The 71,925-nt window shown below is 45.0% G+C and overlaps 1 protein-coding gene across 1 annotated transcript; it reads right to left on the bottom strand.

The window, feature by feature from the left end:
* Nucleotides 1-28,827: 28,827 nt before the first annotated feature.
* Nucleotides 28,828-61,402, bottom strand: BCAS1 (brain enriched myelin associated protein 1). Its single transcript, XM_039563607.1, is given in 13 exon segments — nt 28,828-29,890; nt 34,661-34,912; nt 38,176-38,241; nt 40,615-40,782; nt 45,180-45,380; nt 45,646-45,681; nt 48,551-48,691; nt 50,848-50,892; nt 51,398-51,550; nt 56,307-56,755; nt 56,758-56,832; nt 61,156-61,237; nt 61,329-61,402. Coding segments are annotated over 13 exon segments (1,812 nt in total). The 5' UTR covers nt 61,398-61,402; the 3' UTR covers nt 28,828-29,815.
* Nucleotides 61,403-71,925: the final 10,523 nt, after the last annotated feature.

The following is a 71,925-nucleotide window of genomic DNA, read 5'->3' as shown; positions in this document are numbered from 1 at the left end:
CCCTACTAAAGGCAGTGTACATTGCCAACACCAGATGTGTCACACCTGGGTGACAAAGGTCCCTCACCTGTGCACGAGGGACACTGGGACAGAGGGATCAGCACTGGAAAGCAATACCCAAACAAGGCAGAACGAACACATGGAGAAGTGAAGTGATACAGAAACAGAGAGGAGGAAATAGAGGAAAACAAAAATAAAACAAAAAACCCCAAAGGTGCTTTGTCTGCTACTCAGATCTAAAGTGAAGGATTCTTTCTGGTTCTGTGTGGTCATCAGTGTCTGGAACACTCAAATTTACAGGCAGAAGATGAGAGGATGCCAAGGACAGGAGGACAGGGATTGCTGGGTTGGGGCAGCACCTGAAGCAGTTTTCCTGGTTTGTGACCATCAGTTTAAAGCAGAAAAATGAAAGATCTGATCTTCCAGCATCTCTGCCACTGCTTCAGAACCAACTCCTCCACCTGCAATCTTTGGCTTTTCATTTACATTTGGAAGGATGTGAAATGCACAGTAGCAAAACAGTATTAGAGCGAGCAAGCCCAAGGAGAAAACCAAAAGAGGAAGTGAAAGGCTTAAAAAATAAAAATAAGACATAGCATTGGCCTCTGACAGTATTTGCTGAGACAGTCAAATGGAAATGTCATCTGGAAATGGTGCAATTTCAGTGGTGGCTACTGAGTGTGCGGCCAGCTCCCATCTCCACGGGCACAGGACAGCAGGATACAGGATTTCCTTGGAGCACCACTTGGAAAAGGCTTGGCCATCGCCAGGACATCTGGCCTTGTGTTTAGAAACTCACAGCTTAGTTCAGAGCTTTTGTTATGACAGCCCCAAAAGCCCTGAGCTTGGTTGAACACAGCCTAAGATCTCCCAAATCTTTCACAATCCAGGTAAATGATTTGTAGAGAAAATGCAGATCCCAAATGTTTGGGGAATTCTTCTCAGTTCATCACCAAAACATCTCCTCAACTCAGCCTGAGTTATCTGGGTTACCAGACCCCTGATCTTTTCTAGCACCTCTAAATCTATCAGCAAACCTCAAGAGCAGAACAATGAGGATTATGACGGTTGAAATAAACAAGGTGTTTTCCCTGAATTTTCGGGTACACGGTCTCTTATCAAAAATTTATATTCTAGGAAAAGAGCTGAAGGGGTCTTCTAATTTTATTTACAAATGCTACTCTCAAACACAAACTCTGACAGACTCAGCCTTAGTGAAATAACAGTGTCACAACAACCAAAAGTTTAAGTCAAGAAGGCATTTCCCCTAAGCAACAAACGACAAATAGTGCTGATTTTGTTAAACATTAAAAAAAAAAAAAGTCATCAACTTACACATTAATGATGGGACATCCTGGCACTGTCCAAACTTTCCTAGCAAAAGTGATGCAAGAAATTACAGGAAAAGTTTTCACACTTCTTCAGAGAGGACAAAATCCCTGTTGCTGTTAAAAAGAAAATCAAAACAAAACCATAAAACAATTAAAGGCAAAATACTTTTTAGAAGTGCTTATTTCTCAAAAGAGACACAAACCAAAGCTCAACAACCCTACTTTTGCCACTTTAAAAAAAAATTATTCTAATTTTAAAGTTACAGCCTTTGCTGATCTTTTCAGAGTATTTTCAGTTCTACAGTATAACTCCCCGGAACAAACCTCCTCCCTTAGCCACCATCTTTACTTAGGAAGCTTTTCTGAGGTTATTTCTAGGAAAAAGAAACTAGGAAATTACAATATTTGCTGTTGTTTCAGTACTGGTTTGGGTTTTTTTGTTTCCTCCTACTCCTCATGTGGTCATCCTGAGATTACTGGAATGTACAGGAACACCTCGGTAGAATAAAGTTCAAAAAGAATTTTATTACAGAGCTCAGAAAAGAAAAAAATGCAAGGCTGGTAATTTTTCCTAATTCCTCCTGCCACGAAATAGAAATGCTTTCTGGTTCATTGAGCAAATTGGTGGGTCTGAATTCCAGAAATTCAGATATCCTCACAAAGGCAGCATTATGAGCAAACAGGTTCTGTGTTGGGAATTCTGGCCCGGTGCCACTTTGTTAATAAATACAAGTGTTGGATTCAGCTGGATTTAAAGATTGTGTTCTTTGCTTGAGCAAGTCTGAAAGTGCCAGAGTTGTAAAATTATCGTTGAGCTGGTGCTTTGAAACTCAGAGACAGCAGTGCAGATAAAAAGTGTCTGATCCTGCCGGGAGAGCGAGATGGGCAGGGCCAGTGGTGACCAAACACTCTGCAAACACAGAGATTGCACCCCCTGGAACAAATTAATCTCTCAGATAACCTATAAAACATATTTAATTTGGCTTTTCATTTTTTTAATTCTAATTTTAGTGATAGAAGACAAAGCAGCACAGAGCAGGATTAGAGATCAAGGCTGAAATTGTTCCTTTTTGGGTCTTCTGTGTTCTTCTCCATTAAAAAAAATTCATTTTCTTCGATAAAATGGATAATATTTCATCATCAACAACAGCAACCAACTAGAATTTTAACAAAAATTGCCCAATATTTGGGGGGTTTGGGGTTTGCTTTGTTGTAATTTGTTTTAATTACAGGTTTATCAAATTCTCCATATGCAAAACTGTTCACAACTCAAATTTGGGTTTATTTCTTGTTCTTATACAAGTGTGAGAGCCAAGGAACTGTCTTCACTTAAGCAATTCCTCCTTCCATATACAGATTAGTTGGTCCAACTGCTTTGTGCTCCTTTTCCTGAACATTTGAGACTGTGCTGGTATTAACAAGAAAGAGAAACTTCGCCCTTTCTCTCCCAGTTCTGCTACAGTTTGAGATTTAGACCCAAGTGAAAGCCTTGTTTCATGAGAAAAACAATGATTTGGTTTGAAATTACTCAACTAATGAGTCTGTTTTGAGTGGCTTTGGGGACAACTCTTCATAAAATCTTCTTGTTATTAGCAAAGAGAGTTTATAATTGGCATCGTGCAATTAAAAAAACCCCAAACCCCAACATCTGGACTGTCACTGTTTGCAAGAGGTGTTTGGCACTTCTCTCTTTGAACATTGAACAACCTGGGATAGTGAATGGTGTCTCTGCGTGGGATGGGACTGGAGGATGTTGAAGGTCCCTTCCATCCCAAACCATTCTGGGATTCGTTCTAGGATCCATTTCCCTCGGGTGCTGCGACCTCGGGATTGCAGAAAGCTGAGTGGAACCCTTACAACCTGCAGTGCAAGATGCAGACAGGCACTGAGTGGGAAATTTAGAAATTCCCTGGTTTTCCATACCCTTGAAACGCTGAAATATTACAAGGAGAGGAACTGAGCATCTCCTGGAAGAATAAAGTGAGACTTCCAGTGTGGAATGGGCTCAGTAATACGGGTCCTGGTTTAATGCTTTCTTTTTTTGCTCTAAAAGTGTTGGAAGGGTGTAATTGCAGCAGCCTAATGAAGCTCTGCCATGCCTCACTTGCTTCTTCCTAGGGCTGGGACACAGGGAGCCGGGGGAGGAGGGGGAAAAGCAGGAAAACAAAAGGATGAGAAGTACATCCCTTATCGGAACACTTGGCTAGGTGCTTTTCATGACACTGTGCGAGCTAATCTAGTCAAAATAATCCAAAACATCCAGTGAAAGAGATGAGTGACTGCACAATGAAACCTTGCAAGACATTTACTCCCCTTTCAGACGCCACCCACGACCCCGTCTGAAGATTTCCACACTTTTTCCCCAACTGGGCACATTTAAAGTCACAGCTCCTCCAGCTGCACCATTGCTCCGTGAGATCAACACTTGCGTTGTAAATAAAAGTGCACGAAATACCCCTCTGCACGTATTTACACCCCCCGAGCTGTGGCGTTTGCAGAAGTGCAGGCACGTATTTACCGAGCTGTTATTTTACTTCTGTGTTTGTACAGCTCAGGAAAAAAAGGAACAGTGCAGCTCTAACGGGGTCGTGTTTATGATTTTGATTTAAATACTTGGGAGCTGTGTGCGTTCCAACATCTCAAGGCACGCACGTTGTACCGGCATTTTTATCCATTAAAACGGCGCTCTGGAGAGCTGTCTCACCAAAATGTTTTGTGCTCCTCGAGTGAGGATCAGTCACAAATAATAACTGCTTTGATATTTAATCAATATCGAGATGTCACTGGATGTTAGTGCCTGTCCACATCAGGGATGTAATGGATCTATTCCCACATTAAAAATACATGGAGAAACTTCCCTTGCACCGAGCTAGAACAAAAAGCTTTTAATCGCTTTACAGATGACTTGACAGTGCACACCACATCTGTGGGCAGAAAAAACCCTGCTGCACTGACAGCTCTGTGTCTATTTTTGTTCTAAGATACACCTGAATCTACTGGGCAAAGGTCTCAGCTCTTGCTTTTTACTTCCAAAATGCCCTTCTGCTGCTCAGTCCTCGCAGAACTGATCGCGGATCAGATATTCCAGACAGCCTGGGTGGAAGAATTTCGCTGTGTTATGCCTTTAGATAGAGCTTCTATGGTTAACCTTCAAAAATCTCTCACTTTCTCCGCAGTTCTTATCCTAAATAACATTTCCAGTCTGAGCACCGCTGTGTTTAATTGCTGTAGTCAAAACAGAACCACAAAGATCTTAACACGGAGCCAAAAGAATGGTCATTGTTCCTCCTCTTACCTCAGCATCCAAGTCTTAAATTGTCCTTAAGCCAATCAAAGATCGTTTTCAGGGATGTTAAAATGTCCTGAGGTAAAAATACCTCTTGCCTTCTCTTGAATTTAGAGGCTTTGGATCAGATTATTTCAATTCAGTGTGAGAAGAAGAAGTTTTGTGATGATTACACAGGTGTCAGACCTGAGCCTCTTCCCCCAAAGTACTGCCTTCCCATCACAGCAGTCCTCCAGCTCAGGCTGCTGCCTGACTATTTCTTATATTTACTTTTTGCTCTTTCCCTCCACCTTTTTGCTGAAATTTTGACCACTAAACCCAGATAAAAGGAATGAAATGATTGAACTTTTGATAGTTTTAACAAACAGAATGTGAGGTTAACCTGTCAAATACTCATCCCCTTGCCCAGCTGAGCACCAAGCTCAGAGTTTCTGCTCCTTTTTCTTCAGCAAGTGCAGATTTGAAGCTTTGGCAGATTATAATACACAGACCCAGGCTGATTTTTTTTTTACCCAGTGATACAAAGGAAGTGGTTTTGTTGTAGCAGGTACCTTGCTTGGGATATTAAGATAATGAGAGTTCATCACCACAGACAAATTGTAACTGCTCCCCATCCAATCTGACCTCAAGCCTGAGTGACTGAATGAGAGACCTGCATTTGTAACAGCCCTCCACCTCCAATAAATCAACTTCACCTCCCCTGAGCTGTTAGAACTTCGACAGACACAGATTTAGAGCAGGAAACAAAAAAAAAAAAAAAAAAAAAAAAAAAAAAAAAAAAAAAAAAAAAAAAAATTTCTTTAAGAAAGAGAGGTTTCAATGGCGCTATCTGCATGCAAATCAAAGGCCAGCTCAAACTTTAATCGCATTTAGCTTTTCTTTCTTCCAGCGATTGCTCCCTGATTGGAACAATCACACTCTCGAAAAGAATGCACGGGGAGGGATATCAAGAGGCAAATTTACTCCAAGAGATAGGAAAGATTAGACATTGACCCTTAATTCTGCAAGGCCGGTCTTACACCATGAGAAATGCAGATTTTAAACTGGTGCAGGGAAATACAGATACATGAGCATGTGTTTGAGTCATAGCAACTCAATAACTGGGCTGAATAAATACCAATAAAGGCACTCCTAGCTCTTGCACGCACATGTATAAAAGGTCTTCTCTCCAGCCAGTACTTTTTGGGTTATTTACCAGTGTTTAGTGCCTCACTGCTGTGGGTGTGGTGAAACAGTCACCCCGCAGCATAACCGGGTCACCCTGCTAAAGACACTTTCCCTCGAAGCTGAAATAGTCACTTTTGCTGATTAAAACGGGTAAAAAAAAAAATTCATGTTGGTGGTTTGAGATTAAATAGTCTGCTATACTTCAAAAGCCTATTTACCTGTGATTTAATACCAGTACCTTTTGATCAAAGAGATAAGCTGTCTCCATGCTGTCTGCTGATCACCACTTTCCTAAGGCCTTTCCCCCTTGAGTTAACTTGTAGTTTTACTGAAGTATGAAAGGATGCAAGTTTCAGATTTGTCCCTGTGCATTTTCACACAATTTTGCCGGGCTCTATCATCCTGCATGGGAGATAATGTTTCAGCAATTTAAGATTTAACAGCTGCTGCCAGGAACTGCAATTGGATGATCTCGGGGCTGCTGCTGCTTTGAAGTTGCCAAGTCCCAATAAACCCCAAATCTATGAGTGCTGCATTCAGGATTATTACCACTTAATTGGAAGGTCTTTTGAAAATATTGAAAAGAAAACACTAAGATGCATTGGGGTAGATTTCTGCTAAAACCAGCTGGAAACGGCAAAGCAAAACTTTATTCTTTTTAAGGCCAGCATGGAGTGGAAAGGGAGAGATGAGAGTTTGACCTGACATCCTTTGGTGCTTGTTTCTACCAGTGGAGCAGAAAGATGCCCAGGGCCTGGCAGCCACTTCCAGACAGCAGGAAAAATAACCCACATTTACTGCAGGTTGCACTGAGATCGGGGAGTTCTCGTATCACAACTCATTCATCTGGTCAAGTGCTAAAAAGGAGATGTGAGACCTCCCCTGCTGGACAAATTCCAGCAGAGGAGACAAGAAATCCAAAGCTAAGGGAAGGATGCAGTGACACATTTCCTCCTCGAGAGAAATACCCACGTTATTTATCTCTGATAGCAACCAACAGTTTGTCCAGTATAAAATGCTGAAGCTGAGTTACTGGGGGAGGCATCAACACTGATAAATATTTACTTGAAAATATCGTCAGAGCTGAAAGTTAATTGAAATGCTGAAGCTTTGTTTGCTTCCCCGCTTCAGCACAGCTGAAACAACAAAACCAGTCAGACAACTTTTTTTTTTTCGGTCAGGTATGTGCTGAATTTCTGACAAAAAAAGCTTCGGGGTTCTTAGAAGAGCTGCAACACCCTAGGGATTTCTCCCAGCTCCAGAAGGAGTGACTTCATTAAATACCCTGGGTGCTCTTTGTGTGCTTGCCTGGCACTGAGTGTGCATCTGGTTTGTGGTCAGACACAGAATTTGGTGTGAAAACACTGCTGGGACACCCTTTCCCAAAACATTCAAAGCTTTATAAATGAGACTTTTAGGTTCTAATTGGTGACTGTGAAGGGCCAGGGTTTGTTTTTGCTGCTGCACACCCCCCCCTTGCAGAAATGAGGAGCGTGGAGATAAAAACTGTGTTCATTTTGCTCCACTCCCTCCTCTGTTTGTTTTCTGGATAAAATGAAATTTCTGAAATTCCATAGTGGGTTGTAACATTTTGTAGAATCCTAGTGTTTAGTAACTTCGGTTTTTTAAGTATTTAAAACTTTTTTTTTTGAATGCTTTTTACAGAGTAGCTGTAATTACATAAGTGCAGACTTCCATGAAGTGCTTTCACACCTCTTCTGCGTAAGTGTTAGTGCTAAATAGATGCCACAGCCTTCATTTTACAGCTGGAAAACTTCACCATAGACCCCTGAAAGGTACCTGGACATTTATCCTTCCATCTGCATCCCAGGCTGTGTGCTGGGAGTGGTCAGGCCAACCCCGCTGAGCTCATCCCATCCTCCTGGCCATCCCTGACTTTCCTGGGATCTGGAGGCAGAACTCCATGGACAGGTGGAAGAAGAGGTGTAAAGGAGAAGGAGCAATGCCTTAGAATATCCTGAATACAGAGGATTTTTTCTTCCTGCTGACTCTTCACATTAATATCATTTTACCTGTGTTACCTGAACTAAACCCAGCAGCAGCTGCTCTATCCCATAATACTACTATTCCCTCACTCTGGTGTAAATGTAGATTAAGCTTCTAGTTAAAATCCTAATTGTCTTGGCCCAAAGTAATCTAAACAGGACAAAGCCCATAGGTCAAGATTCATGAAAATGAAGAAGCCTAAATAAATGAACCATTCCTATTTACAGGGGATTGTGGAGACAGGAAAAGGGGCAATGGCTTCAGACTAAAAGAGAGGAGGTTTAGATGGGATATTGGGAAGGAATTCTCTCCTGGGAGGGTGGGGAGGCCTTGGGATGGAATTCCCAGCAGCTGTGGCTGCCCCTGGATCCCTGGCAGTGCCCAAGGCCAGGCTGGACATTGGGGCTGGAGCAGCCTGGGACAGTGGGAGGTGTCCCTGCCGTGGATGGGATTTAAGGTCCCTTCCAACCCAAACCATTCCATAATTCCCAGTATTCCCAAACTGATTCCAACTGAGGTGAGGGCAGGAAACACCGACCCTGCTGAGAAAGGTTTTTAAAGATTTTAGAGAAGAATTTGATCTGACCAGCCCCTCCCTCCCCCTCCCCCCCCAAATGGACTGAGGAACATTCCGTGTTCCACAGGCTGTTCTTTTTCAGAGAAGTTTTGTGTAGGACTTTTCCAGGACAGGTTTCTCACCCTGCTTTTCAGTGGAAAAAAGGAAGAAAATAGAAATTATTGCTCTGTGTGTTTCTGATAATAAGTTAAACGCGGTGATGCATACCAGGATGTGGGTGACACAAAGGTCTGTGTTAATATTATCCAAAAAAACACCTGTAAGAGATGGGGAAATAAAATGTACAGAAAAGACACATTTAAAATTCCTGGAACCCTCATTAGAAATCCTCACCCACACGAAACCAGACAAATATTCCTGGTTTTGCCTATTCAATAAGTTTTTTTTTTTTTTTTCTCTGCAAAGAGCTGTTTAAATGGCTGACAGAATAATAGCCAGCAGGACCCAGGAGTGTCTCTTTGATTGGTGTTCCATGAGTTCCCAGGTAAGATTTTCCCACTAGAGCACAAAGGAGGCATTGAGGGCCCCACAAGGCCACGCTCAGTACAGAACCAGCCAGGAAACTTTGACCCTACATCATGAAATCATAAATTGATATCATTTAGGGACAAATGTAGCATCTTATCCCACATTCATTGCCACCAACTGCAATAAAATGAAGATTAATGGGGGGGATGAAAGGCTCCTGGTGGAGCTGATCATATCAACACCTGAGTGTTAGATAGAGTCCAAAGAAAGCAGAGTCCAAAGAAAGCTCAGCCCAAGGTATGCAGGGACAGGATGTGTCATCTGCCTTCTAGACAAAGCTTTTAATATATTAAAACCACTTAATTTTAAAATAAACAACCTTTAATTCTCCTTCTGAGGCTTCCTGTTAAAGCATCTGCTCCGGGTTCTGCAGACCTGCAACACTGAAAAATGAAACTACAAGGTTCATGCTATTTTTGTGGCTGTTTTTCAAGAACTCACAGGTTGTTCTGGGACACAGCAGAAACTCGAGACCAAATCTGTAGAGCTCTGAGTTTCTCAAGTTGTGTTCACAGGAGACTGTGGTGCCTTTAGAAAGTGGAACAAGTGCCTTGGCATTTTGAAGAGTGGCTGTAGAAACCTCCTGGCATTTTGATTTGCATAAATGTGTTTGTTTTCTGGCTTGAAGCACTTCAGGATTTTTGAAATGGGGGAAATGGCAGATTTGTGATGCATTTTTGGCCAGAGCAAACCTCTTTTCCCCATCCACCTGGTCTGTCTGGGAGGTTCTGGTGATGCTGTGCAGCACAGTGGAAGATTCTCCACCTGCAAGTAAAAAACTCAAGGTAATGAGTGGGTGAAAAAACTCAGTGGAAGCACTAAACTGCAGACCAAGACATTCCATCTTGATAAGAAAAAGCAAATCAAAAAGCACCATTTCAGAGGGATAAACTGTGCAATCAAGGAAAACCCGTGTTGTAACAACTGTGCTTTTAATCCATGAAGATACTGAGAACAGAGGAGGGCACCCGATGATTTCTTTTCCTAATTTCAGAATGTCCCTTGTACCTTCCTTTCCCCTGGTGAGGATCCTTTATTAATATTTACAAGCAGTTCTCCAGTAAGCAGGTAAAGGCTCATAATTAAATCAAATTACTGTGCTCCTGATGGCACTTCATGAGATGAGCAATTTATTAGGGAACAAAAGCTTCCAGAGAGATTATTTAATGATAAGTACGTCAGTTTCTTTAATACTTTAATGGTAATTGCAAGCAAGACAATTCTTTTTCTTGCCCAATGATTCTTCCTCCCCTAGTGAGCACTGTTGTACTCAATGCTTAGAGCATGATATAATTATTCAGAGTTCATTAATAGACAATATTTCTTGTCCTTTCATTAAACCAGATCTGTTTGAATAAGGATTTATAAATCAGCAGCCGTGCAGCACTCACTTTTTATTTTTGTTTAACTGTTGAGGAAGGAACAATACGAGCCTGGCACTATTCAGTAAATTGAGGGAACCTGACTCTGGTGGCGTGAGCAAATCTCTATCTCTCAGCACATCTGCTCCACTTCAGTTTCCCACAAGTCAGACAAGGGCAATTATTCCCCAGCCTTGCAGGGAGCTTTGAGAATTTAGAGCTGAGCAATAATAAATGACTTACAGCCTTTTTAAACCTCTGCCAGGCAGCATTGAGCAGTGATAAGACATGATGATAAGGCCAGAGGGATGGGTGCTTCTGTAGTCCCAGTGGCCTTTTGGTCCCAGGAGGAGAAGAGCTGTGGCAGTGACCATCATTTTGGGGTGCCTTTTGCCTGTGGCATCCCTTTCCACCACAGGACTTCCTTATGAAGTCTTTCCAACTGGAAGCCAGCAGTGGCTGAGCTCCTGCATGGATTTGGGTGGACGGAAGCAACGGTGAAATGTTTCACCCCCTCAGCCACACTGCCACTGCGTGATGCGAGTTTTGGACGAGGCTAAGGAAAGCCATGTCCAAAAAGGCAAATCGGGGAAGCGTGCTCATGGATAACAGACATAGCATCAGCCACAGAGGGAGTTTAAGGCACCTGCTACACCCTGAAATATCAACCCAGCCTTGTCCCTTGTCTGAGCTCTGCAGATTAGCAGTAACTTCATCTTATGATTAAAAACAGCGTGCACCAACTGTTCTAAAACCTTAGAATTCCGCTTAAGAGAGATGTATCAGTTCTGAAGCCCTCTGAGCCTCTCTGCCCCATAAAGCTCCAGTCCTACTTCAAGTCAAGCAATCAGAATGGTGGGAAGAGCAGCTCTGATGCTGAGCAGGCAAACAGGGGAAGTACTTTTACTGAGTGCTCCGTGTGAGACCAGGATTTGCTGCCAGTAAGGAGAGAAAACAAGGCACCACCTCCATCTGCAGCTGGATCAGTGCACAGAACACTCTGAGTTTGCCCCCTACGGTTTTGCATGCAAGGGGCTGATAAAGATCTTTTCCTCCAGTTTCATGTTTGCGTGGTATTCTTATGTAATGGCCAGACCTGTTTGGTTACAGATTCCTCTGTCTGGCCTGATTAATGTTCTCCTCTTTGGACCCCACGAGGGAATCTGGGAAGCTTTTGGTGCTTTTTAGGCCATTTGTTGCATTATCTGGGCTGTCATTCTCTATTTCAGCTGGGGATTGCCCAAAACCGAGTGGTCTATGCATTGCTCAGCTTCTCTGTTCTCCAGAGCAACTTTTCTTTGAATTGCTACTGACACCAATTTCAGGAACAATCAGAACTTACGAGAGTTTAATGCAGATATCCCAATGTCTCTTCAGCCAAGGAATTCAAGCCCTGTATGTGCAGGGAACCAAGAAAAGCACAGCTGTTACAAACTCCAGGTGAGTCTGGGCTTGTGAATTCCCTATCAGCTCATAGCAGTGAACAGGAAATCTGGGATGCTTGTCCAGTTTTAAAGGAGGAGAAAACAGCCAGCACATAGCACTGAAAAGAGCATAATGTGCCAGCATTCCAGTCCCAGCGTGAGGCAGGGTGGCAGCAAATTCCCAAAGTGGTTGGATATTCATGAATTCCCCACAACCTGAAGAAAACAAGCTCAGCACAAAGTGAGTTACACCTGTCCTGTGGAGCGCTGCTGCTGCAGCCTGGAGAACCTGGGCACACAAGGCCTGGAAAGGTGATTAAGCAAAGTCACTTGGATGTGACATCCTCACAGAGACTGTTGCTGCAGCAACAAGACCTTTAGTTCCTCAAGCCACTTAAATAATACCAGGAAAAAGAGATTCTGCTTCCCAAGCCCTTGTGAAGTGCTCACAAAAGCCCATTTCACCTGAGAAGCACTCGGGATGAGGTGTACAGCGCTGCAGGGCTGTAATCACCACCTTTTTCCTGATCCTTATTCCGAGACAGCTCATCATCCTCTCCATTACCAGCCAACCACCCCCACCCCCCCCCCAAAAAAAAAAAAAAAAACCCACAAGAGGAAAAGAAACCAGGGCATTTGGCTACAATGTACTATTTTGAATGGCTAATAGAGAAATGGGGGTGGAAAATGAAAAGTGTATTTATTGCTGATTCTCACTATTAGATTTGACAGATAGCATTTGCCTCCAACCTTTCAAGCCAGAAGTGGAACAGATGTTCATGAAAAGCCAGTTAATTTCCTGCCATTTGTGAACTGATTAGAAACTGAAACATTAGCACACTGACACTTCTTTATTTTTAATCTTGCTCGTGTTTTGAAAGGAAAAGAACCACCGGGAGCTAAGGTCTGGTTTTCAGATAGGAATAGCTGCACATTTTTGTTTCCTCTTTTAACCCCAAACCTCGTCGTTAAGGAAATGGGAAAAAGCCAACCTGAGGCTGCACAGGCAGTAACAACTTGGTGCTGCAAAGTGTGTGCTGGTGCAGCTCTGCCAGGGAACGAGGAAGAGGAGGCTGAGCTTCCACACACCCCTGTCTCTTGTTACAGCTGCTAAGTTCATGCACAAAGGCTCTACAACCGGTTTCCAACAGCTAGTAAACAGGCTGGTATGCTTGTCCAGGTCACTGTCAAAAACGCAGTGTTCTGCCCTGCAGGGAGGAATGAGGAACGAGGAACCCTCCCAGTTTTAGTTTTCAGCAGTGTTGTCACTGAGCCTCTGCTTTAAGAGTTCCCAGAGCAGAAATTCAGGCCCAAACACAGATCTGGTTGAAGCAGGTTCGATTCTATTCAAAACTGAGCGATGGCTCCAGATATAATTCAAGGAAACAATATTTATGGACTGCTATTAATCCCAGTGGGAGAACTTTGGGCGTGCATTATCAGTTACTCATACACTCCTTGCCCCAAGAAAGAGGATTTTACTCTTGGGTCAGATGGAGCATGTTACTCAAAAGTAAAGCTGGGCAGAAAGTTTCTGACAAAGCAAGGTTTTGTTGGGCAACCACAATTTGCCAAGCCTGGGACATGTTATTTAAAACATCCTGGGTTTGACGAGCAGGCACCGAGGCTGGGGCAGGTCCAGCCTAGGGCTGGGGCAGCTGCTGGGCCATGGCAGCTCCTGGCTTTTCCCTGCTGTCCTTGTCAATATTCCTGGAGGGCTGTGGAGCTGCTTTGCAGCCAAATTAAAAAACTTCATCTTCCTGGGACTCAAAGCAAGCTGGAAATGAGCAAGCAAACAAAAAAAGGGAAAGGAAACCTTGTGAACTGGAAACCCTGCTTTTCTGTACTGAGGAGTAATTACAACCAAACGAAACAAGATCTCTGTGTTTAATACCAGGATTTAAGAGGAAAATCGGTCAGGAGAGATTCTGTCCCAGGTCAGCATGTTGGTCAATATTATATATATTTTGTCTGTGCTGCGCTTACAACCACAACTGGAAAAGCACGTGATTTCAAGCATGGAACATAAACTTTGCTTTTCAACAGCCTGAGCAGTGCAAATGTGCTCAGGTCCAGGACTGAGGAGCGGTGGGTTGAGCCCAAGTGCGTGTGCTCATGTGTCCTCACACGTGTGTGTGCGTGAAGACAGGGTACAAAAATCACAGAAACGCAAAGCTGGCAGCAGGGACAGCAGCGGAAAAGTTTCACGCTGGCAGACAAAAGCGTGTTCCCTCACAAAAACCTTCCCTCCGACCTGCCCCCCAAGGTGCGCCTCTCCGAGTGCCTCTGGAAAGGTACAGCATTGTTTTGCTGCCCGAGTTTCATGTTTTAGTGACAGGTGGTTGGGCTAATCCTCCCAGCACAGCTCGCAGCACACAAAGCCGGGCCGACTCTGAACGCTGCCTTGGCCGCTCGGAATCAGCACACACCCAGCTTAAAGGTTATGAAACCTCTGGGGTGAAACTCTGCGAGTGAGTTACCTCTCCCCCAGCGTGTGAGCAGTGGGGAAGTTACACAAATCATCTCCTCTGTGCTTTATCCTAAAACTTTAGGCCACACCTTCCCTTGGAATCAATCACGGTCACTCAGCTGGCATCAGCAGGACAACGCACAGAAAATTAAAGGAACTGGCTCGCTTAAACGCGGAGCTGTCATTACCTCCCAGCGTTCAGCCCTCTTGCTAAAAGTGTACAGTTCCCCTTTAAATTCCTTTCCTTACTCCACTTTCAAGTTTTCTTTACTTTTTAATTCCTTTCTTCTTCCTACTTCTACCACCACTCCTCTGCTTCCTCCCTCTCTGGGGGAGGGGAAAGGGAAGAATAAGTGCTTTGTTGTTGCTCCCCTCCCCCAGCCCGTAAAGTTTGCTTCTCCTATCCCACTGGAAAACAGCATTTCCCCAACCATTTGAAGAAACACTGCGATTTTTAATTGACAATTGGATGTTTGAAAAAGAGATGGGAAAGGGGGGGAAAAGGCAAGCTTTGTGAGGGAAAGGATGAATCGGGGTTTTTGTTGTTGCTGGGCACGTGATGGGGAGTAGGATCTTCATCCCAGAGCCCCCAGTGCCGACACCACTCCCACTGGGGACAGCCCAGCGACCCCAGCTCAGGGACAAGTGACAGAAGCCACCACAGCTCCATCTTCCTCATTTGGAGGCCTCTGAGGGTTTTGCTTCTCCCTGCGGCAGGAATTTCCTATTCCCGGCTATTTCAGGCGCTTTATGGAGTGATCAGCTGCTAAACAATTCCCACTGGCAGGAAACCCCATCACTGCACTCGGACACTTCATGTTCCACACACGGAGGAAATGCAGGGCAGCCTCCCTGCCTGCCCAAAAGCCATCCTAATATCAGCTTAAAATTCCAAGCAGCTTCTCCAGCATCATCTGCTCGCTCCTCTGCCAGCCCCAACTCCTCTCCCAAAGCCAGGCTATTGTTTGGAAAGGGCAATTTATTGTCTCACATAAATCATAAGTGTGCTCAAATTAAATCATCATTGGAGAGCCTGGGAAAAAAAATTAACATAAGTGACTAATTTTAGAATTGCTCAGGAGCTCTGAACAGGCAGGGAGAGGATTGTTAAAAAAACCAAAACCAACCAAATAAAATCACATAACCCCACCCAGGATTAATTTGCACAATTGTTGTTATCTTTACACAGAATAAAAATAAAATCTTAATACTTTCAATTAAAAAAAAGTTGCTACATTGCTGAGTATTTTTAATATTTCTATATGAATTCACTTTGATTTCAAAAATTTCCCACTTCCCCCCCCCCTTAATGCCTATTTATAGAGTTCTACTGCTAACTCAGGGAATAGAAAGTAAATTAAGTAAATTAACTTATTGAAAAGCAAAAAGAAGACAACAAGAAAAAGGTTGAATGCTTGTGATGTGACCAAATTACGATTAAGGGAGGACATGATAACAACCTAAAATATTTGGTGTGTGTAAGCTTTAGAGACTGGCACGAAATGAAATAAGGCTGGGTAACAGCACAGCCTCCCGGAGGTTCCCTAAAGCCTCTCCAGCAGGAGATGAGGGAGATGCTGACGGTTCCTTCTGCTCTCAAAATGCAACCAGCTCACTCCAAAGAGGAAAAGAATAAAGAAAACAACACCCAAACACATCACCGGCCCAGCTTCTCCGTAAACAAAGATCTTATCCCAGCAGAGCTTTGATCCTGAGATGCAGAAACGATCCAGTGCTCCGAAATCCACTACAGACCCTGCTGCTGGCCACACACTGACCTCTGAGCAAAACTCCTCACTCCAAAGAGGAGCTAATTCCAGCAGAATTATTAAAGGAATCTTTTCTAGGAGTTGATTTTCACGTATAAATAGCATCACAGGTCCAGAGCATGGAAGAATCCTGAAATGACAGGGGACTAAATGGACCATTTGCCCAAACTTATCTCCTTTTTTATTTAAAAATAGCAATTTAAAATTGCCCCTACAGTGTAGTTTAAAATGCTATTTAAAATCGGGGTATTGAATGAACATGAACTGAGGCATTTACTGATTTACACCAAGTCACAAAATCAAAGTTTGCTGGCATTGTTTTGTTCTATTTATGTTGCATGAATCCAGCCTAGTCAGATGTATTTATTTCAGGCACTGCAGTTTTAAGGGGTTGTGTTTTGTTCTGACTGAATTACAACAAAACTCAGTTACTTCTTCCCCCCTTCCCAGATACACCTAAACCACAAAAATAAAACTACAGCTCTGCAGAAAGTCTGACTTTGGACTAAGACATTGAATTGCTGGATCTATTCCAAATGTTAAAAAAGGTCTCACATATTTAGACTTGTAAACTCTCTATTTTTCTTTTTAGATTTGATAGCACTGTAGTCTAAACTGTAGTCTAAACTACAAAATAAATAGACAAAACCAAATACCATGGGGTTTTTATTGCTAAAATTAGCTTAAATGTAACCTTGTTAAACCTTTCTGGGTTTGACCTGAGCAGAATTCTGGTTACAGTGGTGTGATTTCATAAAGCACTTTAACTCCAAGAGTCCTGCAGATAATCAGCTCCTGATTTCCCCTGGGTGAATTACCCAATTTGGGGATTACAGGTGGCTCTGCCACCTCCAGGAACACCCCTTGCTGCTGAGAGGGTGGCATGGAGCACTCTGCCTGTCCTTATTTACTGCTGGATGGTTTATGGGAGTTTAAAACAGGAATTTAATGGGTACTTTGTATTATTCTTAGAAGCTGACATTCGTTCTCCATGATGGGTTTTTCTTTGTGTCTCCCCCACCCCCTGAATTTCAGAGGCACCTGAAAGTGAGAGACAATCAACAAGTCCAGTTTGGTCAAACCACAGACAGTGCTTGAACATTTGCTTTTTGCTAAACATAGCTTTGCAAAAATGTCTTTTATGAGCTGCCACAGAATTAGTTTAGTGACTTTCCTTTTTAGTGTGATCTCTGCTCCTTCATTTTAATTTAAGGTGATGTTAAACGCTGTGGCTGAGCTCGTTAAAAGCAGGGTTCTGTGAGCTACAGGAAATGAATCTCTTCCTCAACCATCACCCATTTGTGCTACTTTTTTTCTAATTTTAGCTCAATTACTAATGGACAACAAAGCCAGGGCCACAAGAGCCTGTAAATGAAAGGTGTTATTTTGGTATAAGGTGTTCCTGGGGCCTTTGCACAAGCAGCTCTGTGTCCAGTTGAACTTGGCCCCTCTGGAATCCTACATCCAGCTCTGGGGTCCCACACGGAGCTGTTGGAATCTTTAATGTGAGGGTGGGGAGGCCTTGGGATGGAATTCCCAGAGCAGCTGTGGCTGCCCCTGGATCCCTGGAACTGTCCAAGGCCAGGTTGGAGGGGCTTGGAGCAGCCTGGGATAGTGGAAGGTGTCCCTGCCCATGGCAGGAGTGGAATGAGAAGATCTTTGAAGTCCCTTCCAACCCAACCCACTCCATGATTCCATACTGGTGTGTGAATTTAGCAGCAAAACACCCCCAAATGTACATGGAGCTGCTTTACATGGAAGCCTCAAACTGCTTTTCCACAGGGAGACAAAGAACCTGGCCCATGATACAAGAAATGAAGGTGATAAATCAACCGAGCAACTGTTCAGATGGAATTTTAAACAAAAGGTGTGTAAACACAAACAAGAAAGATTTGTGCATTGTTGTTCTCCAGGACTCTGAGGAAAAGCAGCTCTGGCAGGAGTCCTGAAGCCAAACATGTTTTGGGTGGAACAGCAGGGAAAGTGTTCTTGGGTCAGTTCTCAGAAGCTGGGTTTATTTGCATAATAGATCAGATAATATGCAAGGCCTGCAAATCTCTTATTTCTGTCATCAAACAGGAAACAGAAATAACAGAACGTGACTTGTGGCCGATCATGTGACAAAAAGCTGAACAATGTGAGGCTGCTCCTGGACCATCTACGGAAAAATCACAGGACAGGGGTTGTTTGCACAAGTTATTTGACAAATCACTGTGAATAAATCAATTTGAATCAGGTGATTTAAAATGAAAAAAGGGTTAAATTCGATTATTCATGATGACTGTGATCAATTCTAAGTGGTTTATTTTGTCTTATTCCATAAAATACTGTTTTTCATCTAAACTACCCAATGCCTAAATTTAAGTCATTTAAGTATTAAAGGGTAAAGTGAGACACACTGAGTGAGATCTGAAGTGAAGAAGAACAAAGTTTTGAGCCTCTTGCAGTTCAGATTTGGGTCACTTCTTTTACTCAGCCCAGCCTGCTCATTCCAAACCCAACCTGTCTCTCACTGACATTAAAAATGTCACTTCCCTACTCCAGTACTGTGAGATTTTTTTTTCTTTTTGAGCACACCAATACTCAAACATCTCCTGTGTGGAAACAAAATCAGCAGTTTCTCTTTCTGTAACCCCCTCTGACACAGAAAACACCAACAGCTTCTGGCCCAAACAGGCAGGAGCTTGCAGGTTATCAGTCCCTGTGCACAGGCTGGGGAGAGATCCCCAGATCTTCTGCATCAAGTTCCAGAATTGGGGTTTGTGCCTCAATCCTGTTGTCACTTGATAGGCTTTGAAGAAGGAAGGGCTGTTCTTGCTTCACAGAATAAATCACCCTGCAAAATATCGATTGCTCGGTTCCAATAAACCCCTCTGGGCCTTGCAAACTGCGGCTGCACTTGGGAGATTGTCTCTCTTTTTCTCCCTCTCCCTCCAGAATTTTATCTGGAGCCTAAAATAAGTGATTTCTTAGAGCTCTTTCTAAGAACAGGTATTTTGAAGCAAACCTGAAGCCAGAAAAAGCCCTGCTGCACGTGGGAAGTTGCATTTCTCATTTCTCCAGCCGCTCCCAACCTGCCTTTGTTGTGCACGCCAATAAAACCAGGGCACAGGCCCTGGGAGTGCTGCATTTATTTGGTCTTTAAGCTTTGATAGAGAATTAGCTGCTGGGTGATCTTTACTAGGAGCAAGGAAACACCATGGAGTTTGTCAGGCAGATGTGAAGCCCTCTGTGAAGGTTTTTTACTCCTGGCAAGCCCTGACAGCCCTGCAAACAAATATTTTGTGTCAGTGTCCAGCATGCATTTGATTGGGCTTTACATTTCAAAATTTCATCCATTATAATGGGGTCATGGTCAGAAAAGAACTACCTGAAAATAGGTTCTTTTTCACTGTGCCTCTCACTGTCCTATTGACCACAACTTCAGTCCATCTCCTTTTACTGTGCAGCTGCATCACCACTGAGGGGAAGCACCTAAACTGGATTAATGCTGGTAATGAATTCTGATAATAAATCAATAGCTCCCCATGGAGGAAAAGCTGGAAGCAGCTTATCACCAAATCTTCAGCAGGTTCTCCATCCCCACTCAGCCGCTCGTTGCTGCCAACTCAGAATTTGCTCTCAAACTGCTCTTTATGGCCCCTTGTGGCTCATTTGGCCTGAACTCCATGAACGTGAGCACAAAAGTGAGGAGGTTTCTGGCAGCCTGGCTCCTTTTGCCCACGGTGGGGTTGGGACCATCCCACGGTCCCCAGGCTGGGCAGGGGCTCCTCGTGTGGGTACACAGCATCCAGGATTGGGATGGGGAGCCTGGAGCTGCCCAGGGCACTGGCCCACACTCCCTGAGCACCCCAGCTTGCCCAGGTGGATGGCAGGGCTGGGAGGAAACCTTACACTGAGATCTTTCAGGGCTCAGGCAGAAGATGGCAAGCTGCTTCCTGAGGAGGTGCTGCTGAGAACGAGCAGCAGCTTTTCCTCAAAGCAGCGTGGTGGGGCTCACAGGTAAGTACGTTTCCTCTCACCACGGGCTTTGGCCCTTCATCAGTAGCATTGTTTCAATTTCGTTCTGACTCTGAACGGGACAGTAAGAGAAGAACAATACCACATTCACAGCAGCGCAAAAAGTGACTTCCGTGTTGTGGTATGGACCAAATCTCTCCTGACCTTTTTTGTTTCTTCTGCATTTGAAAGACAAAGGGAAAATGGAGTGGGGAAATACATCTTTTCATATACATAAGGCACTTATTCTCATTTATCCTCTCTCTTTTTAATTTAAAAGCACTTCTGTTGTGCTTGCTTAGCATTCTTGTCACACTGCGCAGTTACATTTTTAGTGTTAGTTGCATTATTATTCTTTTCTGTCTTAAGCACACTGGCTTTTGCAAGGATCAGTCTCTCATTTCCCCTTTATCATCACCCCTTTTCTGGTACTCCTTGGCTTTTGTGTGCTCCACATCAGTTTTTAACCAGTGGGATCCCAACAAAGGTACCAAATGATACCCCACCGCAATGATACCCCAAACAGAGCCGAGCAGGAGCTCTCTGAGCCAGGTATTGGGATTTAAACCATACAGGGGCATTGCTTTATCCTTCGTGAAGGAGGCGAGGATTAACAGGAAACCTGAACAGAGATTACCGGGCACAATATCCAGTCTGAACTGTAAATCCTAGAAAATATCAAAATACCCAAAAAGAGCAAACAGAGAATGAACAGGGAAGTTTGGGGGGGTGCTGAGCTGGAGCTGGGATAAGCCCTGGTTTTGCTGAGGCTGCAGAAGTGTTATTTACCCAGAGATGGGCAGAAATTGCTCCGAAAACGTCTCGGAGGAGCCTTTCATTATCCTCCCTCCACGATGGGAAGGATCCTCCTCATGAAAGCAGATGAGTTGGAATTCACCACAGCGGTGCCTTCCCTGCAGTGCCACCCCCAGCTCCTCCCTGGGCTCTAAGCGGGATCCTGGATCCTAAACTGGGATCCTGCAGATCAGGATTATTGGCTTGTCTGGGGTTTGGGTTTTGTCTCCAGGTTTCTATGAATGGGACAACAGGAAAAAAACCGACCCAAACAAAGTGCAACTGCTTGAATAGTTTTAGAGCCTGAAACGTGTGAGGAACTAAATCCAGGTGCCCTCTGCTGGCATTGCAGGGAGAGCTGGGGCTGGATAACGGGGAGGAGGGAGTGGTGTGGGGCAATAGGCCAAGGAGACGGTGCCAGTAGGGTGGGGACGGTCTGGACGCTCTGGTCAGCCGCAGACAGGTGAAGGCTGGCAGGCTGGGCTGCAGTGCTCAGCACATGCCAAAGAACATCCTGCTGTGTGAGAGCTGGGCCAGCCACGGTGCTGAACCTGCTTTGGGGTGGAGAAGGGGAGATAACAAAACTCTTTTGGATGTCATGGCTCTGTTGGGACAGCAGATCACTCTACTTTTTTCGCATTTTTTTTAAAAAAAAATTTTTGCCTTTTCAATTTCACACTGGAAAAATTAGCAGTGGAGGCAAGGAAGAAGAAACCTTTTGATTATTTGGCACTTCATGTCGTTATTTTAAAGCTGAGAAAAGCAGTTGTATAACAATGACGTTACCACGTGAGTCTGGTCCTGGAAGAAATTATATCATGTATGCTTATGGGAACTTAATCCCTGAGGTCCCGGGAACGCCGGGATGGTGTGTGCACACACGCTGACAAAACACTGCCTGGAAAACCTGTTTCAGGTAGACATTTCTGAACAGAGCAACTCATTCCTGCCCTGGTAGAAAAGCAGCATCTATGGTTTTATTGCTGACACTGAGTGAGTTTGCAGGGCGAAGAAGTTGTGTGTAAAACAGAATTGTAGGGCACAGAGATTTTATTGAGCTCAGTAATCCACAGGATCCTCTCGACAGCCTTCATAAAACTTAAACCAAACATTATAATATATATATTATATATATATATAATATATATAAAACTACAGTATATATATTTTTATATATATATATTATATATATAAACCAAACCTAACATTATTACAGATTGACTGCAGTACAACAGCAGGGCTATGGTAAAAAGAATAAAAAAATTTTAAAAAGCAGCAAACTTTGATAAACTGATGATAAAAAAATACATACAATTCTGGGGGAATAACTTCCCAATTGTGTAGTAACAGCAGTGATGTCGTTCAGAGGTTGTGTCCCAAACACTCTCAAGACAAAGGCACCGGGGGAGTGCCCGGGGAGCTGGACAGGGATGGGATTCAGCTGCTGCACGAGGAAGAACTCGGGGAAGTGACAATATTGCCTGGGTTTGTGCCAGGAGGGAGGGGAGGAGCCTGCCCTGCACAGCCTGAACAGGCTGGATTGGGATTACTCACTGCTGTGACAACCGCAGGTCTGGGACAGTGTCCTTTTCCCTGCTCTGCCCAGAATCAGTTTCAGAATTGTCATATCCCAAGTAATCCAGGAAGTAGCTGCAATATTTATCGTCCTGGGAGAGATTTGCAGCATTGCTTCTGTTCTGCACTCTGTGACTCCATTCAGTTTGGGGAATCCTGGTGTAAACCCATTTAATGACAGTAAAAACAAGTTGCTTTTTGACATCTAAATTATCCTGCCGCACATTGAAACCTGCCTGGAAGAGTGACAAGACCTTCCATGAACCCAGGTTCATGCATTAGACTTTTTCATGGAAAAAAAAAAAGACAACTGCATTTTGCATTTGTTAGATTGGAATTTGTGAGAATCACACAGAGTTCCAAGTCACCAGCACTGGAGCAGCCTAAAAAAGCTTCCAGTCTTGGTCACCTTTCTGATATAAAAATAAATCCGAGCGTTCTCCTGCTCACCAGTGAGCTCAGGGTCTCTTTCTGCCTGGAACACATGTTGGTGTTTGATTTCTGCCTTTAATAGTGTCCATCTGCGGCAGGGCTGCCCTGCCAGTGCACATGCATGACAGCAGTAATCTGATTTTCAATAGCCAGGATTGTTTTCTCTGCTTAATCTTTAATATTTCAGTGCTGACAACGGGTCCTGCAGGTGGTTCTGCAGCAGCTTGTGTGCAGCTCGGGTCAGTGTGGACCCCTCCCTCCCGGCACCTTCCCTCTCCCACCTGAGCTGAGCTTTTCTGCAGTGCCGCAACATCAGCTTCTCAACACTGTTCATCACCTGGCCCCAGCCTAAACCTCCTTGTGGGCCGGATATTAAATCAGAAACAGCCCAGGACTGCTTCTGATGATGAAAATTTAATGTGCAACAAGAGAAAATAAAGAAAAAGCAAAAAAGGAAAAGTCTGTCTTGCCTAAGTGTGGACGTCTCTCACCTGAACAACGGCCACGGGAGAACCAGGGCTCTGGCAAAGCTGGAAACTGGCACCAAACCTGGCTTGTGGAGGAACAGCTCAGGTGGAATGAACACTGGGAAAAGGGAAATTGAGCCATGGATGTACCTCTCTTATTGCATGTCCTCTGTATCTCTGCCTTGGATGTAAAAAACCCCAGAGACATCCAAGAAGGATAAGTAAGTGTGAGAAGAATAAAGCATTCTCCTCCTGGAGGTGTCTGATTTGAAGACCAACACTGCATTAACTTGCAAAAACTGCCAATTAATTAATTTTTTTTTCTACAGACAGTTAAATTCAGGCTAACAACTGGAATAAAAATCTCACTTTACATATCTGAGATGGCTGCTAGTGATAACAACCAGACTGCTACATTAGTTTTAAGTATCTCAGCTTGCAAATTGAGATCTTTCAGGAGAACTTTGTGTTCTCTTGTTGGCAGGGCAGAGATCAACTAAGTGTTGATTAAGAATTAATGTATTAAGAAGTCAGATATAAAAAAGTACTTAGATAAATGTGGTCGATATGTGGAGTCCAGCAATAAATTTTTATCCTGAAAACATAGACAATATTCCACAAAAACAGTGATTTGTCCCCAAACTTCCAAATCCAGTTCCAAACTAACATCACATTTTTCACCTTTTATAGGAACTAACAGTACAATCTTATGAAGAGTCAATTAGGAGTAAATTCAAGATAAAGGAGAAATTGAAAACATCAATTTCGGGTGTCCTCAGCGACATCTCATTGCCAAAGAATCAGCATTTATACATTATTCATTTCTTGGTGAAATTACGAGCAGAACTCCCCAAATTTGAAGTCTGCATAATCAGGAGTTGCTTAGGAAATTCTTGGCAGCCGTGTGCCCGTAAGAACAAAGCTCCAACTGTGAACAAAAAGCCTGAGGAACACGCTCTGCAAACCCCTAAATACTATTTCCAGCCTAGAATTCAGACATTTACAAGCAATTCTGCCAGTAAGCAGCAGTAATTTTAGTACCGTGTTTGTTTCCAAGTTCTTGAAAGCACCTACTCTGTGTAAAGGACTAGGAATAGCAGCTACCATCTTTACCCTGTCTACAGCAATTACATTTTTTCCCCCCTTGAAGCTCAAAAAATGAGGCACAGACTGAATGGGAAGCGAGGAAATTTTTCTAAATTCCCCCCCTTTCAGCATATGGTTTAGTTTCAGTTTTTTCCAAGCTAGGACAATATGCTTTCCGGGAGACAGGATGATGAATGCTTAATTTTGGGCTCAGTTAAAACAAACAACTTTCTCTAAAAGCACATGCTTTGCCTCAAAGTGACATTTGGTAAAAGCCTCGGTGTCCATATTATGTTACATCACTGCAGGTCAGCTCTGTGACTGACACAGAGCCACAGGACCAGGGGAAAAGGAGATTTCCCTTAACCCTCTCCTGGCCACAGCTCCTGTGTGCTCTGAACACAGAATCCACGTTCTTTTTACCCCATTTCTTAATCTCTTTGCACTAATCGAGATAGTTACAAACTTAAGAGATGCAGAGAATTTTGTTTGTTGAGAATGAATGAAAACACAGACAACCTCCCCCCAAGATTAAGCCAAGAAAGAACATGTCCGGCTGTCTGTCTTTTATGCTGACATGCCAAAATCCATCATTTTTTCCCATCAAAACTCTCAATACAAGCCCTGCTTGGGTGTCTCAGACACTTTAGTGTCACATCCTCTCCTTCCCAGCACATTTTATAGGGAAAGGCCACTTTAAAAACTCATTATTTCTGTGATAAGTATTCCCCTGTACATCCAGGCTCCACTAAATTTACATTTTACCATTGCCATTCACCTTTAAATAGTTATTTAAGGAGGCCAAAGCTGCTTATGCTCCCAGGGTTGAATTAGGTGGCCGAGGCCACAGTTTGGCTTCCAGCAAAAAGGTGGGAGAGCAGATGGATGCACTGGGGTGCAGGTGGGCAGCACCTCCCAAAGGTGGGGTTTAGTGGGAGTTGAGCCAAGCAATTGCACAGCACTGCCGGGGCAATCACCCCACAGACTCCAGAGGAATCACCCCACAGACTCCAGAGGAATCACCCCACAAACTCCAGATAAGGCTGGAACCAAAAAAATCTTATCAAGGACTGGTGTCTCCTTGGGAAGCCATAAAAGAACTGAGAAGGCACCAAACATACAAATTTCCCCCAAAATTGGCTGGGCACAGCTCTTACCTGCTCCTGTGAAAACCCAGCCCTTCCTCCAGCAGCTCCCGTTGGCTCTGCCTCCCTTCCCCATCCCGTTCAGAGGATTAAACCTTCTCATCAGCTCCCAAATGAACCCAGCAGTGCTGACCCCTGTGTGATCCTTAACCCTTGCTGGGCCCTGTGGCACCTGCAGACCCCCCTCAGCACATTGACAGGGGCAAAACTTCATTTTTACTTGGCAGCTTTACTGTGGTGGGACTGTGTGGAGGCTACAAAGTGGGAAAAGAGAGCCAAAAAATGATTCTCAAGTGTAGTCACAATGTCAATAAAAGCTTTGCATGGATTCAGTCACACTGGAATTAAATTCGTGTGGCTCCTGTCTCTGGCAGGGCTGCTCCACTCACATTTGGAAGGACCAAAATGCTTCAGGTGTGGGCCAGTCCTGGGTTCTTGGGGTAGAGAGAATTTTTTCTGTAGCATCTAAGACTGGTTCTGCTCCATGACTGGGGTTGTGAATATTGATACAGCATTTTGTGGCAATAAATAGGGAGTAGTAAAGTTATCTAGCCCTGATTACTGAATTTGATGAAGGATGCCTGAACATTTGATAATTATGTGCCTTTTCAATACTGTGAAGCAGTGGCTAAAAATAAAAAAAAAATTAAACAAAAATAGGAAAAAGATTCCTTCAGCTCAATTTTACGAGCAAATTTTTCCCAAGCAATTCTTTTCCTTCACTCGTGGCAGCCATTGCCAGGGCTCAAAAGCTGCAGAGAGAAAGCTTCCTGTGATGACAGAGTCCCAACATTTGGGCTACTTCAGCTTCATTTACCGAAGTAATAAAATCTCAGCCTTTAGCAGCTCAGAATCCATTTCTCCAATCGACTCCAAACTGCTGACAGCAAAAAAAAAAGTGAAAACTCTGCCGCTTAATCCCCACTTCCCTTCTGTTTTCCAAACAACTCCAATGAAGTAACCACAAACATCCCTGAAACTGGTGAACAAAGATGAGTCTGCAAAATTCTAATTGTGTTTTAATTGTGCTCAGGGTCTGTCTTTATCATTCCCTGTGCCCTGTGATAAGAATAAAAGACCTTGCTGCTGCTCTGTGCAAAGGTAGGTGAAGGGGCAGTGCTGGATTCTGCATCACCTGCTCACGCTGGGATGTGATAAAGAAGGAATTTGGACTTTGTCCCTTTCCGGTTTAAAGTCAAATCTCTGGTGCTTCCTGTGCAGGAGGCTGCTTTCCTCTGCCCTTCAGCAGGTGACAACTTTAATAGGAAATGATTAAGTAAAAGCAAAGAGTGGTGATAAGAGGTTTATTCTTCTTCGAGGCTTTTGATAATTTGTTTTCAGAAAATGACACTTCTTTAAGGAATTCGTACGCATCTTCAGCCTCCGTCAGGGCTGCTGCAGAATTTCCTGTTTTTGTGTTCTCAGAACTGCTGAGCTGCTGAAGTTGCCAGTAAAGCCCAGGGTGTGTTATCCAGAAGAGGTGGAGTCTATAGCAAATCCAGATTCTTCACTGATATTCTCAAAGAGCGTGAGACTGTACAGAATTCAGAGCTATTCCATCTCCAGCCTCACACACGGGGTCAGTCCCCACAGCCACAACCCCTTTGTGTTTATCTCCTGTCACACCATCCTTCCATGCAGGAAACCACGGATTTTGTTGCAGGAGTGGCTTCAGGCTTCAAAGCCAGCTGTAAACATTTACATATAAAAAGGTATTGAGGTGCTCTTAGAACACGTTGTGGGTGCAGAGCTGTGAAACACAAAGAGTGGAAGTCAGGTCCTGTCTCAATGTGAGCAGACTCAACTCCTAAAGTGAAAGATCTTAAACTTACAAGGGGCAAGGTCCTGGTCACATTGCAGCTGGCAGCCTGCTCTGAGGGTAGACACAGGTCTGGCATGGCCAGCAGGGACAGAGTCGGTGCTTTCTGCATACTCTCAGAGGAGTTTATGGCTCTGCAGCCCTCCCTGGGAATGCAGAGACAGGGGGAGGTGAGCTCAGCTCCTGGGGACAGCGGGATGGACACCTGGCAGAGAGAACCTCATGGGGAACCTGCTCTTCCTGAGGGGCAGATGAACGTCTGTGTGTTGGAAGCCAGCATTTCTTACATGAAAACTTGCAATTTCGATCCATTCCCTTTTATATTTATCAGATGGAACTACCTGCTTAAAGTCCTTCCAAAATGCCCACACAAAACTCTGAGATCCTTGAACAGTGTGATCTGCTTCAGTTCTGCTCCAGAGATCCCGTGCATAAAACCAGAGTTTATTTGTTGACAACAGGGTCTAAATGCAATGCACTGCCTTGGCTGCTCTTTTCCTTTGACCTGGGCTGCAGCCTCTGCCCCAGCTTTGATTTCCAATGACTTGTTGACCTTTCCTGGGCCCGGACATGAAAGCTGCACTCTAATGTTTCTTGCATCACGCGTGAAATGTGGAATCTCCGCTGAACTGGGGATGCTTCTCCTAAGACCTTTCTTCCTCTTGGGGCTCCATGTGTGGCTGCTTTATGGGAAGGCTGAGTGGCTTCTCCAAAGCTGCTGTTGCTGCTGTTAGTAGGAGGAATCAAACAAACTGGGCAATTTCTGCGTGGGAGGCAGAACCAGCCAGCGCTCAGGGTTACTCTATTTCATCTGCAAGGAGAGCCCTGTGCCATGAGGGCACCCACAGCCACACTCGCTGCTTGGCTTGTTTCTCTGCCAAGAGGATTTCCTGATTCCTCAAATCAGCCCCTTTGCCAAGTGATAGGGTCAGAGCACGTGGTCAGCAGCCCTGATTGCCTGGGAACACAGGCTGCAGCCAGCACAGGCCTGCTCCCGAAGCAGGGCTGGGGGAGAGCTGCTCTCCTCCAGAGAACGCCTGGCCCACCCATAATATAATATAATATATCAGTATCAATATCTACTGTCTGTAATCCAGTAATATGCACAGGAGTCACTGATTCTGCCCAGATGGACAAGGAGGGGTTGTGAATCAGGTTGAAAACCTGTGAGCAGTCACCATGGAGTGGTATCTCTTTATAAGGCATGAAAGTGCCAGGGAGGGGAGCAGAAAGTGCCACTCTAACTAAAGAACCTTTGGTCTGTGCTCTCTGTGCACAGAACCAGCAGCAAGTTTTGGTTGCGCACCCCAAACCTGCAGGTTTGCAGAACCCAGAGCAGAAATCCCACTTAGCTGCAGGGGCTTTTCACTTCCGTCCTCCCTGACTAGTTAAAAACATAATTCTGCAGAATTTACAGAATTCTCCCTTGGTTTCCAGGTATAATCGTCACTGAAATAAAGAGAGAATATCAGCTATTCCCTCCACAGGCAGGGTTTGTATGTGTTGATTTATGCCTTAAAGTCACATTAATCACCAGACCACAGGGATGTAAATAACAAACTTTGTTTGAAAATTGAGGCAGCAACTGATTTTTTTTTTCAAAGGATAAGTATTAGTTTATTTAAAGATAAGGATGTCAAAATATACAGTATTGTATCATTAAGATCAGTGTGGATTAAAATGTCAGGCCCATGGCTCCCTGTACAGGCTAGGATTGAACAAACAGAAATCTTAATTTTCTGTAAAATTTATTAACTACAGTTATTACAGGAGTTTTGTGAAGCAGAGAGCTGCCTGGGCAGCTTCGATTTTGGTTTTTATTAGGATTAATTACAAGTATGGATATAAACAAGTATCAGGATAAACAACTAAGTTTCCTATGATCTAAGGAACATTAATTCCAGGCTGGCAGGCACAGCCCGGCGTTAGGGGACGTGGGTGCCCTCTTGTGTCCTATTAGAACCTTAAATCGCTTTTAATTTGTTATCCCACTTCACCCGGCCAAGAGAGGAGCTGCCTCAATCACGTCAAGCCTTTGCATTTTAGCGTTTTAATTTACATTAATAACCAATAGGAAGTAGGACTTTTTCACCACTGATTCTATCAGACTGAAGGGTTCAGCTCTAATTTCAGCTCTGTTGAAACCCCACTAGAAGTGGCTCGGCTGTTTTTACACCGAAGCATAACATTTATCCAAGGGATTGGTGCTTTTCCTGGCTGCTTTCAAGCTCTCTAAAGTGGAGGATTTGCTGCTCATGCCTCGCTCCCCTCCTTTGTCACGTGCTCTGTTTTTCTGCCATTTATTTCATTCTCTGCCACCCTCCTACCTGACTTACTCTCCCCTCTACACACTTCAAACCATCCACATTTCTCTAAACACATTTCTTGGGGAACTTTAGAGCTGCTTTCCAACAGGTAAGGAACAAACCCTGCCAACGATACACCTGCAATGATACCCCAGTGTTTGCTTTATCCTTGGGCATTTGCTGACAGCCATGGGAAGGAAAAGGAGTCAATTCCACTGCCAGGAGCTCCCAGAGAGCTGCTGAGCCTCCCTTCAGCAGCCACAGGCGGGCACTACTTGGATTTCCCAGCGGGGAGGATGGACACGGGATCTGTCTGCACTTCTGCGTCCGACATCCTTTTGGAACCCTGTGGAACAAGAGAGACACCTTCAGAAACATTTCCAAGTATTTCAGAAAGGTCAAATCTGGAATTGTGTCCTAGACTTTTGCTACCAGAGATTTTACACTGATTTAATCTCCCCGCTTCTCTTAATTTGCTCTTTGTTTAATAGGCACGAATATATGAGCACCACCTATATCATGAGAACCTCTGCCTGTGACTCTGCCTAAATGAGGGGGTTATTTTAATATAATTTTCTCAATTGGCATGGAAACAATTGTTTTCAGGAACTGGGCTCACATACCAGAGCCAGGCTGCTGTGTGCCTGTAGTGTTGTAGTTTTGGCATAACTTTCTCTAAAATTTCCCCACCCTAAATGCTTCAGTGCAACCCTGCTCAGAGTCCTTGAAGCATGATTAATGGTGTACTACAGCCAGCCCTGCTCTGCTCTAGGTTAAAGGAACATTAAATACTTTTATGCATGACAGGTATTCGACAATGTTTGAGTGATAAAGCTTCTTTTACACTGCAAATATAATTCTGGGTTTGGAACCCATCCAAGACACTAATCCAGTTTAGATGAAGGAAATGTATAGCTCTAGCTATACCAGCTACGTTTTTCACTAACTGACAAAAACTTGGCTCTGGTTTAAGGTGCTTGACCTAATTTTGCTGGCCTTGAAGCTGCAAAAACTTCAGCAAAACGGACCCACAAACACTGTTTGAGGTCACTGTTATCACAGCGGGCTGTCAGTGCTCTTCATAGCCTAAATCTTGCCATGCTAAGCAGAAAATGCAGCACGACAAAGCTAAAGGTGACTCTGTGTGCTCTCCCGAGGATAGGAACTGGGCAGAATCATCTGTGAATTGTCCTTTCCTGGAAACCTGAGCCACCGCTTCAGGATGATTCTGTGTCAGACATGGAGAGTGAAAGGTCTCCACTTTGTCATCCCCTTCAGGGAAGTAAAAACAGCGGGGTTTTTTATACTGATTAGGCTCCACCTCACTGATCTTCTTTTAATGTTTCACCTTGGAGGATCTAAGTATGAAAAAGAGCAGCCAAAAATCACAATGGACTGAAAAATCCCATCTTAAACTGACTGCAACCTTGTGCAGCTCAGCTGGCTGCAGTGGCTTTGCTTCTGCTTCCCCTGATGTTGAGTTTGGAGGATGCTCTAGAGCAGAATAAAAAGGTTTGGCCATTTACAGGTAGCAGCAAATCCATCATTTATCCATCAAACAAAACTAAGCGAGCTACCCATTCCAAATGTTTCCAGAAAGCCTAAAAACCTACACATCAGGTAAAGATTTCCCACATCACAGGAGTAATGGGCTCTGTCAGCTACAGCCCCTGTCAGAGCATGATGAAGTCACCTCTAAACTGATCTAGGAAATAAGGTGATCCATTTTCCCTTTCTTCCTATACACGGGTGGAGGGAGGAGACAGGAGGGGAGGCTCCTTGGAGATAATCCCCATTCTGCCTCTGTTAGCACTCGTTTCGCAGAGGTGTCGCGCTGTTTGCTCACTGCAGTCTCCTGCTGCACCCATGCTCAAGGTGGTTGCTGATTACAGCAGGAAGCTCTGAGGGAGACCAGCTCATGATTCTTGCTGAACTGGAATTTCCGAGCCCGGTGTGTGAAAGAAAGAACTTTGTTCTGCCTTTTGAAGGGACAAATGCCAGCTCTGCCCTGGGATTCGGGAGCTCAGGTACCACCAGCTCACGGCTTTGTGACAGCGAGGCTGGAACATGCTGGTTTGGGCAGAGCATTTTAAAGTGCACACACAGCAAAATCCTGGGACTGGAGTATTTTTTTCCCCAGGTTTTGCTCAGGAACAGCCTGGGTCAGTGCAGCACATACTCTGATCAGAATAAATCTGAATGCTTCTCACATGCTGAGCACTCGCAGCTCCTGACAACGGGACTGTGAGTTATTCCAGCTCAGGAAACAATGTTTTTCATCTTTTTTCCCCCTCTTTCTTTCTAATCTAATCTTTGAAAGACTCCCTAAATACATTTGCTACAGCTTATAAATTAATCTCTTTTACCGTAGGAACAACCACTGGACTTTATCTCTGCTCAAACCCTGCAGTCGGGCAGTGATGCTGTTTGCTCACATAAGTGGCTCCAGTTGTAGCCAAAATTCCAGCATTTTTAGCCCAACTGGGAGCAGAGGCTGGAGCTGCAGTGTTCTCATCTGCATTCCTGCACTGTGACATCCTCTTGCTCTGTGCCCTTTCCCAGGGGAGTCGGGATCCAGGAGAGGGTGGTGGTAAAATACAGAACAGGAGTTGTTCAGTGAGCACAGGCTGGGTGAGCTGCTGGATCCCCTCTTAAATATCTCCTGCTCCTATTTTATCCACAAAAAGCTGAATTTTTCTGCTGAGCTGTTCCCAGACAATTGAGCTGTTATCTTGAAATGGCAGTGCTGGCATTGGTTGGTGTGTGTGATCTGATACTTTTAGATTAATGATTACACCTTCCTGGGGCTCCAGCTGATCACCTAGGAGATGAGCAGATTATTTTTTAGCACTGCAGAAGGAGTTTCATAGCTCTTGGTAATCTTGGGGATATTCAAAGAGAGGTAATAATTTTCCATGAGGGATTTCCCATACACAGACCTCACTGTTGTGTGGTGTGCTGCCACTTTAAAAGGACAATAAACGGACCAAATCAGCTTTACTCTTGTCAAAACCTTCTTCTTTTTTTAAGAGCCATCTTCTGTTAATGGAGAAGGAAGCTGCAGGAGCACTCTTGGCCTCTGTAATTGCAGCAGAAGATAAGGGGCTGTACAGCCACACTGAGGCAAGCAAAAAAAATCTTACAGAACCTCTCTACTTCCTCTACATTCATTCTGTGTTTTATTTCTCAAATGGTCTTTTCACCTCTCACAATCTCCTCCCTTGATCTAAAAGCTTCTTCTTGCCCTTTCAATCTGAGACACCTTTCCTCTCGCTGTCTTTCATGAATTTTGAAGGTGTTTCCTCACGAGCTGGCACTGCTTCAGATCTCCCTTTCTGGAAGAATTCTAAATTTGTGTCTTTTGTTAAACTCCACGGAGGAATTTTGGATACATCGATGACACCACACAACAGGAAGTGTCACTGTCAGCAGAAAAACTCTTTCTCACACAGTGAGAATTGTGCCAAGGGAAGGCTCTCAGTGTTTCATTTAGAGAAATCTCCAGCCCAGAGAAACAAATCTCTGTTATGTCTGTAAATATCACATTCCACACGTGCACCAGTGCTGGGCACAATGGAAACTCACACAGAATTTGGAGGCAAAAGGGGCAAAAAAGAGAAAAATGCACATGAGGATGGGTTTGATGACTTCAGTCAGCTCACAGAGCTCTGTAAAACGATATCCTGACTTTTTCACATTGTGACAAGTAAAAAGATTTCTCCTTGTGGCTTCACTGAGAGCCAAGGTAAGTGGAAGCCAATTAAAGTAGTTCAGGTGAGCTCCAGCACTTCCTTGCTCTATTGAAACCCCAGAAAATCCCACTGATTCACAGTGAACCAGGATTTTACCCCAGAACTACAGGGTCATGGCTGAGCTGGTGCTAATTTATCCTGCAGAAAGTTATTTTTATCTTTTTTCCTAATTCCCCTTGGAATATGTCATTACTTTGGTGATGCAAATCTCCCTCTGTAGGATCCACAGTAATTCTGTGAAATCTATGCAAATCAAACACGTCTTAGGATGTGGAAAAACATCTGCCTGTGAGTCACCCTGCTCTGCACGGCAGCTTTACAGCCCAGTGTCCTACAGATTTTTAACTCTGTCACCATTTCAGTCTCTATTGTTTGACTTCTCTACTTGAAGGGTTGCCCAGCTCTGTTTCTATCCCAATAACCTTAGAAATGAGGAAGGAAAAAAAAGCTCTGTGAGTTTCTCAGGGTAGCCAGATTCACCAGGAATCACCACAGATAATGCTCACATTTCTTTGTGTCTTGAAAGCTGTGATGGAGCTTGGTTTTCACACGAGGTTTCCAAAAGGTGCTAAAAATGACCCCACAGTGGATTCATTGCTGCTGTGGCAGAGTGAGGGAAAAGGAGCATCCTTACAAATGATTTAGGCCCCTGAACATGAACAAGTGGAAAAAATAAATTTCCATCTCTTTAACGCGCTGTGGAATCCCCAAACCACCGTTGGATCAGCAGCGCCAAACCTTATGGAAATTCAGATTTTTTGTGTGCTGAATTCTTTCATCTCTGCATTTCAGGTTTCAGTGAAGGGGGCCTGACAAGTTTAACCTAAGATCTAGCAAAAAGCAAGAATTAAAAATGCCATGTGTACTTTTGGTGTGCTTTAGTCTATAACTGTTGGCTAACATGAGGTGCTTATCTTGTGGCCCCTGTGTTGCTTCCCATGCACCCAGTGCCTTCTCTTGATTCTTACCTCGCAGGGATTTGGTTCTGCAGGGATTTGGTTCTGCAGGGATGTCCCAGCTGCACCCCCATGGGGGCAGGCAGGCTCCTCTGCCAAACCAACCCCACCTCTACTTTTCCTTAATTAACACCCTGTAATTTGTAGGCGGCTCAGCACTACGGGGGACATTGAATCATCCCCATAGCCAGGGCTGTGGGAACAATCACAGCTCTCCCTGGGCAAACCATCCCTGCCTGAATCAGCACCCCGAGGCCTGAATTTTCCTGCCTTTCCCAAAATCTCGCTGTTCTTTGGCCCAAGTCCTGCTGGTGAAGTTGCTGCACAAGTCCCCCCTGACCAGAGCCTGCAGGCTGAGCGCTTAAATCAGCTGGAAAATGGCTAAAAAAGGAAGATAAATTAACGTACAAGGCCTTTAAAAAACCCTCCAAGGGACTGCCTCTTCTCTGTCTTCTTGTAGGAGGGCTCCTTGGCGGCGTCTCCGCCGTTCTGGATGGAGTCGGAGTCGGCTGCCGGCTGCTCCCGAGGCTCCGGCTGCTCCCTGCCCTTCTGCTTGCCCAGCTCCACCGTGGACTTCTTGTCTTTGGAGCCCTCTTTGCTCCTTTGGCCCCCAGGGTCGCTCTCAGATGGGGCAAGAGGCCTCTCTGTGGCGTTTAAAGTCTGCAGTGGTTTCAAACAGGGGTTATTTTTAGTGGGGAATAGAAAGAGTTTGGAAGGAGATCCATAAATATGTTAGAAAAAAAAGTTTTTAAAAATGAAAGGCCACCTGGCAGGGAGCAATCCTGCTGTCCAGCAGGTTTTCATTTACAGAGGTTGGGATGAACTCCTGCAGTGTTGGCTCAGGGAAGGACTCCCAGGGAGCTGATGGAATTACATGAGCAAAGACTGCAAGATCAAACCATCCCTGCATGGAACAACTTCATTTATGTGTGTGCTGAAGCAGCTTGAGGAAGCAGGGAGCATGCACAGAGAGTCACTGCCCACTGAAACACCCCCAGGGTTTGCACCCCAAGCAGGGAAAGAACCCAAAAAGTGCAAGGAAAAGATTTGAGAGAGGGGAAAAAAAAAATCAAAAGACCCCATAAAGCAAAGGATAAAACCAAATTCCCTGTGAAACTGCAACACCCCATCCAAAAATGAGCAACACAGGGTTTGGCTATGGAAGGCCAGAAGATGGTAGAAAATGTCATGTACAAGTGCAAAAGAAGAGACAGAAAATCTGCCAAAAAACCCACAATCACAAAGCATCTATCTAGAGTAAAAGGGAAGATCCTGGAAGCTGGAGAAGTTCAGGATACATTTGAAGTTCACAGAAGAAAAAGTCATATCTGGCAAACAAAGGATCAGACAATGAAATTGTCTGTGTTTGAAAAGTAGTAAATGAGGATGTTTTTGCCAGGAAATCTGTTTGCAAATGGGACTTTATTTTTTCTTATGCAAAAAAACCCCTATATGGCTTTATTTATTACCATCATTAAAAAAGCACAAGATTGCCATGTTGAAAAGCTGGAAATCTCACATCTGTCCTCAGGACATGGCCCAAGCTTAGTGCTTGTGCATTAAAATAATATGTGTTTTTCCAGCTTTGGGAATTTTACCATTAGTCTTGAAATATTTGGTGTTCTTCTAAAGGCCTGGGGTTATATGCTTACACAACAGGCTTAGCTTTCATTCAAAGCAAAAACATTTTTAGATATCATGATTTCAGAGAAAACCCTGAAAGTAGAAACTCTAGAGAGACAGAATGCAGGAGAGCATGTGGAGATGGAGGGGATCAGTAGATTCATAGCTCATTAAAGCAGGTTCAGTAGGGTCACAGGAGAGCAGAGGTGTGGTCTGGGGCTGCACAGACACCACACACAGCCCACCTGTGTCCTGGTCACCTCACCTGGGAAATTACACCTGCTTTGGAGTGCCCAAGGGATGCAGGAGCTCTCCCAGCACAAGGATGAGCACAGAGCAAGTTTAATGTTGTCTCTGGCTCAGTTGAACTCTGGGAGCCCTGAGCTGCTGCCCCAGCAGTTGGTTCCAAGACCCTTCTCACTCTAATTTGCCTCAGCTCACCTTTGAAATGATTCTTTGGTGCAGTTGCAAACGTTCACCTGCGCCTCAGCAACAACCACAGCGCCCCAAAAGCAGCTCTGGGGCTGAGCCCAGCACTGAGCCCAGAGACAGCTGAGTTCAAAGGGGCCAGAAGAGGCTGGAACCCTCAGAAACATTCTGTGAAATCTGTGGCTTTGCTCTGTGGGTGTCAAATGAGAGCCTTGCTCCCCACACGTGCCTGAGACAGCGCTGCAGCCAAGGCAGAGTGGTCCCCATTGCTGAGAGCAGGCTGGGCCTTTGATGTCAGGCAGACAAAACACTTTAAAAAAATATTCATAATACATTTTCCAGGCAAAAAGCCGCCCCATCAGATAATCTCTTTGAGGTGTTTCATATTAACCTTGAAAGGCAGGAAATTGGCATATTTGATATTGATGGGAGCAGCTCAGGAAATGCGAAGTGAGGCCTATGAATAATGAAAGATGTTAATGCTCCTTATTCCAAAGGGGAGCTGCTCCTGGCAGATTGCTCTGCCTCCCTCAACATTAGCAGGGACACTGAAATGAAAACAGAAAAGATGGGCAGTATTTCCCCCGTTATCTTACAGGAGACCTTGATCCAAGGCTGATTTTTAAGCCCAGAATTTCTGCGGGTTTTGGAGTGGTGCTGAAATTTCTGGAGGGTACAGAGTGGCAGGGATGGAAAGGGGAGAAGAATCACAGCATTCCAGAGACACTGTGGCATAGTTTAAGGAAATCCTTTCAAAGAAATCCCCTAAAAAGGAAGAAGTCAGCAGCAGATCCAGTTTTCCTTGGGCTCCTCTGTGTAATAAAACTGTTCGAATTTACACCAGGGCAAGGGAGAGAAGGAGGAGGAACAATAAACTGATTTACAAAAATGGAAGCAAATTGGCTGCTCATTAAAATAATAAAATAGATCCAGGACTGTAACTTTTGGTGTCTTACCCAGACCACTTCACAAAACTCCTGTATAAAAGAAGGATTCAATGTCACAAGACAAGACCTTCTATATTTAGGATGCTTTTAGAGACATAATTCATAAAAATTAACCTCAGTGTCATCAGACATTGTGAAAATAGGAAGAGAGAGAAATAATTTTACAGTTAGTAAAAAAAAGGAAATTCTGAAATGTCAGTTTTGAATGCAACTTCGGTTTTTCTCTTAAAGGAAACAGTCTATACCCAGAACCCTGTTTTATCTCTCAGTACTGAATGCAATTCTTCTGCATATCTTGACTTGCAGCAGATGAGGGTTTGACTCTCAAATTAACAGCATTTGTACTTCTAATCAAAATATGATTTTTCTGAAGCCTTTTTAAAGCCTTGAAGTATAGAATGTAAATATCACACCCAAAGGTTGGGTTCACCTTTTATGAACATGGAAGAAAAAAAAACAGAACAAGAAACAAATATTTTGATGGCTTTCGTTACATTGCAGCAAACAGTTTTCATTCTCACTTTCATTTCTCTTTTGTAGAGCTTCCACCTAAATGTTTCTTTCCTCAGAAGGCAAGTAAATCAACAAAGTCAAAATAATTCTGTGTGTATTTAGTTCCACTGCCTGAGCCGAGGCACTCGCAGAAAGTCAAATAGCAGCAAGAGAGGGAAGAAGACTGAACATAAATCCACTAATTATTTTAAGAAAAGGAACATGATGTTGACTCTTTAAAATCTTGTTTAATATTACAAATAGATAAAAGAAGCAGATAAGTGAGGAGTAAATATATGAAGCTCAGTGAGGGTAGCACTTTTCTCTCAGGGACTTTTACATTTCAAGAGGCAGAGCTGAGTGGAAAGAGGTGGCAAGAACCCATCACCAGAGGATGAAAAAGTCCAGGCCAAAAATAAAAAGTCCACTTACATGGGGGCTGGGGCTGGGGCCATCTGCCTCTTCTGAGCTGGGTGTGCCTCCACCACCCTTGACTGACTGAAATAACAAAGGGTCCTGTTTGAGGCATTCAGTCTGGATGAAAGCTCACAGGAATCAAGGTTTGAGTTTAAGCCACTCTTTACAACAAAACCAGGCATTGTAGCAACTCCACTTTGGAAACATCCCCATCTCCAGGGTGGATTTCGCTGCTTCATTTCTGTGGGATTGTCTCTTGCCAGTCAGGTTTCCCACTAAGGCCTGAGCAGGGATCACTTCAGCCACTAAACAAGAACCTGCTGTCAGCTCTGCCGCTGGAATTTTCCAGGAAAGAGCTTTTCCTTGCTCTTCAGAGCCAAATCTGTCCTACAAGACCTAGTGGGACTTCTCTATTTATCCACCCTACTAAGCTCATGTGATGGGAATATTAAGCCCACTCATCTTTAGAGGGATATTTTTATATTTTGTCCTCAGCATCTATTTAATCCTGATTTTTGCTTTCCAGTTTATTCCTGCAGTCCTTAAACCTCTAAATAATGATCCTCCTTGGTTCCTACTCTTCCCAGCCTGGACAATCCAAGCAGAGCCTGAGGCTGCAGCACTGGAAGGTCACGCAGAGCAAACCTTGACTCTGAAATATCTTTTTAAGGTAAAATCCCCTGTTTCCACCTAGATTTAAAAATGAGAAACACCTGTTTGACCAAAGTGAGTAAATAGTACAAGCTTTGTGAGAATTAGGTTAAGCTTAAGTTACAATCAGTGCTACAAAAGAGACAACAGGAATGAGCGTTTGTAATTAAAAATGTGTTGGAATGTTCAGTGTGTTCTCCTGGGCACCACAGAAGCCACAGAGCTCAGCAGCAAAGCGTAAAATAAACTCCAGGATTTCAGAGTGCCCAAATTTAAATGTCATTTTTCATTGCAGAAGTTCAATGAAAACAATGAAAGGATGTGACTTTTGTTCTAAAGATAGCTCAGGCGGAATTGTGGTTTGCTGCAGCTCGTACATTTGTAGCTCGAAGCACAACTGCATCACCCCGATCCCACAAACGGTGTCAGTGCTACTCAGACCCTGATTTGCCTATCAAACCACAGCAAATCAATACATGGCAGCAGCAGGAGAGAAAATTAAACAACCCCAGGACAATTAATGGCTTTTGTGGGGAAATTCTGTCTCTGGAAGGTGCCGCTGCTGAGCCTGGTGCAGGTTTGTGCTGATGGCGCTTTATCTGTGCAGGAGGCTGCAGAGGTGGAGGGGAGGAAGCACAGTGTGGTCTGTGCTGGAGAGAAACCCGGTCCAGAGTGCCTGAAGATGCATTGTGATAAGATCTACTTTGCATTTCTGTTTCAGCAAGTCCTCAAATGCCTTCAGAAAAAAGAGTTTCTGCTCTAACAGCAATCAGTGTTACCTTTTCCCCTATAAACACTCCAAACCAGGAAAAAATACCCTGCTTCAGCCAGCCTCTCTAATCCACCTCTTCTTTTCTCTTTTTTTTTTTTGGTTAAAAATAACAGAGAAAAGACCTTGAGGTCTAGACAAAGCTCCCTCTTGCTGCCAGTGAGACGAGTACAAAACAATCCCAAGGATTTCTCTCCAGAGCACTGCTGACCTCTTTTCCTTGCCTCTGGTCACTTGGGATTGCTGCTGGCCAAGGCTTCCCAAAAAGTTTTCTGCAGCAATCAGGGTGGATTGGGATGTTTTTCAATGGAGGAGGGTGGGGACAGCCAATACCTTGCTGCATTTTCATGAATAGTTGCAACAAAATAAAATTTGTTATTCTCGATTCTAGATGCTATTTATTGCCCACGAGTTTGATTATGTGGGGAAGTAGGGCAGCACAGAGACTGCAGATGATTTGGGAATGATCTTCCTCTGGGAAGCAGGATTAGATTATACTTTATGCCTTTTTCCCATCTGATGGACCTTTGCAGCAGTGACTGCCCCCTTTCCTTTCTCGTGCCAGTTTACCTGACCTACATCAACTGCCAAAAAAAGTTGTCCCGCTAAGAATACAACATCCTGAAGGCAGCACAGGACAGGTCACAGCACAGGGAGGTCTGACAGCGCCGCGGCCAGCGGGACACGGATTCGGAGGAGGGTTTGGAGATGGGTTTGGAGATGGGATCCTCCAGGAGCATCCACCGTTTGAGCAGCGGAGCATCCTCGGTGTGGCCACCCCTGGAGATCCCTGGGCCACCTCGGCGGGGGAAGGGCCACCGGAGCCCTCGGGACGTTCCGGGAGGAGCCGCGAGAGGGAGATGCAGGACGGGGAATGCGCGGAGGGATGCGGGGAGCAGCTCCAGCCGCGCATCCCGGAGCATCGCTCGTCCCTGAGCCCTCCCAGACAAAGGCAAAGTGTTTTCCAAGCCTCGCCCCCCAGCCCGGCAGCGATCGCTTCTCTCTGAGCTCCCGAAGGGAAAAGCTGCTCTTACCAGCTTAAAAAACTTCCTCAGGTTTGCCTTGGGGGTTTTGCTCTCCGCCCCTCGCGGTTTCACCTCGGCGGCTTCTGCGCTCTTGCTCTCGTCCCTGTCGGGAGCCGCCGCCTCGAGAGCCACCTCTGCCTTCTCATTGCTGACAGCCTCTGCTTCTTCCGAGGAGTTCTGGGGTTGGGAAAGAGAGTGGAAAACACATTCAGCCTCAATCTGTGAGGAGTTGGTTGGGTTTTTTTTAATTTTACAATCAAACGGAGCACAAAAGCATCCTCAGCTTCATTGGTCTCTTCATGTTGCTTCAGGAATTTGATTAATCCCCATTGAAAAAAAGTAAATAAGGGTTAAAATCTCACCAGTTAATATACATTAAAGGAATAACCTTTCTTGAGTTGCCGGTTCCCAAACACAAGACTTTAGCTTTGACTATGATTTTAAAAGAACTTAAATGCATGTCCTGAGAAGATGACACTAAAGTAAAACCAGTAAATATGAGAAAGATCATACCCAGGAATTTGCACACAAAAGAAGAATTAAGATTAATTAAAACATACCATGGGTACAATTAATTGCTAAAACCTGACCTTGGACCCTTCCAGGGATCCAGGGGCAGCCCCAGCTGCTCTGGGCACCCTGTGCCAGGGCCTCCCCACCCTCACAGGGAACAATTCCCTCCCAATATCCCATCTAAACCTCCTCTGTATCAGTTTGAAGGCATTCCCCCTTGTCTGTCACTGATTTATTCTTGTTTGTCATCACATTCTTTTATTTGGACTCTGCAACTTTTATTTTGAACAATGACATTTCCTGTTCCCCTTTTACTTTACAGCAGTTTTTCTGTTGTCATCTCCCTTTCTGAGCAAATAAAATCCCAATTTCTGTCGTTCGTCATATGGAAGCCATCCAATACATTTACTCAATATTCTACCTTTTAGTTCTGTCATATTTTGAAGTTGCAGGGAACCCCACGTTCAGGAAGGGGACTCACCATGGACTCCTACAGCAGCAGAAGAGATTTTGCTTTGTTCCTGACTCCCCTTTTGTTGAAGAAACAACATTTTGGGGGTGGGGCAGCAGGGAGAAGAATGATGAGGGAATAAATATTCCTTATCCCCTGCTGCCTGAGATGGCTGCAGCACATCCCACTTCCCCATGGAATTGTAGATTTAATTTATATTTATGACCTGATTTGAGATAATCAATCTACAATAATTTTACTGTGGATCTCTGCCTATTCACACATCCATATCATCAATTCCCCATCTATTTGCTGGAAGGAAAGGATTCAGTGCAGGAGTGGAAACAGCAGCTCAGTAAAGCAGAGCTCAGCTCCTGGGAGCTCATCACTCCGAGGGGGCAGGTTGGGATCACGTTGCTGCATCCCGAAGGAGTTTTGTCTCTACAGCTCTGGCTCTGCACTGGAATTGGTGGCACAACCAACAAAGGCACCCTGGGAACGAATGCCAACTTCCAAAATCCCTGTCCAGTTAAATGAGGGTTAGTCAGCCATTCAGACACTGAGTTGTTTAAGGCATAGGGGATTTTTTGCACATTTCTTCAGGAAATTCTTCTCCAGGAGAAGGGAATGGCTTCACACTGAAAGAAGGGAAATTTGGGTTGGATATGCAGAGGAAAGCCCTCCCTGTGAGGAAGGAGGGAGGGGAGGGTGGGGAGGCCCTGGCACAGGGTGCCCAGAGCAGCTGGGGCTGCCCCTGGATCCCTGGCAGTGCCCAAGGCCAGGCTGGACATTGGGGCTTGGAGCAGCCTGGGACAGTGGGAGGTGTCCCTGCCCATGGCAGGGGTGGCACTGGATGGGATTCAAGGTCCCTCCAACCCAAACCCTTCTGTGATTCCACATTTTTGCTTCACCCAGCAATTAACCAATTTGCTGTTTGCACATCAGTAAAAATGTTTTCCTGCGATTGCATGGCCAGAGTTGCTTAAAATTCAAGTTCTTTAAGAAAACTCATCTGCTTTTAAAGGCAGTTCCCAGAGCAGTCTAAATAATGCTGCCTTGATCACCTTCCACCCAGCCTGGCCTGCTTTGATCAGATAAATGTGGAGCATCATGTTTCTCTGCCCTGATCAGATATCTACGAGCCCTTGAAAGCAGGTTTCCAACACAAATATTGGAAATTGCCCACTGTAATTCCCTATTAGTATTCCTCCTGAAAAAAGAAGAAAAATGCAGGCACAGCAAATATTTGAGTAACAGTTCTGAAAATTCTTGTGAAGACTGATCAGGAAATGGGGCAAATACAAAGTGGCTCCCAGCTGAGCAGCTGAATAAGGAATTTTTCATTTTCCCTTTCCATATTTATTCATCTGCAGTCAGAGCAGCAGCATTAACTGCCACGTGTTGACAGGCACTTCATTAGCTGCACTTTGAAGTGAAAGCTCATCAGAAGATGGATATTTTAGAGACTGCCTGGAAAGAGAAGCTGGAGCTTCTCCTGGATCTATTGAGTGTTCTGGTTGCTGTTTGTTACTTCAAAAGCAAAACTACTCCTGACTCTGAATTCTCCACCTCTTGGAGCTTGGATTCTCTGTCCTAGGAAAGGACAGTCTGTTAAATGTGCCAGAAAAAGATAAATTCACTGCAGGAAACCCCCACAGAATCTTCAAACCAAGCTGTGTTTGAGGCCAACCTGTTGTCTTTTTGGTTTTTGTACATCTCTCCTCATTTTATTTAGTTTCAAGCTGACTGGGTCACCAGGGTCTTTCACCAAAGGAAATATAATATCATTCTCTTCCAAGAAAACTCACCAAAGCAACATCAGCCTTTTACAGGTAAAGGATTCAATGCTCAAACAGGCAGAGGATCTTTTAAAAAAAAATTTCTTAGGACCAAATTCAGTTCTCTACTGCAGAAATTCCATCCAGAAAAGTTGCAAAAACATTTGGTCTCAGCATGATCCCAGACCCAAGAAGTTCTAACTGAACAGAAAGGAGATCGTTTGACAAAGTTCAGATTTCACAGACTGCTGTAATTCAGTGCATTTGTGTAAATGCTTTAACCAGCCCTTAATATTTTTGGCAGCAACAAAATCTGCTTGGAGTGGTAGAGAATTCCCTACAAAACTTTCTATCCCCTGACACAAAGAGCTGAGGGTGATGTAGGAGAAATTAAACCCAGCATTATCAACCAACATGAGTGAAAGGCAATTTTGGTGCAAGGTTTATACCTGGAGGTGTTTGAGATCCCAGAACTGAAGATTTTTACAGGGCTAAAGGTGCTCAGAGCAGGTATCAAACCCTATTTTAGCTGAAATACGAGATTTGGGGAGCTGGTGTGGACAGAGCCTACATTACACAGTACTGAAAATATCTATAATTAATTTGGGTCGATATTTCAAAATCAGATTTTGAAATTTTACCAAAAGCCTATGAGATGAATATTTTAAACCAACCATCACCACTGATTTCTCCCCCACAGGAGTGATTCTCACTAATTTTCTGCAAGAAAATTTTCCCTTCCTCCACATTTTCTCTTTTTGTTAAAAGACCTCGTTACTCCATTACGAAATTACTGAATTCAGACCAGATTTATTGCTCTGTTTTACACCAAAATGACACACCAGAGCCTGCCAGCAGGCCTCTTCTTTCCCTTATTTCATCCTGATGTTCAGCACACATCCTGCTTCCCAGCTCTGTTTTCCAATAAGCCAGACTACCAGAGGAGGAGGTTTCTGTAGCAATAACAACTACAGAAAAAACCTCCCTCTCCCTCTTCTTCCCAACTTTCCTCTCATTCCAAGCACCTGATTCACTCAGATCCCCTGGAAATTAAGTCCTGAGTGTCAAATGCTTCAAGCCTTGATTATTTTTGAGAATGTTTACTCTGTAAATATCTAAACACCTTCATTTTTTTAACATAAATAAAATATCCAGACTCTATCTCCAGTAGGAAAACACAGCTAAAGAAGGACCAGCAGCCACTCAGGAGCACCTGGGTGTTTGGAAGCAGCAAATTTCTGGGTTTGAGCTTGAGCAGAAGCCCAGAAAAGCAGTTATTCAACATACAGTGACTCAGTAAAGTTTAACACAGCCCTTCTATGAAATGAAATGAATAAACTTCAGCTTATAAACCATAAGGATCTGGAAACAGGAACTGTGTTTTGAGAGTTAGTCCTAAATTAAGTTAAAATCATTATTTAACCTGAGGAATAATGTGTCTTCCCAAGCATCTGAGACCCCAAACTTAAAGCCTGATCTGCTCTGCCACAGAACTTTTCCTGTTGAGTAGGAATAGACCCAGCCAATCCCAGCTCTTCAGACATCTAAAGCAAAGAAACAAAACAGGGTTTTAGAGCTTTATCTCTGTTAGTGATAAATTTTGGTAGAGAATGCTGCGATCTCTGGGGGATATTTAACAGAAGCATTGAATTGAGAGAGAGAACAACATTCCTGATGCCATAAAATCAAAAAAATTTCCACAGATAAAATTTGTCCCCTCACGTTTAGCACGTGGGAGCCACTGCCCATGGTGGGTTTGGCTGCTTTGCTGAGCTGAGCTTGGAATCAGCTCCAATCCCTGCCTGGAGCTGCCCAGCTCCCAGATCCAGTACCTTTTTCCAGAAGAGCTTGCTCAGGGGCAGAGGAGTGGCCGAGCCCTTGTCCTTGGTCCCCTCCCGGGGGGCTTCGCTGGTCACTCCCTGCGGAGGGGCCGCGGCCTCCGGTGCTTTCGGGTTCTGCTTTGTCGGCGGCTCTTGGGAGGGAGGGACATTCCTGTCTGGTTTTACACAGGTAACAGCAGGCTGCTCAGGGCTCTGGGAAAAAGAAGGACATGGATATTGTGAAGAGCAAATCCAGCACGTTCAGGCATCACCTGGTGCAGGTGAGCACCACCTCTCCCCGCTCAGCTGCATCCCTGCCCTTCCAGGTGCAGGGACACTTTGAACAGGGAAACAAAAGACACAGCAAGCTCATCCCCCCCAGAACACAGATAAAGAAATTAAAACACTCAGAGGCTGAACATGCCAGCAAGAATTCCCCTTTTCCTGCCTTACAGATAATTCAAACTCTCCTACTCACTTTGGTGTTGGTTGTCTGTGGGGTTTCTTTCGCAGCCTGGAGGGAAACAAAACACAAAGATGGGTCTGTCTGAGGCAACGGCAGCACTTGCAGTTACACAGGCCAGGAATTGTCTGTGCCACCAATTATTTGATTTCTAGTGAAATCAAGTCCTGGCTCCTGCAGCCATGGAAACTGATCCCTGGAAGAGGGGAGGCTGCTGGAGGGAATGCCAGGTGCCATCCTGTACCTGCACCAGCCTGGTGCTGCATTCTTTGTGCTTGCAGTCCTCAATTGTTCTTTAAAAATATGTCTATTTGTACATGCATTCCCGTATTCCATATACTCCAATTCAGCTCAGGTAAATAATTTCAGAGAATTTTAAAGCTTTAACAGATTTTTCTGTGTGTGCAGCTTCCAGTGCTCTTAGACACACCAAAGCTGGGTGTTTTCCATGGGAATCCCACACCATCATCAGGGATGTGCTCCCGTCACCTTCCAGCAGGAGGCTGTGATTTCTGGGATACAGAACACAGGCAGCACACGAAAACCTGGGAACCAAGGCACGGGACAGCACTGGCTTTGTAACTCAAGGCAGGAGCTGCAGCTCTGCAGGTGCTGGAGGTTGGTTTAACCCATCCTCTCATATTTCTGGGCACGAGGTGGGATTCCCTTCTGTAAAAACATCATTCTCAGCGATGGGGCTCCTGATTCCAGCAAAACACACAAACCCAGGAGGATCCAGTTAAACTCCTCCTTGGCCAGGGATATACTCCAGCACCTCTTACCCCTCACCCAGCAGAGTTCACACCGAAGAAGAATTACCTGAGCTGTACAAAAAACCATCCAGCCACAGCCTGAGCCAGGTTCCAGCAGCCTGCCACAGCTCCTGGCAGAACAGGGGAGGGATTTTGCAGGCGAGTTATTTTGCAGGCGAGTTATTTTGCAGGAGCCAAGAACTTTTTTTTTTGTGTTCAGCTCTGACAAACAACATCCAGAAGAGGAGGTGAGAACAAGTGTGAGAATGCCACGGGCCGGCTTCAGAGTTAGTGCTGGAAGTGAGGGATTAACCCTTCTCTTCTGAGGAAAAATTCCATCAATCCACACAGTCACACAAAATTAGGATGTAATGCAAGGCAAATACATATGGATGGGAAGAGCATCAAAAGCTGCTTTAAAGTTAGTATTTTGTACCACAGGAGCCTGAGAAATGGTGTTTCTGTTAACTCACAGCCAATCTAAACTGGACTGGGGTAGAGAAGCGTATTTTGAACAATTTGCAGAGAAAGGACTGTCAGAGGAGACAGTGAAGTGTTTAAACATAAATATATACGTTAAAATGTTCATTTCAAATAAAGGAATTGGTTATCTATTCGTCCAGTTCACACATCGTGGAAAGCATTGCAAACTTAAACGTATAAACGATATTTTTCATGGTTTTTTACTAGAAGTGGTAACTCCAGGGCCTGCCTGTCACATCCCTGCTCTGAGCTGAATTCCCACTTTTAACCAGCCTCACAAGCAAACTGTTGGCACCATTTAAATCCATCTCCTGGATTCCTAATAGGTCATAAATGATATCTCAGTTCCTGCTTCTGTATTTTGTATGTGGAAAGAAAACTGTGAAAATAAACGTAGAAACAAGAAAAAGCTATTTTAAAGGTGATATTTTATAAGAAAGATTTTGCTGGGGTAAAAATTTACTGCTCTTGCATTCCTTCAAGATAACTGCTGTCATTCCAGACAAAAAGCTCTTTAAATTTTCATTAAACGTTCCAGGAAATTTTCTCACTACAACTTATTGCAAGATTAATTGTTGGAATTGAGTGTTAAAAAATGCCATCCAGGTTTGGCTTTTACCAGGAAGCCCTAACTCATTATGAACAGGTAATTCATATTTTAATTTTATTAGAAAATGAAGCTGAGATCTCAAATTTAAGCTTTTGGCAAGAACTGCACACTTTATTCCATTTGGAATATTATGTAATCTGCATATCAGTAATATGCAGATTACTTTTTTTTTTTCTCAAAATGAGACAGTAGAAAGAACATTTTTGGTTTTAAAATTTATTAAAGCATGGCTTGTGCTCGTGACTGTAAAGCCCCCTACTCACCAGAAATTCCACGTGGGTGTCTGGAGGGAGCATTAAATATTAATTACGTTCCTCCCCCGCTGAAAGGGTCTCTGCTTCTACATTCTCTGGGCTAAAAAGCTGCAGTTCTCTGCATCCCTGCCATGGGTTATCTTCAGAGAGTGCAGAAATCCCCAAATATAGAGCTTGAGACCAAAAGTTTTCAGTGATTTTTGGGTTTTGATATAAAAGCTCACATCCTCTGAAACAGCCATTTGCTTGACTGGGCATTTTAAGCACTTTAAACTATCCATCAAAACCTGATCTTTTTTCCCCTCCAAACTAAACTAAGATTATAACCAATTCCTTTTCTAGCTCTCAGTGAGAAACCCCTACTTCTGCAGGAAATTCCATGTTCCAACCTCCTCTGTGCCGTATCAGATGCCTCCAAATGCCAATTTTAACCAAGGGATGGTGCACATTAATGACATAAAACCTGAAGTGCAGCTCTCTGACAGTTGCAGGCTCTGTTCACCTCTGCAAAATTCATCGTTCATCAGCAGCTCTGATTTGGTTTCGTTTTAGTGGCTGGGGGGTTTAGTCCGTGTTAGTAACCGGGCAGGAATTGTCACAGCAATTGCTCCAGAACCCCGAGCTCACAGAGGGCCCAACGAGAGGAACTCTGCAGGTGAGGATGGTTTCCATCCCCCCCCGGCACAGAAATGCTCCCACAGGGATTGCCAGAGCTCTGCACATCTGGCCAGATGTTGGGAGAGAACTCCTCTCTCTCTGTCTCTGCCAGGAGCCCTCTGTGGTTTCTCAGGGTTCTGCTCCTCCTGGAGCTTCATACCGACCTTGTGCCTAAAGAGTTTGCTAAAGGTGCTGTGCCCCAGCTTGGGGCTCTCTGCCTTCTTTTTCTTGGCTCCTTTGGAGGGGGATTCTGCCGCTGCCTTCGGGGCAGGCTGCCCCCCATGGCCCTTCTCCGCCTTGGAGCCCTTGTGCACAACAGCAGGGGGAGGTGAGGGTTTATTGCAGATATTTGCTTCATCAAAGACATTACTCCCTTGCTCACACACGTGGGATTAAAGGGAAATACTCCCTCTTAGCCCTGGACAAATCATGTTTTATTTTTCCTGGGTGGTTACTCAGCTCTCCTCAGAGTTTCTTTCTCATGAGCAGCAAAATAAAAGCCAAGACGATCCACCTGATTCCAAATTAAACCACAACTTTCCCTCTAAAATCTCCACTAAACTGAAACCTAAATACCACAAACTTCTGTATTTGTAATTCATGAAGAAGCAATTTAGGATTTATAATTTTAAAATAGGCAAATATATAAATCTTTGGAGGAACCTTCAGTCTTTTTATTGCAGCCTAATAGGGACTTTAAAATGTTTCATATAATGCATTGTTTAGAAAAAGGGCAGTATGAATATTCATGCTATACACCGCCTAAAATATTTCAAGTTTGCATTAATGTCCATGAAATTAATTAACTGTTCACGGTCTCAGGGTTTAAAGCAGTAAGATGCCTTTGGTTACCTGGCACAAAGGAGGATGTAAGATTATTCCTTACTACTTGTCACAGCAAAATTGACCCTTTTCCCTGCAAAATTCCCATAATTCCTGAATGCAGAGTGACACGGGACCAGCTGAGGGTCTGCCACAGCAGGGTCAGGTTGGGGATTTGGGGCAGATCTTGTCCAAACACTCTCTTGGTTTGTAGGAGCTGCCCGAGGAGGGCTCATCACCCGGTGTGGACAGGACGAAGGGACAGTCACCAAGGGCGCGCCCGCCTGCGGGAGCACACGTGGGCCAGCAGCTGATTAGAGCCTGATCCTACAAAAAGAGACGGTTCTTCCCCCCCCGAGGGTGCTGGGCCACTGCCCAGGCTCCCCAGGGATTGTTCACTGCTCCAAACCTGCCAGAGCTCCAGGAGCGCTTGGACACCGCTCCCAGGGATGCCCAGGGTGGGATTGTTGGGGGGTCTGTGCAGGGCCAGGGGTTGGATCATCCTTGGGATCCCTTCCAGCTCCAGGATATTCCATGGGTCTATGATTTGAAGGCACAGCAGCCACCCAAGAGCCCCACGGAACTCGGCAAAACTTCACTTAGCAAAGCTTTACCTTTAACACACAAGCTGGTTTTTGGGGAAAAAAAATGACCATTACTTCCTATCAACCAAAAAATCTGCACCTTTTCTACCTGGAAGCTGGTAAATTAACCTCTTAAACATATTTCCCCTTTAATAAAGTGCAAATACCATATCAGGAAGACTGTGAAGATAAAGGAATTCCCAGGTAAAGAGAACTCCCACTTAATCTCCTGGAAGGAGTTTGCACGTCCTGCTAGTCACCTGGATTTGTTTACCCTGCCAGGTGTGACAGCCAAACCCACCCAGAATATTTGTGTCCAAATTACAGCACAGCAGCAGTCACCTGGCACAGGGGCAGGGGACAGAGTCAGGGATGGAAATGGGATTGTTTCCATAAAACCGGCTTGTTTCCATAAAACCAGCTTGTTCACCAGCTGGGAAGAGCTGCAGGTCTCACTGAGCCAGGGCACTTTAATAACTGCATTTTCTGCATAGCTTGGAAGACCTTCACCCTGGTGGATGATTTTCAGAGTTATTCAGAATTATTGAGCGAAAATCCCCCATGTCCTCACCAAGCTTGCTGAAAAGACTAACCATTGAATAGGACAAAAGAATAAAAAATATAGGAGAAAACCCAAAAATGATGTGATTTGGGCTAACATCTGCATGGAAAAAACACTTCCATTTTTAGGGGTTTATTCTTGGTTTCATAATTGTTTTCATGGCACAGGGAAAACTGTGAGCAAACAGTTTTTTTGTGGACTCAAAGTTTTCACTGCAGTGATCTGAAGTTTTAGGTCAGGACAAGTCAGAGCAGTAACCAAAAGTGTCACCCATCATCACCAAGCTTGCAGAAAACACAACGGATTTTGATTGCAACAGATGCTATCAAGAATTGCACTGTTTATTCTCATCTTCCTTTCCACTTTATCCAGGGGAAAAATACTTTAAATTACTTCAAAGGGTGACATCAGTTGGGGAAAAAACCCCAACAAAATGGAGAGGAAATCCCTGTGTGAAAAACATCTAATGAGCAGTGTAAAAAGAATTGCCTACCTTGTCTTCAGAATCACTTTTGGCTTCAGCTTTGCTTGGGGAGACCTTAAAAGAATTTGAGGAAAAACAGTCACTCAACTCAGCCTTTGAAAAGATAAGTTTGAAATCAGCAGCTTTTATTTACACAAAAGGAAAAGACAAATATTGCTTTCCTCAAGTGGGAAAATTTATAACGCAAATATTTCTTGAGAAAAGCGTAAAGTGGCAAAAGTGAAAAATGCCTGGATCGAATATTTACTATTCAAGCTTATAATCAATTAATAAAAATGAACTTTTAGAGGTGGCACAAAATGAATATGAAGCAGAAGATCTTTGAGACAGTTAAAGATCTGTGAGTGTGCAGAAGTGGAAGTTTGCAGAGCAGGGGGCACTCACTTGATCATTTCACTGTTCCACAGCCTCTCACCTCATTCCTCCAGTGCCCAGGACAGAGAACATTTTACATTTATTTACACATTTTTACATTATTTATACAATTTATTCAATCCCACAGGGGATTTTTGGAAGCAATTTAAACATAAAAGAGATGGAAAGGAGAGGCAGAACTTACCAGTGTTTTGAGGAAGCTCATGACTGAGCCCTGTCCTGCAGCTGCCTGGGGACTGTCCTGCTCTACCTGTGCCCTTCCAGGTGCTGCAGCAGCCAGGCCCTGTTCACCTGCAGAGTCCTGCCCAAGGTCCTTTTGGGTGCACTCATCTATCTCCTAAAAAAAAAAAGGGGGCAGAGATTGCTCGGTGCCAGCTTGCCTGACTTCCAGTGGAATGCAAAAGTGACTTTTGTGAGTCGCTCAGAGTCACAACAGCAATTCCAACCATTCCTGTCCAGCCCACGGGTCCAGAACAATCCAGCATTTGTGCCTCTCCTTTCCCTCTTTCCTCAGAGATTCAGCACTTGCTGCTGCTTGGGGGAACATTGTTCTCAGCTACAACAAACACAGGGTGAGTCCCAAACTCCACTCTTCTCTTTTCATGGCTGAACTTGTGAAAAATGGGAGCAAATGCTGAGATTTTGGCCTCTGACAGTTCCGTGTCTGAGGGCACCATACAAAGATTGCTTCTGATTCTCTGTTTTGCCATGCCAGGAATAATTTTTATCTATCAAACACAAACGTGGCACACATTAAAAGAAGGAAAAAGGCAACAACTCAAAGTAGTTCCCCTTAGCCAGATGGAGCTGCCTCTTCTCTTCATGGAATTGCAGTTCCCAGAGCTCAAAGGGAGTTTTCCAGTGATCAGGCACTCACAAGTATGTAATTTTAAGGTACTTGTTTTCAGTTTAGACACCTGTACAAAGGTCTGGTTCTAAAAAACCAATTTATTGAACCAATTTTGGAGACTTTGGCACCTCTCACACTGGACTTACCTGCCACTCTGGCCACCTTGGCCTTGAGCCTGCACAGGAAAACTCAACACAAGTGAGAGTGACATCAAAGAGTGTCTAAGTGACATCAAAGGGCTTTTTCCAAACCAGTCCATTATAGTTCAGTGCTTTTTTTAGTGGGAAAAATTAGAATAAAAGTGTTCTAAAGAACCTTTCCCTGTGCTGGGTGCTTAAAATACCACAACAATTGTATAATATGGATTTCTTCATGTCACCAGTGGAAGGAATTGACTTTAAATGCTTTAAAGCTTCAGAGGGATCAGCTGGGTGTGGAGTGGGCAGTGTTAACAGAACACAGGCAGTGAAAGTATACATTGAAATGCCAGAAGGGACTTCTGTGTAGTTCCCCACCCACCACGTTTTCCAAGCTGGCCCAGGAAGCAGCACAGCACTGCTGGAATGCTCAGCAGGCCATTGAGAAGGGTCTAACACCGCTCTGTGCAGCTGCCAGTCCCAGAGTGGCCCCAGGAACAATCTGTCCCATGCAGGACACGCGTGGCCATGCCAGCCCAGGGGTGGCACCCGCAGAGCTCTGGTCCCATGGAAAGTGCTGGCTCTGCTCCAGGTGTGAGAGGGACAAGTGAGGCATGGCAAGGCGGGGGCAGAAGTGCTGCTGAACAAAAGCAGCTCACAGCCCAAGTGCTTGGTGCCATCAAGCTCTTTAGTGCTGGATGCCATCAAGAAAAATAAACAGATTTAATCATTTTTTTCTAATTATAGACAAACCCAAGCCCTGGCTTTGGGATGCATTTCAGCAGGCAGGATCTTTGCTGCACACAGCTGTTTGCAGCACCTCTGGCACCACTGGCTGATCCAGGGCATCTCCCTGACAAAGCCACACTGAAGAGAAAGCCACTGCAGATCCTGAGAATTGGGGCCATCCCAAAATCCCGAACTCCCACCTCACAGCTCACATGTGCCCCATAATGACCCTGCACTGCTCGAGGATCCCTCTCTATGACTCCCAAGCCAAGGCTGCGCTTGGCTGCAGAGATACACTCAAATCTGGGCTGGGATGGGGGCTGTGATCCATCCTGTGCTCCCATGGGAATATTCCTGCAGGAGGAGCACAGGCTCGGGCCATCAACCCAGAAATCAGGCACAGATAATGCACAGCGCTACAGGATCACGTTTCCAGAGCCACAAAATCACCACAAAAGCCTCTGTGGCAGTTCCCTGCTCAAAGCCCCGGGGGCAAATAATGAAAGAAACCCTAGGAATAACAAAAGGGCAGTATTAGAAGTTAATAGATGCTATGTAAATGTTTAATTCACGTCTTTGAGAAGCTAAATTTGGGGGTAATAAACACCTTAAATATACTGTCGTTTCAGTTCAGTCATCAGGAAAAAAAACCACCCCAAACATATCAAAAGAATGTATTCCTGCCAGCACTTTTGTTTGCATGAATCATGGCTCAGTGAAACATTTCAGGCATATAATTTATCTTTTCTTTGGCTTACATAGTAAATGCTTCATGAATTCATGAATTCTGCCCTTGTTTTAATTATGCTGTGCTCTGAATGTAGTTTTGTAGACCACAAAAATAAAGAGTGGCTCAGCAAACACAGAATGTTTGTGCAGCTCTTAAGCTACAACTGTGGAGCCTCTCTCTTACTCACCAGCAACGCTGTTTGTTTTGTCTTGGCACTCAGTGCAGGGAAACTTTGCTTTGCTTTTAGCATTTACAGATACTACAAGTCATAATCCACAAGGGAAAAAAAGAGAGAGAGAGAGAAAAAGGAGCTGTTGGCAGCAGTATCTTGATTTTTAGTATGATTATTTGGTACCAGTTTGTAGTTACTACAGTAACAGTAATTAAATTAGGCTTGGTCATTCTCCCATCCTACAGGAGAATTGGAACTTCAGAGGGAACAGAAGGCAACTGTGCTGCAAGGCAGAGCCACAGCCTTTGTTTTAGGGATTGAGCTAAATTTGGCAGCGCGCTGGAGTGTTTAGCTGATATATTTTCCACAGAAAAGGTGCTTAACTCCTCTCTGCCTTCACCACATATTCCTTTTCATATCTGAAGAATCAAACACAAAATTATAGCCCAGAAATTCAAGCATAAGGTTAAAATTCCTCTCCCCTGTGATACAATTCTGCCATTTATTTACACAGAGGGACTCAAACCCCGATTTTGTGAGTCCTCAAAGATTTCCATGGGGCAGCTTTAAGCACACACCTCAGATGAAGAGGCATTTTTGAGAAGCAGACCTGCTCTCAGGCAGGTTCCCAGTGCCAAAAGCTGCTGGGATCCTGCAGACACTCCCAGTCAGACCAAACACCACCCACAGCTCAGCAGTGCCTGGCATTTCCAGGTTATTCCCATCGGGGACCTCCAGGGTGTGCATGGGTACAAGGGGACTGGAGCAGAACTCCAAATCAGTAGGAATTAATAAGAAATCCAGGTGTTATGGATATAACAAAGCGTGATCTGGATGAGCAGTGCTTCCAGGAGCTGTTTGAACTGCAAGAATGATTTAGGTTCTCTTCTGTCCCTGATCCTGCTCCTACAGCACTGCCTCATCTGATCTTTCAACAGGACTGTTTGCTCCCAGCAGTGTTTAACTCTGAATTTTAGTTTAAACGGCTCCAAATTGTTCTTTCCTTCCACTTTCACACCATTCCTTCAGCAGCACCAACTGTGACCTCCCCCACTCTGTAAAGTGAAAGCAGTGCAGCGACAGCAAAATAGGAAATGAGAATGTGGCGTTTGGTGGGAAAAGAGACGATTCCTGCCAGCCACGGGGAAGACTGGTGTGTGACAGTCAAAAATATCTGCAGGAATTCGGGGTGTTGAAATTCTAAATTCTCTCATTCTAAGAGGCTGCACACAGAAGTGCCAGCCTGGCCTGAACTGAGGATTCATTCCAAATGATCCACCCTGTCCTGCCTAGGTGCTGGACGCCTTCATGGATTCTTTAACGTGCATCCAGAGGTGTCTGAAACACCAGCGATGGGAGCACTCCTGAAGGGCAGGGGTGGAAAATGCGGCCGATTTTTCTTAAAAATGAACCCTCAGAAAAATATTACACAATGTGTAACTTTTTACAAGAAATGTGATCTTCAAATTTGAGAGGGTCTAAGATAGAGAAGACAAAGTAGATTAAAAATAAAAGACTTTTGGGACAACTTGCAATGCTGGCAGTGTAAGCAGTGAGTATCTCACAAGTTAAGTTCAACACTACCCAAAGCATCAGTGATCACAATCTTATTTGTAAGCCAACCTGCCCAAAACAAGCACTTGTTATTAAAATGGTATTTACACATCGGTTTTCCCTCCTGCTCCTGACATCGGACAGGGTTTGAACTCGATCACCAATTCCTGTATTCCACCTCTCAGCAGAACTAAGAGTTACAGCATTATTCCCATCCAGGGGATAGGCTTTTTCAGTAGTTAATTACCTAAAAATTAATCCTATAGTGCCTTTGCTGACGTCAGACTTGGCAGGAAGGGCAAAACCTAAACTCGCATTAACTTGACCAGAATGCTCTTCAGGCAAGATCCATAGTTTCTTATATCACATTCTCATCCTGCAAAATCTATTCTAATGGACATTTCCTTGACTAAAAAAATCACAACAGGCAGGAGTACAAAAATTACTGCTGCATAATATTCCTTATTTTGATGAATAGGGTGTCCAGCTGCTATTGCTCAGGAAGTGGGACTATTTTAAGAATGGCATAAAACACACCAAAGAACTTTTAAAAAACCATCCCATGTCCAGCTCCAAGGTCTTAAAGCACAAGAAACAATTTTAGTTTCAGGTGCTTTTGCTTTTATTTGCATCTGGCAGCTGTTCCTCCTGGCAATTGGAGCTGTCTTGCCCAAACCTTTCAGGGAAGTATAAATTAAATTAAACTGGAGGTCAGTGCCAGGATTGTGTTTTGAGACAGAGCTTCACCCCACGGCCACAGGTTCCTCTCCCACACCTCTGTCCAGCCACCCCAACTGTGGTCATTTTAAGGGTAACATTAATCCATTCCCACCCCCACATGGAGTTATCCCACTCTGTTACATTCCCACGAGGTTTCACTAGTGAAAATGGAATCAGTGGATATTCTGGGGAAGCACTTGCCTTGCCCAGCGGGACCCCGTTGGGTGTGCCGGCCGTGATGCTCCCGTTGGGAACGTCCGACCCCTGCCTTCCCTCCTGAGGGTCACCTTGTGTCCTCTCCTTGCCCTTCTCCAGCCTGAAGATCCTGTCGAAGAGGGTCACATGTTTGGGCTTTGGGGCGGCCACATCCTGTCCCTCAGGTGTCCCCGTGAGCTCGATGTCCTGGAGCGGGGCCTGGCCCAGGTTTTTATGGGTTCCCTCCTGGGGCGCAGCTGCCCCGGGCCCCTGTGTGCCCTCACTTGGGGCTTTGTTCAGCCCGGTGGCATCAAGGCTCTCTGCTCCGGGGGCTGGAGCCGCCGCTGGCTCCTCAGAACGCCCTGGTACAGCCCAGGGAAAGGCGAGCACAGAGCGGGGCCTGGCAGCTGGCAGAGCCCTCCTGGCAGCGCTCCCGCGGCTCTGCCCGCCCGCCCGGGCAGCGGGCTCTGCTCCGTTGTCTCCGCCGAAGAAATGGCCGCATTATCCCGTCCAGCACCCGCCTTGGCATCCGCTGGAACAGAGGGATAAACGGGAATTATCCCACAGGAACGGGGCACCGTTAATCACGGCTGTGATGAGCCGGTTCTGAGCCGCGCAGGGGCGCACAGAGGGACCCCGGTGCTGCTGCTCATCCCCCAGAGCTGCTCTTTGCTTCCCTGCCACCCCTCACTGAATCAGTGCAAATTTTACCCTCTGCAAACCCCCTCGCAGCTGCCAAAGTCAGATACCAGCCCCGTTTGTCACTACTTAGCCCAGTGGACAGCAAATTAAAGTGAGTGATAGGCAAAAAAAACCCCAGTAAAACTCGAGACAGTTACATATCAATATATTACCCACTCTTCTGTCAAAGCTAAAGAAACAAAAAGACTGGAAACCAGCAGGATTGATCCCATTTCCTGGCTCGCCGAACTCCCAGCAGGGCTGTGCAGTCAGAACTGATTTCGCTCATTTTTCCTTGCCTTGCTGCCTGCTCTCCACAGTGCAGCTCCTACCTGTATTTCTCCTTTGCCTGCAGGTTATTTTAAGCCTGATCTGAATACTTATAAATCATATCCAAGCTGGGTTTCTTGTCCTTACATTTCTGACTGTCTTGACCTCCAAACAGCGTTCAGAATCACATTTCCCCCCCCCCCCCCAAAATTCACACAAATCATTCCGTGTGTACACACGTGACCATCACACCTTTAGGTGAGAAAAATCTTTCATTTGAATAGTGTATTTTATGATTTTATAAGACAATGGTGCTTTGATACCATAGCTGAGGTGAAAATCCCCAGTATGGGATTCACAGACAGGAAAAGGCAGCTCCTGTTTACAGAAGACAAAAGAAACAAGAGACAAAAGAAAAATAATCTTGCTTGGATCTGTTCTGTGGCTGCACAGATGATGTGGTGTGAAACCCCAAAAAAAAAAGGGTCTTGTTGAGAGGTAAACCTTACAGCTCCCCCTGAGCTTCAGCTTCTCTTTCCTACTTGGGCTGGAATATGGATCTCATTTCCCTGTCAATCATTGCCACATTTCAAGGATGAATTTAGATCTATTTAATTATAACTGTGAAAAACTGACAGGCTCAAAACGACTTGCTGAATTAGAACGGCAAAATTGTCAGTTTCAATGCAAAATTGAAATTATTTCAAATTATAATTGTAATAGTCTAGTCAATATTATGCCTTTCACATTTTCTTTTAAGAGAAAGAAAACCCAAGATACCAGAAAACCCTGACTGAAACACATCTTGCACACAACACATACCTTCAGTGCTCAGATTCATTGGTTAAATTCTTTGAGATTAGGAAAACAGAACCATTTTAGATCCCAGTTTTCAGGGCTATTCCTTGGCTTTTCACAGCAAAATTGCCCCAGCTTCTGGGCAGAGTGGCCAGAGCTCCTCAGCACAACCTGTTCTGGGCAGGCAGAGATTTCCAGTTTCTTTCCCTGGATTCTCTCTACTGCTGTTCCTGTAAGGAAACAATTCCCCTGACAAAAATCCTTGGCCAGCAATATCCTCCTGTGATATTTCACAAGCGCCTATTTCAATTTCAATGCCCTGACAGGAAAAGCAAAAGTACAAATTACCAGCTATTCCAGCACTTATTTAGGTACTCAGCTGGGGCCACTAGGTTGTAGTTTCCTGAGCCTCCTGTAGTAATGTTTGAAAAAGAACTTCTAATTATAGTTGGAAACTCAGGAAGGAAGCAAAAATCAAAAACCCTTCCTCAGCTAAAGAAAGGAGAAACAATATCTATTGGAAAAGAATTGTGATAGATGCTGAACTTCTGCTTTATGTAACAGATAACAGATGAACCACAGGAAAACTGTCTTCAGCATAAAAATAGGGATATAAGCTCATCATTAAGAAAACCAGCTAAACAAGTAGCAGCTCATGAACCTATGGAGCTCCTTTTATCTCTAATTATCATGGAAGGAATGGAAGCCCTGGCAAATGTCACTGCCATGGGCTCTGCTGTGTGTGTGCTGTGTCAGGACAGCTCCAGCTGCTCCAAGGAAAGGCTGCTCTGACAGAGGCAGAGCAGATCCCACCACCCGTGGGACACGGCTGGGCTGGGCTGCACTGAACAGGCACAGCAAACTGAGGGAGAAAAGCCTTGAAATCCCAGTATTTGGGTGAAAAGTGCGTGATATCTTTGTTTTTAAAGACACAGAAGTGCCGTGGTTTTCCTGATTTATTCCTCAGTCCAGAGGCAGAATCACACAGATAAGCAGAACCTCCCAAATTCTAGGCCAGGTCTGCGAGCAGATCAAAGCTGCTCTTTGTGACTGAGATTCAAAGCTGCTCTGAAATGAAAATCAATACACAATTTACAGACTGCAGCTCAGGCTGCTCCTGCTCGGGCATTTGCCTTTCAACTCTTTAACAAAAGACAGTCACACTGCAGAAGATTTGTCTCTCTTTCCCCTTCCCTTCATCAGGGTGTGTTAAAAAGGAAAGTTTGAGGCTACACAAAGTCCCTCTTCTGTAGGAACACATTCAAGGAGATTTTTTTTTTTCTGGAATTTGGCAGATTAGACCAATATTTTTTCCTTGACTTAAGAAAAACTGTATGGAGAAGAGTAATGGTTAATGCAATATCACAGAATCGTGGAAAGGTTTGGGTTGGAAGGGACTTTAAAGCTCATCTCATTCCTCTGTTTTGAGTACAAGCCAGCCACAAACAAATGTTTTGCTTAGCCATGGAATTAGAGTCACACAGCACTTTTTTTTCTCCCCTGGTGTTCAGATAATTGTGGAGAAAATAGATTTTAATGGCCATGGAGAAACCATTAAGGGCTACAAGGCAACATTTGGCACCAAGAATTGCAGCAGAGCAGGCGAGTACAGGGTACAACAGCCCTGAATGAATTCCTGCAGCAAATACTAATCCCAAATAAAACATTCTCCCTGTCTTTTAAAAAGATAAGGAACTCACTGATATCCTTTTGCCATCTCCACTATTCAGTGCAAATAAAGTTTATGCTCCAAGAATCATCTTGTTTCCCTAATTTAGCTTGCATTGTTATTTACCTACAGATGTCCTGAAATGAATGGAAATGGGGGAGAGGAGCCAGCAGCAAGAATAGCAATGATCATTCTCTAAGAACACAAAACACACCTGAAATACTTGACATTTCAGGTCTTAGGGGCACACAGAGCTGCTGCAATCAGGATTTCTGTTGGGTTCTGGCTGCTAGCAGCATTTGCTGAATGGGATTTATCCTCTGGGACAAAGGAGCTGCATCTTCACTCAACTTTTCTCCATTTGTAATCTTTTTAACTCCTTTGTTGTTCTTTTTAGGAGCAGGTCATTGTTTCAATCTGCATGTAATTACCACCCAAACCCTGCATGGAATTGTTCCTGTTTTGTCCTGCATTTCTGCTCCTTGTAGTGCAAGTTAGAGACAGAAAACTTCCAGTTCTGGCCTTCTCCTCCATCACCTGTTGCTCCCCCACGTACTTTTGTTACTGAAAGTACAAAAAGGTTCCCTTTTTTCAGCTCTGGCTCCCCCAAAAATCCTCACTTTAGACCCCAAAAATGCTATTTGTTGCAGTATTTCATTTTAGAAACACTACCATGTTTTCCATAGTAATGACTTCTATCACTTTTATTCCACCAAGACCTTGATTACATTGCACAAACATGGAGATTTCAATTGTACCTCAATGATTTTAACTGCTTTTCAAAGAGGAATAAAGTTAAAATACAAGAAACACCTACATAGAACCATCTAATTTTTCAACTTGCCACTTAAACTGATTTAGCAATTACATTAATTAGGTAATCCATTTAAGGAAACAGTCCCATATGCTTCATTTTACCTACGAGGAGTAAAATGTACGTGTATTTGCTAGGTCTTCAGGCAGAGCACATCATCTGGCTTTTATTTACTCCTCAGAACTCTGCTGGTTTACACCAGGAAAAACACACAGAGAGAGGCTTTGCTGGCAGGCAACTGCTGAAAATGACTTATAGTGCGATGGCACTGGGAAATTTGGGCCATGGAACAGGGATTGAGCTGTTATCGAAACCATCTGCATATCCACATACCAGCCTTTGGTAATTTTTACCTAAATTTAGATATTTCAAGTGCCTGTGACAGACTGAGAGGGTTCTCTTAACAATGAATAACAAAGTATTTTTTTCAGCGTTGAATTTCTCAGCAGGAATTCCTTATTTTTCTCTTTGTTGCATTTAAACTTTCCAGCTTCTGTAGAACCACACTTACAAGGAGGAGCTGGAACCTGGGCTCATCCCCTAATTCCAAGCCATGCATTGATATTTACTGTACAGTACAAAGCTCCCTCAGGGCACACCCAACCCCCTGTCCCAGCCCATACCTTCACCATTCACTGCCGGGGGAGGGCTCGGAGCAAACACCACAGAGCCATTTTTAGTGCTGTCAGGAGACTCGGAGAGAGGCTGAAATAACAGAGAACAGAGTTTTTAGGACATCAGGGGGTTGAATATTGTACTGGCAGCAGCCAGGGGAGGTGAGAGCGGGGTTGCTCACCTGGTAACTCTTCACTGTGCAGGTGTTGTCATCCTCAGCTTCCTCCGGCACACTCAAGGTATTCCCCATCACTCCTGTGAGGTGGAGGAGACAAAGACCCCAAATAACCCTTTCTCTGTCATTGACATGAATTCACTGCCCAGTTCTAGTTGAGAGACAGCCAATGGGACAGGCTGTTAAAATCCCAAAGAAGCCCCACCTGCCTTCCCAAGGCACCTGCCCCATCCTCAGCCTGCCCCAACCAGTCTGCCCCAACCCCCCTGTGCTCAGGGCTCACAGCTGCTCCCCAAAAACGCCACAAACCAACAAACTTTTCTTGTTTGTGGAGGCAAACTGGCTGCAGTCACACCTGCAGCATTCCTTGGGGCTCAGGAGAGAGCAGCATGGAGTCAGCAGCAGAATGAGGCTAAAACCTGTGCATCAATTACAGCAGCTTGTGTATTTTGGTTTGGCTTTTATTTAATAAAAAGGCAGAGAGAAAGAAAAGGGGCAGCATGGAAAGGAACCACACATGGAAACTCTGAACTGTAGCTTGTGTACAAGTTCACATAAATCTTCTGGGGGTTTTGTTTCGTTTTTCTTTTCCCCTTAGTTAAAAATACCTTTATGTATGCTTTGAGCTTGCTCTGTAAATTCTTTGGGGCCAAACACCCCCTGAAAATGGTGGCAGGGCAAAGCAGACCCAAGTGAAGAGGGGAGTTCCTATAGACAGGATATAAATGTGTCTTTGCTGTTAAAGCTACACAAATAAACAGTGAGGAAAAAGTCTCCTGAGCCATGCCTGGAGAGAGGCAGGGGTCCAAAGAGAGGAGGGCTGGAGCTGTGCTCATCCTTTGGGATGTCCTGCACAGCCACCACGGCTCCCAAATTTATTATTGCTCTGCTTTCTGCCTGTGTGAATCAGTGAAGCTGCAAAGAATGGAGGAGAACACCTCCTTTAAATAAATTATATTAAATTTAATTAAACCGCTGTCGCTCTCAGAAAAAAGGAAAACTTTAGTTTTAGTAAATCACATTCCCTAGGAATGGAATGGGAGAGCGGGGCCAGCTCTCAGCCACAACCCATGGCTCTGCTCTGTTTGCTGAGGGATTTCACAGGGATTTTATCTCCCCAGCTGATATTCCCAGCATAAATCAGAAGTTCTGATTTGGGGTGGAAAACAGCCAGTGCCTCCCCGTGGATGGACAAAGGCCTCTTGTCCTTGCTCTGGGATTCTGTTTCCTGGCAACTTCCAGGGTTAACCTATGGCAGGAGAAAAAACAAGATTCAAGCCCTGCTGCTCGGTCTCGATGGTAAATTTAGTGTGTGCTTGGATCTGGAGGATTTGCTTTTGTTCTGCACTCCCAAGGCCCGGTTTGTGCCAGGGCACAGCTCAGGCAGAGGATGGAGCATTTGCAGGTTCCCTTCCTTTCTCACATCTGCTGTAAAATCTGGGGTCGGGGGAGAGAGAAGCAAATTCCTCTCTTTTTTAAAATTTGAACCATGATTTGTAGCTGATTCTCAGCCCCTCCAGCTTCCCGTTGATGCAGATTTCCTCACAGCCAGTGAGTTGTCTGGAGCTGATGCAGAGCAGGGACCACAGGCTCTGATCTCTGGCAGATTTCGCTCCAGGGGAGCTCAGCCATTTCCTAAAATCCAGTTTACAATTCTCGCTGAGATAAAACACACACAGTGGCTGTGTGGAATTTCAAAATATTTTCACTCACAAGAACTGTCTCATAGAAAGATGGGCAGGAACTAGAGGCCTTTTTTTGCTAAAAGTGGGAGAACTTGCTGCACAATCCTATATGTGATCCCAAAACGCCAAACTCAGCTCTCCACTGTGCACATGGAACAGAGCAGCTGCTCCATCCCTGGCAGTGCCCAAGGCCAGGCTGGACATTGGGGCTTGGAGCAGCCTGGGACAGTGGGAGGTGTCCCTGCCATGGCAGGGGTGGCACAGGATGGGCTTTAAGGTCCCTCCGAAACCAAACCGCTGTATGAGATGCGAAATACACGTGTGCTGCTTCTGCCGTGTACCACAGAAAACTGACAGGTCACTGCCACCTACAGACAAAGCCGAGCAGCAGCAGTGGCGGTACAAACACAGAAAATGGAATCGAGCTGGCGGCGTCTCAAGCTGCCGAGCAGGTGATGGCACAGCTCTGCCAGCACAGCTCCAAATCGCTGCTGCCGAGGCAGCTGATTGTCCCCGAGTGTGGCTCCAGAGCTGTGCAAACAAAAATTCCAGCTCTGGCATTCCCATGGAATGGTTCTGCTTTTCCCAAAGTGCTCACACCTCTGTTCATATGATCAAGTCCATTTTTCTCTCGTTTGCTATCCCATGCCTTGAAGCTGAAGTTATTAAAAGTGAAGGCAAAGAGGTTTTCTGGAAAATAAAGGGGCTCTCCCAATGTGTTTGTGAATTAGATAATCACAGAATCATAGAATAATTTAGTTGGAAGGACCTCTGGAGATGACCCAGACCAACCCCTGCCCAGGCAGCGTCACCTGGAGCAGTGGCACAGGAGCTCCTGCAGGTGGGTTTGGGACCCACATCCTCCCGGGAGCTGTGCCAGGGCTCCATGGGAAGAAGTTCTTCCTCACATCATGAGAGAGAATTTGACAACTTTTATCGGGACAAGACAAATTTTGAGGACTGAGAGGGGAAAAAGAGATCATTCTGATACAAGAACATTCTTCAAGATGTGAAGAAAGCCCTTAAAAGTCAGGAGGAGCTGCAGTAATTCCCATCCTTAGGCTTCCTTTCTAGGTGCAGGTTTTTCACTGAGTTCCAAGGATCTTTTCCTCGTGGGGGGCTCCCTCAGGCCAGCTGGAATGCAGCCCAACTGCAAAAGGAACATGAACTACCAGCTTCTACAGCTCTGAAACAATCCCTTTCCCAAGTTATGCTTCACTGCTTCCATTGTAAAGCAGAAAATAATTCAGAAGGAAAAAGATGTATTTTTAATTGGTTTTAATGTTATGTGAACCGTAGTGTGCCAAGTTCAAGGCTTGGGAAAATCCTCTTTCTCTCTCTCTCTCTCTCAAAAATCTTTGGTTTGGTCCTGGCAGAGTGGTAAAAGCTTTGAAAATATGAGAGAAAATGATAGCAAAATCTGCGATCTGCAGAGTACTCTGGCTAAAGGCCAAGCTTCACCTTTATGATGTATTGACCAGCCTGGAGTATTGCAATCACCTGTGTCTATTAATGCCAAAAGTCCGCAATTAATTCCTCACTAAAACGTACCATATATTGTATTTAAATACCAAGGAAAAGAATCGATTTTCCTGTGTCTATTAATGCCAAAAGCCCGCAGTTAATTCCTCACTAAAGCTTGCCATATGTTGTATTTAAATACCATAGAAAATAATCAACTTTCCCGCCCCTTGGAACCCAGCTGAGCTCGAGGACATGGCCATGTCCAGGTGGAAAAGCAGAATTTTCTGCTCTGATTGACCTGGAGAGAAAAAAGGACCGATAATAGGACAGAGTTTAGAAATTCTGCTTACCTTGAGTGCAGCTCTGCCTTGTCCTGCAGGAAGAGCTGCCTCAGACACCTGCTGGGGATGATGGAAGCAGGGCCAGGTGGCTTCGAGCCTGGCAGAGGCTGCAGAGGAGCAGTGGGCACACAAGGGACAGCGGGAAGGGGCAGGAGGAGGAAGGGTTGGGATGAGTCACCTACAGCAAACAAGAAACACCCGGGAACACCTTGAATCCAGCCTGGCAGGGGCTGGGCAGCCAGGATATGCTGAGTTACAGTCCTTAAAGCTCCTGGGACAGTTTTGTACAATTCTTTCAGCCACTCCGCACTGGAGCCGAGTGGGAAAAGGAAAATAGTTCAAACATTCACACCCCGGGCTCTCAGGGAGGGGACAGCTCCACAATGGCACAGGGTGAACAATCAGTGCCAGCCTGGCTGGGGGAAAGGCTCTGCCACAAAGCTGAGCTTCCCCTTCTGCTCTCCTCGAGCAGAAAAAGCCAGGGTACTGCGAGGGAACAGGCAGAGCAGGTGCTTTGAACCCCCAAATAAAGAAAACAAGACTTGCAGGAGCCTCCAAGATCCTTGAGCAGGAGAGCACAGGCAGGACTGCTGGAGCAAGCAGCAAAAAGCAAATGCAAAAAGTGCAAAAAATGCTTTTACAAAAGCAAAACCCAGGAAAAGCCAAACCAGCAGCAGCAGCCACACATTAGGGAAGGATACGAAGGCGTTACCTGGGGGAAAGGGGCCGGGACAGTCTCTGGGAGCCAGAGCTGGGACAGGTGAGGTGCTGCTCACCCAGCCCCGACAGCTCTGCCCCTGCCCCTGCCCCTGCTCTGCCCCGCAATCAGCCCAGGGAGTGCTCACAAACACTGGGTGCAAACACAGCCGGGGTGGAGCAGCCCCGTGCCCCTCCCCAGCCCTCTCCAGGCGCCTTCTGTTCTGAGCTCTCTGGCCACCCAAACCTGCCCAGGGCGCTCCTGATCCGTGGCTCTGGGGCAGCCCCTCACCACACCGCATTTGGGAATGGTGGCACTGTGCTGGACACCTACAAACCCCTTCCCAATGCGGGCTTCTCCCAAAATGGCACAAAACAACAAAGTTCTTTTAGTGGCACGATGGTTTGCTGTAGTCAGAGTGGTTCCTAAGCCCCTGCAGAATGTGCAGACTGACTAAGTGCTGATATTTTAAATCCCCTGTCACGATTCGCTGCTCCCTCAGGTGAGTCACGGAGCCCACGCTCACACTGGGGGTGTCTGCAGCAGGGAGAGCCTTTTGTTCTGAATTTTCACAGCACCTCAGGAAATAAAATCTGGCTTTGGAAGGTGAGGTTTCCGCAGGCAGTCAAAATACCAAGAAAAAAATTCCTTATTTTACTGCTTGAAAGGAACACCATCGCAAACCCCGGGACTGACTCCCTTGCATATCCAGCTGGCACTTTTATTTCGGTGTTGCTTTATGGGTTTGGGTACAATTCTGTTCCTAGCCCTGATAAAGAAAGGAAAACAGATCTGTCCCAAGGGTTTTGCTGGCTGTGGAGGGTGTCAGGGGATGATGAGGAACCTGCAAGGATGGAAACAGAGCAGGAATCTGCACCCAGCACCCCAGCAGCGCGTGGGCAGGGAGGGATATCCTGACTCCCTCATTCCTTCCAGCACTGGCTCAAGCATCTTTCTCATTTTGTGCTTGGTGTAAATCCCTGCCTGCTTGGATGGCATCCCTCAATTTCAGTCTTAAAATCCCATCCCGAGACGGAATGTGATTTGGGAATGGTCTCTGGATGGCTCATCCTGGGCTAAGGCACAGAATCCCAGCCTGGCTGTGAAAGCACTCACCGTGCAATAGTGCTGGGCTAGTTTTATTTTTATTTTTTGGTCTTTCTCCTCAGGTTAAAATATTATCTCAAAGTGATTTTGAAATGCAAAATGCAAATATTTAATTCTGGAATGCTTCATTTCTGTAGGAGAAGGTCATTAAATTCACTGTAAGTTTGCACCCTGTTTTGCTTTCCATTGGTCGATTTGCTCCTTAAATGTCTTCAAATTCAGCTTTAAAACCTTAATATTCATCATGAAGGAAGTAATTTGGATTATCATATACTTCACCTGTGAATATAAGAATAACGGTCCTCCTTTGCCTCAAAAAAAGACTTTTCCTTGAACTGAGCCATCACAGTGAGGTTTATCCTGATTAATTTTTCCCAGTTGTGTGGTCCTAATGGACAATTAACCATCCATTCTTTGAGGTGTCTTTTAACTCTTTAACATTCTTTTCCAGTCATTTCAAAGCCATCCCATGTTTTCACCAAGGACAGCCCAGAGGGGCACACGGTGAGTTTTGTTTTGCCAAACTGGGAATTATTTAGCAGCCACAGAGAATCTTCTCCAAAGCACAGGAAACTGTGCTGCTTTCATGATTTTTCACCAATCAAAATGCTATTTTCTCTTTCTAAAAATCTCCAATGAAACTGTCACCAAATAAATCTTCCTCCCCTGCAGGAAATGCTCGGCTTGTGCATCTGACAGCTGCATAAAACTTCCTGTAATGGCACAGAGCTCCCAACAATTACAAATGATTAACCAGCTTCTTTTATTACTGTCCAGAACAAGAGCCAAGAGCATTCAAATATTGACAATCGAGGAGCAGATGACTGCTGCTCTATATCTGCATCTGCTCTTGCCACACGTGGTCCAGAGAGGGGCTGATGTGTGAATTCAAGGTGAGGGTTTCCATCTGGCTGCTGCTGTCAAGGTTTATTCAGCAGAGCACGAGGATGAGCAGCAAAACCTCCCTGGCAGCAGGAGAAAGGGAGGAGAGAAGGAACCTGCAGGAGAACAGCTGAGCAAAAAGGAAAATTGGGCATAACTCCAGTGGAATTCTGATGGTTTGGAACAAAATATAAATGAGGATTTGAGTCAGTTTTGCTGCTTCGCTCCCAAGAGGATGGATGGAGTGAATGATGGACTCTTACAGGTGAGAGAACCCAGCATTTGCATGGATTGATGGATCCTGGATCCCAGGCAGGGAGAGCTGTGGGAGCCACCTGAATCCCAGAGCCAGCCCAGCCCCTGGGCCTCTGAGATCCACAGGGTTTGGTTCTTCACCTGGAACTTGCATTCCTAAAACACTCAGTGACACCTCTGAGGTCCACACGGGCAGTTCAATGTAAGTAGGCTTCCGAAAAATCAGAGGCAGTGCAGTGACTGATGTTGTTACACATCTGGGGCTTCTGCATCTGACAGACCCCAAAATAAGGTGCTGGCACTCCTAAATTCCTGATCTCCATTATGAAATCCATAATCCTTGGGACAGCTGGAAAGCTGGCGCAGAGGTGAAGTCACCCCCATCACCCCAGCACCACAAACATCCCCTCTGTGGGGGAGCAGGTGCTGCCTTGAACTGAGAGAGGAAAGCACATCTGAACTCGTGTTCCTGCAAACCTGAAAAGCCTGGCTCAGAGCTCCAGGGAAAACTGTTTCTGCTTAAGTTCTGCTTAAGTTCTAAGCTTTATTGGATCTGGCTCCTTTACAGTTGGTGGTTCCTGGTGATTGCCCAGAGTTATGTTTTCAGCAAGTCGGATTTCCCCGCTGTCTCTTACGGAGTTCCCATTAATGGCTGAATCTGTCTTGTGTTCCGCCAATGTGGTCTGACTGGGTAATGAAAAGGAGAGAATAATTGCTGCAGTGCAGGGAGCTCTGGGGAAGCAGCATCATCTCTAATCATTCCCATGCTTCCCCTAGCCCTGAGTGAGGCTGCAGCCTGTTCCTGTGGTCTGGCTCTGCAACAGCTCCACCAAACGCAGAGGAATCCCAGCAGATCCTCACTGGTGTGGGAGCAGCCTCTGGCTCACACACTCCAGCTGGAGCTCAATGGGAAACACTCCCTCGTTCTGCTCCCCAGAGAGAGCCTGAACAGCATTTTGCAAGTGATATTTCAGCCTCGAGTTTCTGCAGACTGTGACTCACAGTGTTGATGTAGGAAGGGAGCTGCTGATCTCTGACTGTCTCTTCTTCCCCCATCACAAAAATCCCCCAGGTTCCTGCTGTCACTATTCTTTTATTTTTAAAGAAGGAGAATTACAGACTCCACACCAGCTATTTCTCCATGTGGGAGCTTCTAGAACAGATAAAATGTTCCTGTGTCAGGATTGAAACAGAGAGTTATTGTAGACATGGTGCCTCAGTGGGTGGAACAGGCATTTGAACCACAATCATTCTCCTGTATGAGCATTTTAAGTCTCTATCAAATATGCAGCGATGATAACAACACTATGTTAAATATTCACTTCCTTCATGCAGCTTCTGCACAGCCTGGGTCATGACTTTCCCCAGCTGGCTCAGCTTTGAAGCCCCCTGGCTCTGCTTTCCCCGTCAGTGCTTCACTTTTCCCCTTCCCAAGCCTGAAATATGGAAAATTTGAGGAGCTGGGGTTACTAAAATGAAAAAGCAGCGAAAAAAGTCTTATTGTAAATTCTGTATTTAATTCCTGCCTTTAGTCAGGAAGTAGCAGGCACATGAGCAGGGACCTGCAGCAGCAGCAGGGAAAGAGAAGTGATGATTTTTGGGGGGTGTTTGATCCACGTGGATCAGGTCTGGGGTGTTCTCCTGTCCTGAGGAGGAGCCAGGCACGAGGGAAAGGTCCAAATCTCCTATTTTCTTTGGACTTCTCCTGAGAAGCCAGGATTGATTGGCCTCGGGCACCTTGTCCTGATGTGTCCTGCTCCTTGGGCATCGCCTGGGAGAGCTCGTCGTGCAATCCCAGCTGTGAGTTCGTTCCTGCAGCTGCCCTGGGACACGGGGCTAAAGCTCCTCTTCAGCACAGGAGAGGCCCCTCAGGTCACTGCAGGATTTGGGCAGCTGGAGCCAATTTTTCTCCCTGGAAAAATATGATTTGCTAAACTTCTGCCGAGTGCAAACACAAGGATGGACATCCCCGATTCCGTCCGCTGCAGGGATAAAAGCTTGAAGCTGTGGGAGGAAACATTAATCTTCCTGAAAGGCTGCGAGGGATAAGAATTTGATATCATTTTATTGCTGCCACTGGAGAGGAGCTGCCCCTGGAATATCAGATTGGAGCTGTGCCAGCTCCTGGGCTGTCCCTTTCCCTTCTGATCGCCTCATCTGAGCACTGTGACCCCGCCGGATTACTCAGCAAATTGTGAGCCAAAGCTCTATTCCAGGAGAATTCCAGCGCTCCCTGAGCAGCCCTGTCCTTCAGCACAGCTCCCCGGCAGGCAGCGACATTACAGCAGCACAGCCTCAGGTGACACCACGATGGGAGAAACAAAACAGGAACTTCAGGCAGCACAGGGAGATTTGTAAATCCTCTTGGTTCATGAAATCGCTCGTTTAATGTGAAAAAAAACTTATGCACCTGGGGATTCTGTTGTTTTATTGTTTCAGTGGTTCCTGGCTTGAATGCATTTAGAAATGTTTGGATAGTTTTGGGTTTAAAAAAATAATTATCAGTGTGAGAAAATTGTCAATATTGCAAAAAGAGGCAAAGGGGAGTTATCAGATATTCAGAATTCATAGTGCAATTCAAGGATCTACAGGCTAACTGTAACTCACCAGCAGTAAAATCGATAATACTCAAATCCAGTAATATTCCACAGTTTTAAAGGGGATAATATTGCCAGGCAGGAACTTCATGACTAAATTAGATATTTAAAAGTGTAAATCCTCAAAAGCAGAAGTGGGGCTGTGCTTAAGAATGTGAGGGGTTAACAGGTCTCTCATCCTCAGCCCCGACTCTCAGCTCTCCCCTGCCAGGGTTAATTCCTCCCACAAAGATCCATGCTGAGGGAAACTCTGCTGCTGATTCTCTATCAAGGAGCGAGGGCAGGGCAGAAGTGAAACTCATCTGATTTCAACTTGTCACATCTGAACTCAAAATTGATTAAAAAAATTAAAAATATTAGAAGACTTCTAGGCCTGATGCAGCTTGGAGCAGTTGCACCTGGATTCAGCCCCAAATATCAGTTTTGAGCTTTAAATGGAGACGATTCACCTCGTTTAAGTGCAGCTCTCCAGCAGTGACACATCACTACCTGACACTCCTGAGCAGGACGTGGCCTGTCCTCCACGACCTTGGGAATTGCAATTTCCATACAACATTTCACTGTTCCCTTTGTTCTACCCACTTGTAAAAAGCAATTACCACTTTAAATCTGACCATGTTCTCTGCATCAGCTGGCAGAGATGCCCAGGATGCTGAGGGATGCTCAGGGAAATTCAGGGATGCTCAGGGATGCCCTCGGATGCCCCGGGATGCTCAGAAAACCTCCGGGATGCTCAGGAAAGCTTCGGGATGCTCCGGGAAGTGCAGGGATGCCGATGGAAAGTTCCGGGATGCCGATGGAATTGCAGGGATGCCGATGGAAGTTCCGGGATGCCCGGCAGCCCGTCAGCAGGTGGCGGCCTTAAGCTGTGCTCAGCGAGGAGATGCTCAGTGCGTCCTTTCCTTTCCTTTTTCCTTTCCTTTTTCCTTTCCTTTTTCCTTTTTCCTTTTTCCTTTTTCCTTTTTTCCTTTTTCCTTTTTCCTTTTCCTTTTTTCCTTTCCTTTCCTTTCATTTTTTCCTTTCCTTTCCTTTCCTTTCCTTTCCTTCCTTTCCTTTCCTTTCCTTCCTTTCCTTTCCTTTCCTTTCCTTTCCTTTCCTTTTTCCTTTCCTTTTTCTCCTTTTTCCTCTCCTTTTCCTCCTTTTTCCTCTCTTTCCTCTCCTCTTTCCTCCCTCTTTCCTCTCCTTTTCCTCTTCCTCTTTCTCTCCTCTCCTCTCCTCTCTTTCTCCTCTCCTCTCCTCTCCTCTCCTCTCTCTCCTCTCCTCTCCTCTCCTTCCTCTCCTCTCCTCTCTCTCCTCTCTCTCTCTCTCCTCTCCTCTCCTCTCCTCTCTTCCTCTCCTCTCCTCTCCTCTCCTCTCCTCTCCTCTCCTCTCCTCTCCTCTCCTCTCCTCTCTCCTCCCTCTCCTCTCCTCTCTCCTCTCCTCTCCTCTCCTCTCCTCTCCTCCTCCTCCTCTCCTCTCCTCCTTTTCCTTCCCTCTTCTCTCTTCCCTCTTCCTCCCATGCTTTTCCTGACAGAAGGGAGCCTGTTGTCTGGGAATTCTGCAAATGGATTTGGGAAAATACGTGCCTGGCTCGTT

Source organism: Corvus cornix, chromosome 20, assembly GCF_000738735.6.
Source record: "Corvus cornix cornix isolate S_Up_H32 chromosome 20, ASM73873v5, whole genome shotgun sequence".
NCBI lineage: Eukaryota > Metazoa > Chordata > Aves > Passeriformes > Corvidae > Corvus > Corvus cornix.
Note: the sequence above shows the minus strand (reverse complement) of the source record. Positions and strands in the feature narration are given on the sequence as shown.